The following is a 72,089-nucleotide window of genomic DNA, read 5'->3' as shown; positions in this document are numbered from 1 at the left end:
TTTTAATCTGGTTTTAAAAACTACATCTGGTGAAGCCCACCACCAGTCAGACTGTAAACTATGTGAGAGACACAGTTACTGTGTGGAATATAAAATGCCGCCTGGTCATGAAACACACACAGTCGAATGGGGAAATGTGTCCCTTGTCAACTGAACGGGCTCAATCTGCTGAAGAAGACTCTGAGATGCAGCTACAAGCTCTCAAAAGCCAGAAAGTGAACCTTTGAGCTTTGATTTTCATGCACATTTTGTTGTTTGCATCTTACACTGCACACTTCTTTAAAATGTGTTCCAACTGTATCTTCTTGGCTCTAAACGGGACCAGCAGCGATGGAAAACGGTTAAAGGCGTCACAGTGCCAGTGGTAAGAAAATTAAGTGCATAACTTAGAGATTACACAACAAACCGCAGCAGGGCATTCAGGCCTAAAACCGACTCTCCGGTAGGAGAAGGTTCTGTGTTTATAGCGTAATGGCATCCTGTTTGAGTCTTTCATCGACACAATTATTTATGGAAACTCAAACTCTGAGTTTGAAGAGGTTGCGAAAGGAACAGTGAGATGAAAAAAGCAATGTAAGCAGTAGAAGAAAGAAGAACTATAACGTTACGAGGGAGACGTGTATTTAGAGGCAGCAGCAGCAGCAGCAGCAGCAGCAGCAGCAGCAGCACATCGCTCGGCTCAGCTCAGCTCAGCTCAGGCATTTTTGTTTTGACCCTGAACCTCTGCAGGCGGCTCTGCTGAAACCTGTAATTAACTTGAGCTCGAAAAGTAGAGAAGGGTTGATTACAAAGTTGCAGCACTACAGACGAAAAATGAAGCGCTGCAACTTTCAAGAACCTCTCCAGTGTTACTGGATGGTTTCAGTCTCAACTTAAAATAGATGTCGAAGCACGTTTGTAGGTGAATACATCTTTGTTTTAAACTCTTAGATTTGACAACACACAGAGAACTGAAAATAGAAATCTTTTATAAAAGCTCTGCACATTCCCATACACCCCCCAAAAATTCCGATGTACATTTCAGTCTCCTCTCCTCTCTGCTTTTCCAGGCAAAGTGTGGGATTTGTGGTTAGGATACAATGGAAGGATTCAGAGGAGGGGTTGGGTTGGGAGAGTTGCTGCTGGCGGGACAAGTCCAAAAAACTTACCAGGTTTCTTTTCCATCCCTTTTTTTGGTTTTCTCATCTGAAAACACCCCTGCCCAGTCTCTTGTCTTTTGTTTTTTGTTTTCCTTTGTCAGGACTCAGAGTCATGGAGACCATGAAATGGATCCCAGGCAGCGAGCGGTGGAGGAGGGTTCTTGGCCCTCGGCTCCAGGGCTGCGGTGTTCACTGACCTCACTGTGAACTGAAGGAAAACGGGCTAATTCTGCCGCTGGCTCACCAGCTCCACCCCTTCACTATATAATTATCCCTGTCCATATTATGATGTTATAATTATGTTAATGAATACATCAGGGATGGGTAATTAATGGAAGACGTTTTCTGTTGCTGCTCCAAACAAGATGAGCGATCGCTTAAAGGACCACGGCAGCGTGTTTACAACTTTCTGCTCCTTCACTGCAGATCATGAAGGCCTCCACCTTTTTTTTCCAGATGCATGTTCTGGAGCCGTGGTTCTCAAACTGTGGGTTAGGGCCCGATTTCAGAGTTGAAAGTTACTTCTATGAAGATTAATAAGAGCTGCTCATCTTTACTTTATTTTGCTGTGAATTACTGGATTATCACAGGTTTTAAGGCCAAAAAGGACTCAAACTAAATTCTTCTTAACCACACCAGCATGTATCAGAAAATAACAAGGAGACTTGGCTTCATTTTTCAAGGGTTTCTTCAATCAGATGTCATTTTTGTGCTGGTCAGTCCATCATTGGTTTCGTCCATCTCTGTATAGTTTGAAAGTCCGATTGTTAAAAATAAGAATTGTTTAATCCCTCGAAATGAAAGTTTGCGTTGTATTCAGTCTGTTACTTCATCGAAAGTCAAAACTACATTTCCTCATAATGAAAATTAACCCTGACAAACACTGAAGTTGTATGAGTTGAATGTTATTATAAAAAAAATACAATAGATAGATACAAATATTTTATTAAAATCTTCCATAGCATAAAGTGGAAATACTTCACGTCAAGTACAGTAATGTACTTAGTTACTTCCCATCAATCTAGTTATGCAAAATATGGCAAATTTCGTGACAGTTCAACTCTTAAACCCACGTAAATTTGAAGCAGTGCACGTGATCACCGGAGAAAAACACTCCAGCCTCAGATCCACCGTGTTCTCTCCATCACATCACACCACCATCATCATCTTGTCAGTGTTTTGTCACTCTGCTGCTCAGAGTGCACATGGATCGATAGCTCCACTGTTAGCGAGCCCTCTTGTGTGAAACCGCAGACAGCTCAGAGATCTCCTCACTGTCTTGTTGCTGATTGCACATCAGAGTTGATTAATGTCTCCTCACTTCCACAGAATGACGGACACGGCCTGAGTGGCCTCCTCTTAACTCCCAACCAGTAAACAATTACAAATGTATTACGCTGAGGCTGCGTCTCCATTCAGGGGCTGCTTCCTGCGGAGGCTGCATTTGAAGACCAACTCACGTCACAGCGGCGCCACTAGCCTGTCCCATTTCTAAGGTTCCCTCAAATTCGGCAAATATGTCTTTCCATCCCTGACGAATGAGGACTCCAACGGGTGGATCCTTCCAAGCCCAATGTCTCCCAGGATTCATTGAGCTTCAGTGACACACAGTTTTTCAAAGAGGTAATGGCGGCGGCAAGCAACAAGACGTCCGATGCTTGAGTATCACGCTTCAACTCAACTCAACTGAACAGCTGACAGTATACATGTTGCCTAGGAAACACATTGACAGTTACAGGAGAAAACAGTTCAGGAACACAACTCAACCACCAACACAGGGGGACAAGGAGGCCGTAACCCATTTGATGTGAGTGACTGTGAATGTAGCATGTGTTTTTATTCACGGGTGACGGTCCGACCGGGTCTAGATTTGACTCGACTTAATTGCGGGAAACGGTTCAGGTCTGGTGCAGAGCTGTGCTGGTGCAGGTTTGCAAAAATGGAGCTGTGCAAGACTCTGGGGCAAATACAGGTCAGGAGCTTTGGTTCAATTTCACATGGGCCAGTTGGAATATTCATTGAACTGCTCATCTCCAACAGTCTGAAGAGTTACCTCAGAATGGTGACGTAAACAAAAAGCATCTATTGAGCGGTCGATCTGTGGCCGTAAAAGTCTCGTTGATGACAGAGGTCAGAGGAAAAGGGTCAGACCGGTTGGAGCTGACAGAAAAGTGATGGTGACTCAGAAAACCGCTCTTTACATCTGTGGTGAGAGAGGAGAGCAGCTCTGGATGAACAATAGGTTTAACCACGAGGTGGGTGGACGGCAACAGCAGAAGAATGTGTCGGGTTTCATTTACAGCCGAGAACAAAGATCTGAGGCCACAGATCTGCTTTAGATAATAACATTATTATTAATAATAATAATAATAATAATAAAGAAGCTTATTTTGTGGCAGTCTTTCACCTCTTTGATTTTATGAATCTTCCGGACGATTTAATTTCAAGCTGAAATTGGATTCCAAATATAGCCGAGTCAAAAGTTAGGATTTTAAATTCATGAGCCTTTTTCACGAGAGACATTTTGACTTGTCCCAGTAGGAAAAGCACAGGTGTTACCAATAACAGCAATGGTGGCTGAGTGGTCGTTAATTTACTGTCCTGTTTCGCGCTCGCCGCTCTCACAGCGTTGCTTTTGGCCGCAGCAGGTATTTCCCTCAGGAGCTGCAGAGCTCACTCTAACACGTTTGCCACATGACCAGAAACATGACTTCAAATGTTGCTCCGTCGCTGCTGGACGTGCAAACAAGCAACTGTGTGAAAACAAATCTGTGGTGATACATCACTGTTGTGGTTCAAACACCTTCAAGTGGCCACAGAATTGAGATCTCAGTGGTTTAAGTTTTATCTTTCAACTCTGAATTTATCTGATCTGAAGCCAAAATAGTAAACATTAAACTTGAGGGGTTTTTTGACACCTCATTTCTTGGATTTGAAGTATTCCTCCATCACGTCCTTGGCTTGAGAGTCAAAGTCTGTGACAGTGAAGCAAGTTAATCTGATGCTCGGTGCTGAGGACCTCTACCAGTTTATGTACATGGATTTATCACACACACACACACACACAAAGATGGACGAAATGACAGCTCATTAAAAGTGTCGCCATCTGCTGGCTGGCTGCAACAAAGGTCCTAAACCCTGCATCCTCTATATTAGTGAATGGGGACATGGGTCAAAATGCACCTTAAATAAAGTTTTAAAGATGATCTCTATCGTTTTAGATTCTAAATACATCACACTGATGTTCTTAGTTCCAAACGACGCCAAAAGCACAAAATGGCTGCACCAGTACTCAGGATATTTTGGCTTCATTTTTGTGCAATGGGAGGAAGTGGAGATGTGTTGTCCTCCATCTTTACATACGGTCTATGCATCACTCTCACGAACACACACATCTATTCACAGAGTTTTGTGTTATTTATAAAGCATGAAATCATTTTAAATGACCCGCATGTGTCACTGGAAATAAAATAATAACGTGTGTGAGCTTCTTGTTGCCTCATTAAATCGTGGACATTAACAGTAGGGGGATTGGCTGTCACCTTTACTGCGACTTTTCCTTGAGCGTACTATTTATATTAACTATTTCCCATCTCCACTAAACTATTAGTACTAAAACTCGGAGCCCATCTCGGGCTCGGCGTCTCAGTGAATGAGCGAGGTGCTGTTTATTTTCCAGTCTGTCTTTGTTTTGTTACTTTAAGCACCATGTCTGTCAGCCATAGTGTAATTATATGGAGACAGACACAGGAGGGGGGGGTGGAGGGTGTTGGAGACAGCCTTCTCTTTCAGCTGCTGTGAGCCACGACCAGTACCGCCTGAAGCTGCTCGCGGCTTGAATCGCAGCCAGGAGACTCTGCGACTCCCGTTTAACCCCTTAGATCACCCGGAGAGCTCTGTCTTCAAAACCCACCCGACGGTTTCCTCCTAAATAGTTCTCATCTGAGTTAGTGACACAAAATTTGACTTCAAAGTCTGGAAAGTTTTACATGTTGTGAAAACGTTTTTGCTGCTTTGTATTTTCTACTACACTTCATATTTCACAGTCACTCCCACAACCACTTACACACTGGAGCAAATCCAAGTATGTTACTGAACTTATTAAATGTCATTAGACGTGCTGCCGTCTGTCCTATTAAGCCTCAAAGATGATTCAACCTTTTGCTACAAACTTCCTTGCATTTGACATAAGAATAATATATAAGTAATCACATTGCGTATCATACTTCCCACTCTCAGGAATGGACAGGAAATGATGAACATTTATTAGTGTAGAGAGGAAAGACTTTGTGAAGTAAACAGAAAATATCAGCTGTAATGATTTAAAACTAAAGCCAACATGTACCCATGCAGGTACACACTCTTCGAGCCCCCTTCTAGATGCAAATAACGTTTTTACTTCACAACATAACATTGTCAGAACTGATAGCAGTGTAAAGTAAGCAGAATAATTAGATTGAATAAAGAATATAAACAATGACAACTTCAGTAGAATGAGTTAAGTTGGCACATGTCACTTAAATTGAGGACATACACAGATGAAACTCATCATTTCCTAGAAGAATTTGAAAAGACAAACCCATGTTTTAAGGGTCTCAGCACAAAAATAACCATCGACTGTGAGTGATTAGCAACGTTACCCTCAAGGAACAAGAGGAGTGTCTCATCCTACCTTCAAACAAGAGGATGGTGGAGAGTCTGGAGCAAATTTTGGATTGTTTTACTTTTTAGAAAAATGCTGCCATGGATAGAAACGTTTCAACACCTAACTTTTCCAGTGCTTTCTATAATTGTGTGGACTTTGTAGAGGTTTAAAAGATCATAAATGCTGAATAAGTTGTTCAATACCCGACACACATGTCCAGTAAGAAAGATCAGGAGTGATTCTGAAGTTAAAGAACCAACAGGACATATATCTATCTCCTCTGTTGCAGGAGTGCCATGTCACGCCTGTAGCCCCGACATACTTCTGAAATGGATGTAGTTACAATGTAAATGTATACAACACATGGTGGTTAATAGTGGTTCAATAGTGGTTAGTGTACATGTATCATGCCTGGTTATCCTGGCACGGAGCCACACCACCCAGACAAAGGCTGCAGCATATTTTAAAAGAGACACACACAGAGCATGTTTGACAACTTTCATAGAAGCCTTAATGTAATGCATGTTAAAAATGCCAAACAAAGAATAATCCAGCCCCGAGACCACACAGTCAAGTTTCAAACCAGCTCCTCTTCTGTTTTCAATTTGTTATTGTTTGCAGATAAAAGGCTTCCTTTACAAAACTTGCATTTATCCAAAATACCACCAGAAAAAAAAAAGAAAATCACAAAGCAGCTAATGTACGACTTTTCTTCTTTAAGAGGTCTAAATGTTTTCCATATTGTGGGACTCTAAATGGATGCAGGAAATGCTGTCACTCCACTCTGCTTTCCAAACTTCCAGAATGAGGTTTTGGCTCCGGCTGATGCCAGTGTGGTAGATTCCAGCGCGGTACCGACCCTGCTCAGGTTTCCTTCAGGAGTCTCCGCCCTCTCTCCATGAACACAGAGTGTTTTTCCTCTGTCGTCCATTCAGCTCATTTCAGATCTTGTTAAAATGTATTTGCGTGACATGAGGGCAGCCCTGTTATTTCCCTCTGGTCACCGGATGCAAACACACTGACCTAAAGGCATTTTTATATTGTCGTCGACTTTGCAAAACGAAACCTTCTGTCGCCAGCATGTAAAAAGATCTAAACATCTGAACAGCTGTAAGTGTTTGAGTTGATAGTAGAAGATTTGAGGTGGAGCTGCAAGGACAACACAAAAACAAACACATGCACTGACTTAATGAGATATGATTAAAAGAGATTTGAGCACAATGACAAGAAATCTTGCAGATACAGTAAATTTCAGCCAACATGACTCTGCCTGTGCAGCACTGTGCCTGTCAGAGGTCTATGTGTTGAAAATCATATATATACGAAGTTTAAAGCTGACAGGAATCAGTGTAAAGAATGAGCCTTTGGCTACAGCGTAACGAACCTGACAACATTATAACTTGTCAGAGTTTCACACTAATTTATGGACTGCCATCTTTAATGCTTATTCTGTAAGGGTCGCAGGGCTTGAGCCAATTCCTATAGAGCTCAACAACGTGAAGTAAAAAATCCCATTCATTTTCTGCAAAGAGATTATGATCTTCAACCATAATATCTTAACCATCCAAGGTAGACTTACCACGAGCTACAAGATTGTGAAACAATGTTATATGCTCCTGTAGAAGCTACAAGAACATATGATATCAACTGTGGTTTAATAAGATTATGTTTTATTTGTGATGTCAGGGAGAAGTACTGCACTACCCACAATCCTCAGGTGTAATAGCAACGTGTCTGATTGGTAGAGTTCACCACAACCACAAAAATCATGTCTGCTATGATCGGATCATTCAGCATTACAATAGATTTACCACAGAGTAACCATGAGCTTTTTTGGAGATGATGAAAAGAGTCCAAAGGGCTGATAATCACTACATCAAGTTAAAATTCAAGAAGCACGCTGGAAGTCATTGGAAAGGGATCATTAACAATGGTTTATGGGAAAACAAATTCCTTCACTCTTAAAATCATTATGTACACATTATTTTACCTTTGCCTTTTTGCATTCTCCAATTTAAAAAAAATATCAAAAATCAAATGTTTTATCGTTTAAATTCAGTTTGTAGCAGCTCGGCCTGGTTCAACACTTAAAACTCCTTTTACAAAGATTTTCTGAAACCTCAATGGAGAAGATGAAAGTTTCTGTTTCTGTGTTTGACCCTTGTAATTGCAGGAAATACCAAAACAGATCTCAGTTAGTTTTAAGTTGATCCTGAGCAAACCTGTTTTTCACATTTGATTCTTTTCACATTTGCTGCAGTTGACCAGCACACAGCTGTATTACTCAGTTCTGCAGAAGAGTTATGATTTCCGTAGGCCTATTTTAATCGTCTGAAACAAAATTGAAGTGTTCCCTTAAATCATAGTATCTTTAATAGGCCTGACTATTCATAAAAATCATTAGAAATCATGAATTATACATCGGAAAAGTAATGGACCCACTCTGAAGCCTTTCAGCTTTATAGGTATAATCACTGCTGCTCTAAGCGGCTGTACACACATCATCTACAAACTGTGGTGACAGATTGATTTTATTAAGAGTCTGTAAAACTGGTATTAAAATAATCACTGGGACAAAAAGCAATTCATTATAAATAGGTGATAAATTTTAATAACTGTAAGAGTAAAATGTGTCGTTAATGAAGTTATATTAAAGAGGTTACAATGCCTAAGTTCTGTAACGGGGTTAAAATGTTAAAAACTGATTAACATGATTAAAAAACTTTAAAAACACCAATACCTGTTCCCTAGAACCTGTTCTAATCTGTGATCTACCTGCTCAGCCTCGTGATTGATTAGTGATGCCTGCAGAGTCCTGAAGGGGGAGCTCTCGGCCACGATGCCTCATTATCGGTGAAGTGACCACAGAAGAAGAAGCACCGCGTCAGTTACATTTCACCTGTTTCAGGTACGTGAGGAGCACGTGAGCTGATGAACTTCTGAATGTGTTCGCTAAGTTGTTTTATTCGTGTTTTGTTAACACACTGACTGAATGTTTTAAAGCAGTAGTTTGTAATTAGTTAAATGTCAAACAGTTAGCTAGCTAGCTAGCTAGCTAGCTAGCTAGCTAGCTTAAACTCCTCCCTAAGTATCTTACACAGAACAACATGAGGTTAGCATGGCTGCTACACATGTGTGTGTTTTGAGTTTCTTACGTAACAGTCGATGATAAGAAACAATTAATATGAAGAGACACATATTTTATTTGAGAATTTATTTACAATAAATGTTAGTGCCATTTCGAGTTTGTTTATAAATTGATGACGTTTTCATGGATCGAAAGTGCATTTTATTGCGTGAAGTATTTGTACTGAAAGAACCTTTGTAACTATACTTTTGAAAATACATTCTCGGTGAAGCCCCCCGCAGAGGAAGCATCGTGTCTGAAGCCGCTTTCGGACATGATCTGTTGAATCTTTCGCAGGAATTGTGTACAGATTTTCTCTGGAGTTTGCCGGAGGAGGTAACATGTTCATTCCGCGGTGGACATCACATGTTTTTGTTCACAGTGCATCAACACCGGCCACGGCCCTTATCACCGAAAACTATTTTCTTCTTTGTTCAGGTCTTCTATGTGTCTTGCACCACTTTTTCATCCTGAGATTTCTTTTTCCCACTTTTCCACATTTCCAGAGGATATCCTGATGTTTTCTCACATCGGCTCCAGACATTCTGCTGACTTTCTTTCTTTGCCTCTGGCGGGAGAAAGTCGGCAGAAAGTCCGGAGGCTGTCACTCGGACATTTGCATTCACACACCTACATCCCTTTGACAGCAGCTTGAAAGTCCTTTTATACATTTCCCCTCTGTCGGGGTGTAACAGTATCAGCATCACTTGGGTCTGAAACTAAACTGTACTTTAGCATTACAAAACGTGCTGGCCTTCATCAGACAACCCCAGACTGTAGGAGACTTTAAAACTGACTCTTTCATCTCTTTTTTCTTTCTTCTTCCTCTCTTTGACACACACGGACATTATTCTCATTATCAAAGCGACTTATTGAACCCCGGTGGTGAGCCGAGTCCACAAAGCCTTATTGTCTGACCTCCTCTTCAACCAGTCAGAGGTATACGGCCATTTTTCATCTCCCACCCTTTGTCTCAAGCAAGGTGTTAAAAACTGAAAGAAAAGGCTGGAACTGAGATCTCCGGTCTCTGTTGTACAAGAGTTACAAAACATGTTTGAAGTTGAAAGCGTCTCTTTCGTCTCATCACGTTGACAAGAAAAGATAAAACTGCCGTGTTTGCCTGCAACAGTTATCAGATAATGTTTCAAAAGGTTTGTTGAACAAAAGATGCAGCGAGTGAATCATGTAGGTAGTGTGTACATGTATGGTGCCCTGATGCATTTTTACATTTTTTATGTTATTGCTTTTACTTTTACTTAATAAGATCAGTAGATAATGATTCTTCTGTCACTGATCAAATCAAAGTGCATGAGGCATATTACCGGGGATTCTTGGGGGCTTTTGTATGAAGCTGTCAATCAAACTGTGGCGGAGGTGAGAAAGCTATGTCGGCCTGTCAGTGTCCTGGCGTTGCAGGTACTAGCCTGAGCCCTGAAGGCAACATTACCACGACTACTGATGTTCTTAAGATTGTTGGAGTTGTCAATACATGCCCTGCAGTGCTGCAGTTGGCTGTCGCTGCTGCGTTCAAATCAGATTCAAATCTCTCTCTCTGTCTCTCTCTCTCTCTCTGTCAGGGCTCAATGTTTTATTCTTACATTTTCATTTTGGTATGCTGGGAAGTCCTGAATGTCAAGACATCTTCAAAAAATATGAACAAACAATGAACCTGAAATGTGAAATTACATTGTGGCAGAGATAAAGCACAAACACAATCGAATTTTCTACTATATCTTCACTTTCTATTCAGAGACAGTTATCTACTAAAAGGGCAAACAGAGGCATACATACTCTTGTCTAAAATACACCAATGAATTTTACGAGCACTTCTAAATATGCTTGATTTCACATTCTGCAGCAGATCAATATCAATGATATTTAATACTTGATCTGGTGCTTTATTGTACATATTTCTATTTATATATTTGTCTTACTTTGATATATATAACTCTTAAAGAAAGAATTTCTTGTACATATGACAATAAATGCTTTGAACTTTAAGACTTTAAATTTTACATCATCAGAACTGACTCACTCTCTCGTTGAAGGTTTTAAAGTTTTACTGATGGCACAGCAGGCTTTTTGCTGCCATCTTCTGGCACTAGTGTAATAAGTCATGCAATGTTTTTCTTTCTGCAGACGGAATGATTCGTATCATGAAATGTCTTATTCTGATGATGTATATCACAAGACATAGTATTAAATACAAAACCGATTTAAAAGGTCTCCCTGGTGCAGAGGTTTTCGCTGTTTTCAGACTGTCAAAAACCCTCTGTTAATAATAACAATAATAATTGGCATAGCACTTTTTAAACACGGTTAATATATAGGTCAAAATAAACACATTGCAAATATAGATGCATTGAGCGAGACGTGGGGTACACCCAGGTCAGGCCCCCTGGCCCTATACAGACTCACATAAACACCTACCAGTCCCCTGTCAACATAAGCTGCACGTCCTTTGGACTGTGAGAGGAAGCCAGAGTAAAGGCCCAGGTGGGCAGTTAGATTCCAACCCACATCCATTTTGCTGTGAGGCGTCAGCGCTAACCACTGGACCACCATGCCACGCTACGCCATATGTAAATTTAATGAAATAGTTCTGTTTTGTTTATTCATAAATAAAACTCTTATTTTGCCCATTAACCTGACTTGTGGCTGCCCCTTCCTTGTCGCCAACATTGAGGTTTGTGAAACATGAAACCACCACCACTAACCCGTGTTGCTTTTCCTCAATGTGACCAAATGTCATTGCAGTATAGAAAGAGGTGGACTTAATTGAGATGAGCAGCACACACACGAGTGCCTCATTTCCATGCTCCTCTTAACACAGGACCCTCGTTTCCAAACAGCATTCGGCAGATCACATAGATCTCTTTGTTTGCGCTCCTACATAATGATCAGCTGCAGCCCCCTTTTTTTAAAGGCTCGTGGAATTTGATAACAACTCCAGCAACAATCGTGTTCCTCTCACACATATTGTTCAAGTGTGGCAATACAATGGTAGCCCAGGGACATTATTTGCATATTGTCAAGGGGTGCATGAATAGGGCTTAGAAGAATGAGAAATTATATCAGCCACAAAGAAAATCAATGGTCTGTGACCAAATGCTTGATCTTCTATGCCTGTGTTATATGAGACTGGGGGGTTTTGTTGTCATAAAAATGCAAATGGAAGACTGGTGTGCAGGATATAATGTGCAATTATCACTAAAAGAGGAATTTTACTCGATCAAATCTTCTTTAGTGTTCTGTATAGTAGGATGTGCAGCGGACGGTATCATACAAGGCCAAAATTGTAGGATGATTTTAGACATACTTCATTTCTTATAGCTTGTAATCTGTAATAGTCAGGGCTTGTCACAGCAGTAAATCACCTTCAGAAAACACTAAGGATGGTTTTGATAAATACCAGGTTTTTAGCTCATGATTTAATTTTGTTCTGTAAAGGATCTAAACAGCCTGAAAGATGTCTGTTAAATCAAAGTGCTTCCCTCAAGTGTAGGACATGGAATAATTAACACGTGCAAATGCTTGTAGTAAAGCAGCCATTACCAATGGGTGGCACTATTTACCTTCTTTTCTTTTCCACCTCAATATTACAAATGTTAACGGCAGAATAAGGGGGACCAGATGTCTTTCTTTTGCAATTATGAAGCTTGTTGTGACGAAAGTCCCTCCATGTGAAAATAAATCATTTGAATGTTTTTAAAATGCTTTAATAATTTCATATATATTAAACTCACTTAGATGCTTGATCTGAGAAAAAGCTGGAAAATGTCATGACTAACTTGAGTTTTATAGTAATATAAAGGATTCTATAGGAGTGGAGCTGACCAAAGGCTGCATGGTTGCTGTCGTAAATCTCCTGGATCATCGAGGAATGTCTGGCTGCACAGAGTGAATATGAAAAAAGATGATAGAGAAACACAGAGGACAAGATCTGGAAAACCTCAGAATTACCCTAAAAATGGAAAACAACAATATTTTGGTTGTCTAAACTACTGCAACTCCCTCCTGGCTGATCTGCCTGCTAGTGCCATCCGACCTCTGCAGCTCATCCACAATGCAGCAGCTCGACTGGTCTTCAACCAACCTGCGTTCTCTCACACTACACCGCTCCTCCGCTCCCTTCACTGGTTACCAGTGGCTGCCTGTATCCACTTCAAGACACTAGTACTTGCGTACCGTGCTGTAAACGGATCGGATCACACAAAACTTTGAATCTCCAAAAAGTCTTCATAGGGTGTGAGTGTGTCAATTACGTTTCTAACATGCTACAGACGACAAAATGAAAAAACAACAATGACACATGTCTGCAGTAGAAAATATATAGGAAAACTGGAGCACCCGGAGAAAACCTAGTAACCCTCGACGCTGTCGCCCCCCGGGAAAAATGTACTGTGTACATTCAAGTTTAGCAGTCTATCAAAAAAACAATCTTGAAGTAGCCTGGTAGTTGTATGAATGTCTGTAAGAAGTCAATGTTTATTAATAATTTTGACACTGAACTGTACTCTAATAATAAATAAATATTGTTTCCTCGTTTCAAGTAAAATACGGTTTGCATACAAAATAAAGAGCTTTTTAAAAAGTCAGCTTAAAATAAAATGCTTAATTTTTGAAAAATATAAATAAATAGATGAAGTTTGAGTTTCCCCTTTTCCTCTTTTTTTCTTAATATATAACTACATTTCACATATAAACAATCTCAACAAACATTATCAACTTAACAGCTTTAACTTTCCTCTGTGTTCCCACTTCCTCTGGTTCAGGGAGAGAAGTAAACTCTTCCATGTGCTGCCAGGAGTCACTAACGTAAAGACGAAAAATGCTGAGCTACCGTAAGGTAGTCTGATTTTAACTTGCTCAGTTAAATGCGAGGAAAAAGTGCGCAGGTTAAAATCGAAGCGGTCCGTCACAATCTAATACCAGCGTCTGGGTCCGTACCGAGCGGCTTCTGACCGATCCGACTATTGGGGCCTATGCTAGATGTTCGTGGGTGTTTTTTTCTTCGGTTCAGCTTGCTCTTCAGGTGAGTCCATGATTTGACTGTACGCAGCCACCTTCCTTACGACGTGTCGACGCACGTTCCGCAAGTCGACGTATTTACGTAATCGAGGACGTCGATTAGGTCGACGCCCCAGCCCTAATACTATGAAGACTTTCAGTCAGGGTTTAGAGCTCATCATAGCACAGAGACAGCCTTGGCAAAAGTCGCTAATGACCTTCTAATAGGTTCAGACCAAGGGTTTGTGTCTGTTCTCGTCCTTTAGACCTTAGTGCAGCATCCGATGCTATTGATCATCAAATTTTATGACAGAGACTAAAACAGTTAATTGGCATTAAAGGAAGCGCCCTAACCTGGTTTAAATCATATTTTTCAGATCGATTCCAATTTGTACGAGATACATCGAGTAAATTCGATATATCGCCCACCTCCCCTACTCACTAATACATGTTACTGACTTGACTTCTTCCCCGGATTCCCTATGCTTTATCGTTGGCAGATCCAGGGCCGCAGCTGCGGCCACATCGTGGAATATGATGGTAGATCGCGAATCAGAGATCGTGATCTTAATGGCAGATCCTGTATCGTTGTGACGACGGGCTCGCCGTTACTAAATACTTGTTTAATTATTTACCTTCATTAAAATACATCTCTTGATATGCATACTTGGGATACACACAATATCATAGATAAATTGGTGAACAGTAAATTAACACACACAGTAATTTAGTAAAAGAATATTTATTTATTGTTTTTTGATAATTTGGTTGTATACTTCAGGTCGCAGAGTCTGAGGACACAGGTGGAGACAATGGTTGTGGCATCGTGTCGCTCACCTGTAAAATACACAGAGCGCACATTGATTATGTTTTCAGTGTGGCAAAATGTTGGTGAATTGGAGACTCTTTATAAAGTGACAGGTATTAGGAAATTGAGATGGATGTGTTGTCAGCTGTTAACTTAACTCTCTGTCTGCTCTCCTTTCTCTCAGAGTGTTCGGGCAAAAGACTTCCCCGGGGGCACAAACGCTTTCCTGAATTATTCCTGAGATGTTTTCGAGAGCAATCCACAATTAAGGCCTTCACAGCTGGTATTTCAAAATGTATCATGTGTTTCAAGTGGTTGTGCATCTTTCCGTACAGTTCATCATACACTTTAGCAGCCACTTTCTTGCTGCTCACATTTGGGAAAACCCACTCCGTGACAGGGTAGTCTGTCATGATTGCATTCATCAGCTGATGTGCTTGGCAGATGGTAATCTTCTCTCCATAGTGCCTTTTTGATTTACACTTTCTTAAGACATCCACGACCACCAAGGCGACATATGTCCGGAGTTCCATCTCTAGCTCTGTCATCTCACAGTCAGACTGTGTACTTGTATTGTCTGATACGATCTGACTATCTGTTGGAATCTCATCAGGTAAGAAGACCATTTGACCTGGTATCATCTCAGTGTTCTCTGAAAATCGGACTGTGTTCTCCATCATCTCGTGTTCTTCTGTCCTCTGTAAGCTGGGTGTCTTTCGGTCCTGTTATCTGGTCGACAGATTCCACAAAGTGGGACAATTCTCTCCGGAGGTGTTTAGTCTAAAATCAAAAACTGAAAACACGTGACGTGTCACTGTGCTGCGCCTCCTGACGAAGGTTCAACCCTCTTGGGTCTTCTCTATAAAAAATAAAATTGTGACTTGTGACTTTAAACGAATTTCGTATAGATAAACTGTGGTTGTTTTAACTCACATATCAAATTACATGTTATTTATTTGAGTTGTCTACATCCATGTATTGTCTTTGTAATAAATCATGTTATTACTACTTCGTGACGTCTACGAATTGTCTTTTTTTAAATAATTGAACTGTGACTTGTGATTTTAAGCGAATTTCGTATAGATAAACTGATTGTTTTAACTTACATATCAAATTACATATTATTTATTTTCTTAGTGTTTATATGAGTTGTCTACATCCATGTATTCTTTTTGTGATCCATCATGTTGTTATTACTACTTCGTAACATCCACGAATTGTCTTTTTTTCCAATAGTCTTTGTGATTTGTGAGTTTCTTTCTTGTTGTGAGTAAATCAATATATATGTGTGTATTTATTCTTTTTGATTAATGTAATTTGGAGAATATGTTGTACAGAATATCTGGACCTAGATAAACACTGTTGTTCTCAAGTTAGAAGGGTTTAGGTTCAGACCCCTCCCATGACAATCGAGAATGACAATCCATTGGTCTCAATTACCCCAGGAGAATTGGATAATGACAATCCTTGGGTCACCCTAACCCTGACCGGCCAGGGCTTGCGTATGATCGCACGCACATGCACACACAGACACACTCTGGGTCAATTCGACCCAGGAACAACACAAGGGTTAAGGTCCGTCCGTCTGTCCCATTCTCGTAAACCCTCAGCTCCCACATAGTTTTATATTTCACTTTACATGTTTTCAAAGCAATGTTTTTCAGTTTATTGTGGAGTGAATTCAAGACCAAACTACATGTATATATACTTTTAAAAAATGTATTGGAAAATATATTGGAAAACCGGAGCACCCGGAGAAAACCTAGTGACAGTGGACGGCTCTAAGTACTATTTTTTTTCTATTTGGCCTTTTTATTCCTTTCGGAACATAGGCCATTGATGAATTGTTTCCACCCTCGTCTGTCTTGAGCCGTCCTCTCCAGCTGTTTCCACGTCAGCCCCTTCTTCTTGAATTCCTGCTCTGTGCTCCTTCTCCAGGTGTTTTTGGGTCATCCTCTACCACGATTGCCTTGTGGGTTCCATGTCAGTGCCTGTTTTGTTATTGCTGTTGTGTTTCTTCGTAGTGGGTGTCCAATCCAGCTCCATTTTCTCCTTAACAGCTGTATATCTACTGTTTCTTGTTTTGTGCATTCCCACAGGTTGATGTTGCTAATTGTGTTTGGCCAGAAGACTCCAAGGATGCGTCTTAGGCAGTGGTTTATGAAGGTTTGCAGTTTGTTCGTGATGTTAGTGGTGGTTCTCCAGGTTTCGGAGCCATAGAGCAGCACGGTTTTAACGTTGGAGTTGAAGATTTGAAGATTCGTCTTGAGGGAGATTTTTTTACTTTTCCAACTTTTGTTTAAGATGTTGAATGTTGTTCTTGCTTTCCCAATTCTTGTCTTCACGTCCTCCTCTGTCCCACCATCAACAGCTATCACACTTCCCAGGTAGGTGAATTTGTCAACATCTTCCAGCGTCTGGTCCCCGATGGTTATTGGGTCCATGTTCTTGGTGTTTATCCGCATTACTTTGGTTTTTGGTCCATTTATTTTTAGTCCAAGTCCAGCTGCAGTTTTTCCTAGCAGTTTGGATTTGTCCTGCATCTGTTGGTGGCTATGGGAGAGTAGTGCGATGTCATCCGCAAAGTCGAGCTCCTCCAGATGTTCTGTCAGACTCCACTGGATGCCAGTCCTTTTATTGTGGGTTGATTGTACCATGATCCAGTCAATGCACAGAAGGAAGGGGAAAGCAGGCAGCCCTGTTTCACGCCGGTGAGCACTTTGAATTTTTCTTGTGCGCTTCCCTGGAAGAGGATGTTGCATTGCATGTCCCAGTACATGTTCTTAATGATGTTGATATACTTTGGGGGGGTTCCATAGTGTGCCATGAGTTTCCATAGCATTTCACGGTCTACACTGTCAAATGGCTTTTCAAAGTCTATGAAATTGACATAAACAGGTGTTTGCCATTCTATGGACTGCTCAATAATGATCCTGAGGCTAGCAATTTGGTCGCTGCATGATCTTTCATTCCTGAAACCAGCTTGGTTTTCTCTCAGTTCATCATCAACCCCCTTACGCAGTCTCTCCAAGATGATGCGGCTGAACACTTTGCCTGGTGTTGATAGCAACATGATCCCTCGGTAGCTGTTGCAATCCCTGAGGTTTCCTTTCTTTGGTATGACAGAAATGAGCCCGTCCTTCCAGTCTGTGTGGTATGTTTCCTTCTTCAATCCATATGGTCTTTATTAGCTGGTGGAGCATGGTGGTTGAGGTGTCGAGATCCGCTTGTAGAGCCTCTGATGGGACGTCATCTGGCCCTGCTGCTTTGCCACGTCGCAATGCCTTGATGGCCTTCCTCACCTCAGATCTTGGGATCTTGTTGATGTCAAGCATGTGCGTGGCTGGTGGGATCTCTACCTTTTGGGCAGGGGGCTGTCTGTGAGCAGCTCCCTAAAGTGTTCTGTCCACCTTTGATGTTGTTCTTCCTTGGTGGTGAGGAGTCGTCCCTGTTTGTCCCTGATCTGAGTGTTTGTCTGCCTAAAGTGGACGGCTCTAAGTACAGGTTTTCAAAAAGAATACCAACATCTCAGGATGAAAAGGCAGAGCCGTACACGTAGAAGACACCAATGAAGCTGTCCAGAGAGCTTTTCATCATAAGGGCCAACGCTGGTGTCGATGTGGTGAAAACACTTGATCACCGCAGCAGAATGAATATAGTAGAATTAATGTCATGTTTTTCTCAAAGAGCTAATAGCTAAAATGACCATTCCAAATATAGCTCCTATTCCTAACAGTCCAGAAGTCCCACCCATAAGGAAATTGGACTTGAAACTGCTAGGTTAGTCATGCTTACGCTTTCCTGAATTATTCCTGAGATGTTTTCGAAAGCAATCCACAATTAAGGCCTTCACAGCTGGTATTTCAAAATGTATCATGTGTTTCAAGTGGTTGTGCATCTTTCCGTACAGTTCATCATACACTTTAGCAGCCACTTTCTTGCTGCTCACATTTGGGAAAACCCACTCCGTGACAGGATAGTCTTTCATGATTGCATTCATCAGCTGATGTGCTTGGCAGATGGTAATCTTCTCTCCATAGTGCCTTTTTGATTTACACTTTCTTAAGGCATCCACGACCACCAAGGCGACATATGTCCGGAGTTCCATCTCTAGCTCTGTCATCTCACAGTCAGACTGTGTACTTGTATTGTCTGATACGATCTGACTATCTGTTGGAATCTCATCAGGTAAGAAGACCATTTGACCTGGTATCATCTCAGTGTTCTCTGAAAATCGGACTGTGTTCTCCATCATCTCGGTGTTCTTCTGTGCTCTCTAAGCTGGGTGTCTTTCGGTCCTGTTATCTGGTCAACAGATTCCACTACAAGCAGATTTGTTCTACGCTTATATCTTTAGAGATTAAACAGACTAACCCTAACCCTTAAACAAAATGTCCCTAAATGTCCCCTTTGATCTGCTCTGATCAAATTACAGTCTCTTTATTTGGTTTATTGGAAGGTGACATTAAGGTGCATTACCTGAAATTTCTAAAGAGATCAAAGACATTTGTCATTTAGCTGAAAGACATTTCTGTTTTTAGTGACATTTTATGACAAATCAGCTTGTAGAATAATCTGTTGAGAAATTGTTAAACAGATACAAAGGCTGAATAGATCTGGGATCTGCGGCAACTGAGTGAGCCTGTGCCTTGCTGGTTGTACCAAGTAGGCATGGCACTTAAGTCCGCTGGGCATGAAGCGGAGGCTGCATATGTTACGGGTCCCAGGATTGGTACCACAGCAACAAAGTATGTCCACTACTAACCTGTAAAATACAGCATGAATGCAGCAGCAATAAAGACACGGAGCATTCAGTTCATCATCCAGACTGCATCTTATTCAAATTCAACACAATTTGAAATACAAACATTTCTCTGAGTGTCAGTGTTTCAGTTGATAACTGCATTTTAAAGTGCATAAAACATACATTCAATTATCCTCTCCTTTGTAATGGAATGTGTTCTCAGTGTTACTCACACTTCTGGTGTACATCTTATGTCTCTTTACTTCAAACATCTTAATACACATTATCACTCATATATAAGTGAACAGGGCTACTATAATCACATAGTGCAGGTTACAGTGATACTTAACTGTAGTGACATCAGAAATGAATTCTGGACATGCACACTTAATCACAACACAGTTTTCACTCAGGAAGAAATACAAACATTTTCAATATAAACCTATTGAACATTAGCTTATAACTGGTATTTATAAGGCACAATAACAATACATGACTTTATTACAGCGTGTGTGTGTCGGCGCTGAAATACACACTGTGTAAAGTAAACACTATACTATAGCGACCTGCCTGCAAGACTACCTCGCAGGTAAAATAAACACCTATACAGGCGATTGTTGTCACCACCCACCTAGTGGCGCGAGTGTCTCCCGCCTCACTGTCCAGCGGAGTTTCAAAGTTTTTAACAGTCCAACAAAATAATCAAACCAACATCAATATGTCTCAATGACACTCGTGGTGATCAAGCTAAACTTTAGGAGTTAATGTAAGTGACTCTCACCCACTACTAACCTGTAAAATACAGCATGAATGCAGCAGCAATAAAGACACGGAGCATTAAGTTCTTCATCCAGACTGCATCTGACATGTGGGCGGAAGTTACCCCCAAAGAGACAGTATGGGGTGCAACTGCTCCCGTGCCAAACGTTCCACCTGAGTGCTGCTGTCATTTACTGATCTCTCCATAATGCATATGAAACATAAACCCACGTGACTATGTAATAATCGCAAAAATTACTGTTAACCCTCGTGTTGTTCCTGGGTCGGATTGACCCAGAGTGTGTGTGTGTGTGTCTGTGCGTACGATCATACGCAAGCCCTGGCCGGTTAGGGTTAGGGTGACCCAAGGATTGTCATTATCCAATTCTTCTGGGGTAATTGAGACCAATGGTTTGGTTTGTCATTCTCGATTCTCCTGGGGGGTCATTTAGATCCCCCAGAGAGGGCGCTGTGGTGCTCTGTGGGGTCATTTAGACCCACACCTGATTCCAATTACAATCTAGGGGGGTTCATTAGACCCACATAGAATTCTCCGTGTGCCACTCTCTCACGGACCATGGCACGATGTCGCGTCAGTAGCGTTTCACCAGAGAACAGGTTCTCCAACAGCTATTCTCCCAGCAACCATCCTCTGAACCCGAAGAGGACGCGAAAGAGCCAGACTGAGAAGCAGACCGAGAAGAAGACAGAGAGGACGGCGACGGTGACTACGAAGACGGCGACGAAGACTACGACCCAGTGGGTGATGCTTCTGCAGATTCGTCATCCTTGGAAGAGGAAGAAGAAGAAGAAGAAGAAGACCACGGCGACACCACCACCATCACCACCGGACTCGTGGAAAGAGAGACTGTTAGGATTTTAATAATATAATTAGACACTATAGCCCCGAAAAGGATCGATTTTACGCGCACCATGTTTGTACCTTAACAGAAAGAATTAATGTTTTGTTATGTGTTAGGACTGTAATCCGTGGCATACAATAACACTGTACTTAAACTTGTTCTCATACATAAACCTTTATATATATTACAGTTGTCATGCCCTCTGCCTCATCTGCCCCCTAGTCGCTCTCGCTCTCTGTGTGTGCGCGCGCGCGCGCGCGTGTGTGGAGACTAATTGCAGATGAGGACCTGGTGTGCTGGAGTTGGGGTCTTGGCTACACAGCTGCTGTTGATCGGTCAGCTACCTTTATAAGCTCCAGCCCTGCTCTCAGTCTTCGCCGGACTATAGACTAAGTTACCGTCGGTACTGCCAGCCATCACCTTTAGTAAACGATACTAGAAGATTCTGAAACTTCCTGTTTTGCTGTGTCCTGACTTTCCCTGTCACCCTGCCCAGGATCAACAGCTGGACATTAGCCCTGACTCCAGCCTCAGATTTCTGCCTGCCTGCTCCACACGGACATTCATCACCCCTGACTCCAGCCTCGGATTCCTGCCTGCCTACCTGTTCCACACGATCATACTATTAAACCCTGTTTGACTTGACTTCTGTCTCAAGCCTGTCTCTGCCTCCAAAGCCTGGTCCTAACAACAGTATTCCTTTAGCTTTATTCAACATCACACATACATGAATGCACTGTGCTCATTAAGACACTGTGACCTATGACTTAGAAAGAAATCAAGCAGCCACCTCAGCTTCTGAAGGGCAGATAGGAAAGGCGTTGTCTTGTCTGAAAAACACACATGCTTATGCACACAGAACATACAGCCGATAAAGCAGGAACACAAGATTTCTCACTCCAATGAACAACAACACCATATCTGCAAAACTACTGAAGACCCACAAGGCTTCAGCCGGGTCAAAGCTTGTTTTTAATACACAAAACCAAACACTGTCAGAATGTGAAGATTTGCCCAGCTACTATAAAAGGAGGGGCGAACTTGGGAGCAGCTCCTCATCATTGGCGGATTCTAGGGCCAAGAGGATGGGACCACGCCTGCGCACCAGCAAGAGAGAGGCAGGGCTAAACCACCGTGATTCCCCCTCGTTATTGACCAATGAAGTTCTACCTACTATTATAAATATTGCACCTGTCGTCCGTTCGGGGCGACTCTTGACTACCCCGTGCTACTGACTTAGCCGAAGCTGTGTATTGAGTGCCCATAGCTATGTGCACATAGCTATGCTGTACCTTTTCATTGCTTCTGAATAAATACTTGTTGAACCAAACCGAGACCGGCTCTTCTCATATCTCGGGATAAAAGAACACGACAAGACCTTCCCGTCAAGAAACGGGGAAATAGCATGGTCCTCGAGGGCGTACGGCCAAGCGGAGGGCCACTGCTGCTCCTCCTCCTCTGCTGCGGCTCAAAGCGGGGTCCCCCGGGGCCCCACGATCCACGCGACGTCCCGCACCGGTGACCTAGCCTCGACGTTCCGCTTGTTCATCACGCCGACGGTAGAGAACATCATCCTGGAGATGACGAATCGGGAGGGTCGTCGAAAATACGGCGACGAATGGAAAGGGATGGATGAGACCGACCTGCGCGCCTACGTAGGGCTGCTGATCTTAGCGGGCGTGTACAGGTCCCGGGGCGAGGCCGCCGCCAGCCTGTGGGACGCCGAGAGCGGCCGGGCGATATATCGTGCCACGATGCCCCTAAAACTCTTCCACACGTACTCCAGACTGCTGTGCTTCGACGGCCGCGAGACGAGACGAGCCACGGACAAATTGGCAGCCGTGCGAGAGGTCTGGGACGCGTGGGTGTCGCGGCTACCGCGCCTCTACAACCCGGGGCCCGAAGTGACCGTGGACGAGCAACTGGTTCCGTTCAGAGGTTAGTCTTTTTTTTTTTTTATATTATTATTATGTTATGTTATGTTATGTAGATAGCAGCTGCTAGTCCTCGTCCTCATCTCATCTCATCTCTTCTCCTCCTGTTTTTCTCCCTAGGCCGGTGTCCGTTCCGTCAGTACATGCCCAGCAAGCCGGCGAAATACGGGATCAAGTCGTGGGTGGCCTGCGATGCGAAATCAAGCTACGCTTGGAAGATGCAAGTGTACACCGGAAAGCCGAGCGGCGGACGCCCAGAACGGAACCAGGGGTTGCGGGTAGTGCTCGATGTAACGGAGGGACTGCACGGTCGTAACGTCACGTGCGACAATTACTTCACCTCCTACGAACTCGCACGACAGCTCCTGGTGAGGAAGTTCACTGTGGTCGGCACCGTTCGGAAGAACAAGCCCGAGCTCCCGACCGGGCTGCTTGCGGTCAAGGGAAGAGAGGTGTTCTCATCCAAGTTCGCATTCACGCCCACGGCCACTCTGGTGTCCTACATCCCAAAGAAAAACAGGAACGTGGTGCTCCTGAGCACACTGCACGCCGAGGCCGACATCAGCGACCGTGAGGACGGGAAACCGGTCATCGTCCTGGACGACAACCTAGACAAGGTGATCGGAACGTACAGCTGCAGGAGGATGACCGCGCGCTGGCCCCTGGTCGTCTTTCACAACATTCTGGACGTCTCTTCCTATGACGCCTTTGTGATATGGAGAGAGATCAACCCAGACTGGATGCCGGGCAAGCGGAACAAGCGGAGGGTGTTCCTAGAGCAGCTGGGAAAGGCTCTCGTGACTCCGTTCATCGCACGAAGGGAGCGCATCCCCCGCACGGAAGCGTCCGCCGCGGTTGTGAAGGCTGTAAAAGTCGCCGCCGCCGCACAGAGAGCTCTTGACTACGACGCTCGACCCGAGCGTCCGGCCTCCTCCATAGCCCTAGCAGCAGCCCCGCTCGGGGCGAGTAAGAAGAAGAGGTGTCAGATATGCCCCAGGAAAAAGGACTGTAAAACTCACACCGTGTGCCGCGGGTGTAACAAATACATCTGCAAGGGCTGCTCACTTGTCTATTGCCCTACGTGTGCGTCCTAATATGGGGTGGGCTATGTGAGGGGGCCAACAGCCGGGGGAAGCAGGGACAACACAAGGGTTAAAGTAATTAAATCAAATATTTTGGGGCATACCACACATACGCTTTTTTGTAGAGCCGGGTGGGGTCGCTGGATCGTCGATCAGGTAGAATCGATGAAAAGCTTGCTTGAACCGCTAGCTCGCGAAGCTGAGAAGGAGGCAGGCAAAAGAGTGAAAGATTTGCCTTACGTGCGTCACCGAATGACGGCTGACTGAAGGCAACATTACCACGACTACTGATGTTCTTAAGATTGTTGGAGTTGTCAATACATGCCCTGCAGTGCTGCAGTTGGCCGTCGCTGCTGCGTTCAAATTAGATTCAAATCTCTCTGTCAGGGCTCAAAGTTTTATTCTTACATTTTCATTTTGGTATGCTGGGAAGTCCTGAATGTCAAGACATCTTCAAAAAATATGAACAAACAATGAACCTGAAATGTGAAATTACCTTGTGGCAGAGATAAAGCAATTTTCTACTATATCTTCACTTTCTATTCAGAGACAGTTATCTACTAAAAGGGCAAACAGAGGGATAAATACTCTTCTCTAAAAATACACCAATGAATTATACGAGCACTTCTAAATATGCTTGATTTCACATTCTGCAGCAGATCAATATCAATGATATTTAATATTTGATCTGGTGCTTTATTGTACATATTTATATATTTGTCTTACTTTGATATATATAACTCTTAAAAAACACTGTATTCATATTGGAAGGCAAAGAAAGAATTTCTTGTATATATGACAATAAACGCTTTGAACTTTAAGACTTTAAATTTTACATCATCAGAACTGACTCACTCACTGTGTTTTGTGTGGTGGTCACACTAATAAATGGACTTTGTTGATGTTGAGCGTTAGATTCCTAAAGCTCAGGAGGTTCGGTAGGAACAGAATCTGTCATGCTGTCAATATGTCTTTCTCCCGACCTAAATCTAGCCCGAACTCTAACTATGTATATCTGTGCCTCCTCCCTGAGCCCTAGTCAGATGTGAAGCCTTTGTTCGTTGAAGGTTTTAAAGTTTTACTGATGGCACAGCAGGCTTTTGCTGCCATCCTCTGGCACAAGTGTAATAAGTCATGCAATGTTTTTCTTTCTGCAGAAGGAATGATTTGTATCATGAAATGTCTTATTCTGATGATGTATTTTCATTAAGAAATAGTATTAAATACAAAACCGATTTACAAGGTCTCCCTGGTGCACAGGTAGCAGAGGTTTTCACTGTTTTCAGACTGTCAAAAAATAATAATTGGTATAACACTTTTTAAAAGACAGTTAAAAAGTGCTTCAATATATAGGTCAAAATAAACACATTGCAAATATAGATGCATTGAGCGAGACGTGGGGTACACCCAGGTCAGGCCCCCTGGCCCTATACAGACTCACATAAACACCTACCAGTCCCCTGTCAACATAAGCTGCACGTCCTTTGGACTGTGAGAGGAAGCCAGAGTAAAGGCCCAGGTGGGCAGTTAGGTTCCAACCCACATCCATTTAGCTGTGAGGCGTCAGCGCTAACCACTGGACCACCATGCCACCCTACGCCATATGTAAATTTAATGAAATAGTTCTGTTTTGTTTATTCATAAATAAAACTCTTATTTTGCCCAGTAACCTGACTTGTGGCTGCCCCTTCCTTGTCGCCAACATTGAGGTTTGTGAAACACGAAACCACCACCACTAACCCGTGTTGCTCGATCAAATCTTCTTTAGTGTTCTGTATAGTAGGATGTGCAGCGGACGGTATCATACAAGGCCAAAATTGTAGGATGATTTTAGACATACTTCATTTCTTATAGCTTGTAATCTGTAATAGTCAGGGCTTGTCACAGCAGTAAATCACCTTCAGAAAACACTAAGGATGGTTTTGATAAATACCAGGTTTTTAGCTCATGATTTAATTTTGTTCTGTAAAGGATCTAAACAGCCTGAAAGATGTCTGTTAAATCAAAGTGCTTCCCTCAAGTGTAGGACATGGAATAATTAACACGTGCAAATGCTTGTAGTTAAGCAGCCATTACCAATGGGTGGCACTATTTACCTTCTTTTCTTTTTAACCTCAATATTACAAATGTTAACGGCAGAATAAGGGGGACCAGATGTCTTTCTTTTGCAATTATGAAGCTTGTTGTGACGAAAGTCCCTCCATTTGAAAATAAATCATTTGAATGTATTTAAATTGCTTTAATAATTTCATATATATTAAACTCACTTAGATGCTTGATCTGAGAAAAAGCTGGAAAATGTCATGACTAACTTGAGTTTTATAGTAATATAAAGGATTCTATAGGAGTGGAGCTGACCAAAGGCTGCATGGTTGCTGTCGTAAATCTCCTGGATCATCGAGGAATGTCTGGCTGCACAGAGTGAATATGAAAAAAGATGATAGAGAAACACAGAGGACAAGATCTGGAAAACCTCAGAATTACCCTAAAAATGGAAAACAACAATATTTTGGTTGTCTAAACTACTGCAACTCCCTCCTGGCTGATCTGCCTGCTAGTGCCATCCGACCTCTGCAGCTCATCCACAATGCAGCAGCTCGACTGGTCTTCAACCAACCTGCGTTCTCTCACACTACACCGCTCCTCCGCTCCCTTCACTGGTTACCAGTGGCTGCCTGTATCCACTTCAAGACACTAGTACTTGCGTACCGTGCTGTAAACGGATCGGATCACACAAAACTTTGAATCTCCAAAAAGTCTTCATAGGGTGTGAGTGTGTCAATTACGTTTCTAACATGCTACAGACGACAAAATGAAAAAACAACAACGACACATGATGTCTGCAGTAGAATTTATACATTATGTCCAGCCAAGTGTGCCTGAATGCTATATCTCAGTATATGTCCAAAGAATTTATCTGGTACACATTGTGTGTAGGTGCAGGGCCGCTGCTCCCACCACGTGCATCATGGGCCAGAGGGGGGCACCACAATTCTGATCATTATAACCCATCATAACCCTGCCCCATGTCCTCCCTCCTCACTCATCACCTTACACTTTAACAATTAACACTTAAGGGAGGGGCTGTTGCTAGTTGTTCCGTGTTTTCGCTCTGCTCTCTCTCCCCAGTGCCCATTCAGGTGGCACCCTTTTCTCCCTGCCTATAGCAGCTGCAGTGTGTGAGTGGACTCGGCTGGGCTCAATTACCAATTAAGGCCATGGTGGTTAAGAGGCCAAGAGAAGCAGGCAGCCAGACCCAGTGGGCCAAGATGCAGCGTTCAAGCTGTGCGTGTGGTGGATTTGGTGAACTCATCTGCTTGAGTCATGTTTGCTGGCGTAAGTAACACAAAGCAATTAAGTCCAGGGCACCCGAATGGCTAGCAGCGGCCCTGTGTATGTGTTTTATCTGTGTTAGTGAAAAAAGTGCTGGCTATGTCAGACATGTTTATGAGTGAAACGTGTCGAGCTCCTGCTGAGAACCATATTCAAGTGTTTTTAGCAAACTCGTTGGCAATAACATGTCTGTGTTTTCACTCGGAGAAAGTCATCAATCGTTCTGTAGTTGTGAAGACATATAGTTTTCCTGTTTCAGCCTTTCCTGCAATTTGGGATTCAGTCGTTTGAATCCCATTCATTTGATATCTCAAAAATGCCTTGATGGAATTTCTTCAAATTGTTACAAATGAGCTCCAGATTTTGGCTAATGATCTTCAGCTCCCACGTCTAGATTTATATTCTACTTTACACATTTTCAAATCAATGTATTTCAGTTAATTGTGGAGTGAATTCAAGAAAGAACATGTATATATACTTTTTGAAATTTTATTTACACCCAGCGAAAACCTAGTGACAGAGCTTCTATGAAAGTGGACGGCTCCAAGTACAGGTTTTCAAAAAGAATACCAACATCTCAGGATGAAAAGGCAGAGCCGTACACGTAGAAGACACAGATGAAGCTGTCCAGAGAGCTTTTCATCATAAGGGCCAACGCTGGTGTCGATGTGGTGAAAACAAAAACACTTGATCACTGCAGCAGAATGAATATAGTAGAATTAATGTAATGTTTCTTTCAAGTTACTGCATTTACAAACACGATCAATCCGAATATAGCTGTTATTACTGCTGCTCCTGCAGCCACACCTACATGGAAGTTGGGTAGGAACCCACCATGCCTACACCTTCCTGAATGTTTCCTGAGGTGTTTTTGAAATAAATCCACAATTAAGGCCTTCACAGCTGGCACTTCAAGATGTATCATGTGTTTCAAGTGGTTGTGCATCTTTCCGTACAGTTCATCATACACTTTAGCAGCCACTTTCTTGCTGCTCACATTTGGGAAAACCCACTCCGTGACAGGGTAGTCTGTCATGATTGCATTCATCAGCTGATGTGCTTGGCAGATGGTAATCTTCTCTCCATAGTGCCTTTTTGATTTACACTTTCTTAAGACATCCACGACCACCAAGGCGACATATGTCCGGAGTTCCATCTCTAGCTCTGTCATCTCACAGTCAGACTGTGTACTTGTATTGTCTGATACGATCTGACTATCTGTTGGAATCTCATCAGGTAAGAAGACCATTTGACCTGGTATCATCTCAGTGTTCTCTGAAAATCGGACTGTGTTCTCCATCATCTCGTGTTCTTCTGTCCTCTGTAAGCTGGGTGTCTTTCGGTCCTGTTATCTGGTCGACAGATTCCACAAAAGGGACAATTCTCTCCGGAGGTGTTTAGTCTAAAATCAAAAACTGAAAACACGTGACGTGTCACTGTGCTGCGCCTCCTGACGAAGGTTCAACCCTCTTGGGTCTTCTCTATAAAAAATAAAATTGTGACTTGTGACTTTAAACGAATTTCGTATAGATAAACTGTGGTTGTTTTAACTCACATATCAAATTACATGTTATTTATTTGAGTTGTCTACATCCATGTATTGTCTTTGTAATAAATCATGTTATTACTACTTCGTGACGTCTACGAATTGTCTTTTTTTAAATAATTGAACTGTGACTTGTGATTTTAAGCGAATTTCGTATAGATAAACTGATTGTTTTAACTTACATATCAAATTACATATTATTTATTTTCTTAGTGTTTATATGAGTTGTCTACATCCATGTATTCTTTTTGTGATCCATCATGTTGTTATTACTACTTCGTAACATCCACGAATTGTCTTTTTTTCCAATAGTCTTTGTGATTTGTGAGTTTCTTTCTTGTTGTGAGTAAATCAATATATATGTGTGTATTTATTCTTTTTGATTAATGTAATTTGGAGAATATGTTGTACAGAATATCTGGACCTAGATAAACACTGTTGTTCTCAAGTTAGAAGGGTTTAGGTTCAGACCCCTCCCATGACAATCGAGAATGACAATCCATTGGTCTCAATTACCCCAGGAGAATTGGATAATGACAATCCTTGGGTCACCCTAACCCTGACCGGCCAGGGCTTGCGTATGATCGCACGCACATGCACACGCACACACAGACACACTCTGGGTCAATTCGACCCAGGAACAACACAAGGGTTAAGGTCCGTCCGTCTGTCCCATTCTCGTAAACCCTCAGCTCCCACATAGTTTTATATTTCACTTTACATGTTTTCAAAGCAATGTTTTTCAGTTTATTGTGGAGTGAATTCAAGACCAAACTACATGTATATATACTTTTAAAAAATGTATTGGAAAATATATTGGAAAACCGGAGCACCCGGAGAAAACCTAGTGACAGTGGACGGCTCTAAGTACTATTTTTTTTCTATTTGGCCTTTTTATTCCTTTCGGAACATAGGCCATTGATGAATTGTTTCCACCCTCGTCTGTCTTGAGCCGTCCTCTCCAGCTGTTTCCACGTCAGCCCCTTCTTCTTGAATTCCTGCTCTGTGCTCCTTCTCCAGGTGTTTTTGGGTCATCCTCTACCACGATTGCCTTGTGGGTTCCATGTCAGTGCCTGTTTTGTTATTGCTGTTGTGTTTCTTCGTAGTGCGTGTCCAATCCAGCTCCATTTTCTCCTTAACAGCTGTATATCTACTGTTTCTTGTTTTGTGCATTCCCACAGGTTGATGTTGCTAATTGTGTTTGGCCAGAAGACTCCAAGGATGCGTCTTAGGCAGTGGTTTATGAAGGTTTGCAGTTTGTTCGTGATGTTAGTGGTGGTTCTCCAGGTTTCGGAGCCATAGAGCAGCACGGTTTTAACGTTGGAGTTGAAGATTTGAAGCTTCGTCTTGAGGGAGATTTTTTTACTTTTCCAACTTTTGTTTAAGATGTTGAATGTTGTTCTTGCTTTCCCAATTCTTGTCTTCACGTCCTCCTCTGTCCCACCATTATCAGCTATCACACTTCCCAGGTAGGTGAATTTGTCAACATCTTCCAGCGTCTGGTCCCCGATGGTTATTGAGTCCATGTTCTTGGTGTTTATCCACATTACTTTGGTTTTTGGTCCATTTATTTTTAGTCCAAGTCCAGCTGCAGTTTTTCCTAGCAGTTTGGATTTGTCCTGCATCTGTTGGTGGCTATGGGAGAGTAGTGCGATGTCATCCGCAAAGTCGAGCTTCTCCAGATGTTCTGTCAGACTCCACTGGATGCCAGTCCTTTTATTGTGGGTTGATTGTACCATGATCCAGTCAATGCACAGAAGGAAGAGGAAAGCAGGCAGCCCTGTTTCACGCCGGTGAGCACTTTGAATTTTTCTTGTGCGCTTCCCTGGAAGAGGATGTTGCATTGCATGTCCCAGTACATGTTCTTAATGATGTTGATATACTTTGGGGGGGTTCCATAGTGTGCCATGAGTTTCCATAGCATTTCACGGTCTACACTGTCAAATGGCTTTTCAAAGTCTATGAAATTGACATAAACAGGTGTTTGCCATTCTATGGACTGCTCAATAATGATCCTGAGGCTAGCAATTTGGTCGCTGCATGATCTTTCATTCCTGAAACCAGCTTGGTTTTCTCTCAGTTCATCATCAACCCCCTTACGCAGTCTCTCCAAGATGATGCGGCTGAACACTTTGCCTGGTGTTGATAGCAACATGATCCCTCGGTAGCTGTTGCAATCCCTGAGGTTTCCTTTCTTTGGTATGACAGAAATGAGCCCGTCCTTCCAGTCTGTGTGGTATGTTTCCTTCTTCAATCCATATGGTCTTTATTAGCTGGTGGAGCATGGTGGTTGAGGTGTCGAGATCTGCTTGTAGAGCCTCTGATGGGACGTCATCTGGCCCTGCTGCTTTGCCACGTCGCAATGCCTTGATGGCCTTCCTCACCTCAGATCTTGTTGGGGGGGGGGCACAGTTGATGTCAAGCGTGTGCGTGGCTGGTGGGATCTCTACCTTTTGGGCAGGGGGCTGTTTGTTGAGCAAGTGTTCTGTCCACCTTTGATGTTGTTCTTCCTTGGTGGTGAGGAGTCGTCCCTGTTTGTCCCTGATCTGAGTGTTTGTCTGCCTAAAGTGGACGGCTCTAAGTACAGGTTTTCAAAAAGAATACCAACATCTCAGGATGAAAAGGCAGAGCCGTACACGTAGAAGACACCAATGAAGCTGTCCAGAGAGCTTTTCATCATAAGGGCCAACGCTGGTGTTGATGTGGTGAAAACACTTGATCACCGCAGCAGAATGAATATAGTAGAATTAATGTCATGTTTTTCTCAAAGAGCTAATAGCTAAAATGACCATTCCAAATATAGCTCCTATTCCTAACAGTCCAGAAGTCCCACCCATAAGGAAATTGGACTTGAAACTGCTAGGTTAGTCATGCTTACGCTTTCCTGAATTATTCCTGAGATGTTTTCGAAAGCAATCCACAATTAAGGCCTTCACAGCTGGTATTTCAAAATGTATCATGTGTTTCAAGTGGTTGTGCATCTTTCCGTACAGTTCATCATACACTTTAGCAGCCACTTTCTTGCTGCTCACATTTGGGAAAACCCACTCCGTGACAGGATAGTCTTTCATGATTGCATTCATCAGCTGATGTGCTTGGCAGATGGTAATCTTCTCTCCATAGTGCCTTTTTGATTTACACTTTCTTAAGACATCCACGACCACCAAGGCGACATATGTCCGGAGTTCCATCTCTAGCTCTGTCATCTCACAGTCAGACTGTGTACTTGTATTGTCTGATACGATCTGACTATCTGTTGGAATCTCATCAGGTAAGAAGACCATTTGACCTGGTATCATCTCAGTGTTCTCTGAAAATCGGACTGTGTTCTCCATCATCTCGGTGTTCTTCTGTCCTCTGTAAGCTGGGTGTCTTTCGGTCCTGGTATCTGGTCAACAGATTCCACTACAAGCAGATTTGTTCTACACTTATATCTTTAGAGATTAAACAGACTAACCCTACCCTTAAACAAAATGTCCCTAAAGACAAAGACTGGACAAATTAGTCTCTTTGTTTGGTTTATTGGAAGGTGACAATAAGGTGCATTACCTGAAATTTCTAAAGACATTTGTGTCATTTAGTTGAAAGACATTTCTGTCTTTAGTGACATTTTATGACAAATCAGCTTGTAGAAGAAGCTGTTGAGAAATTGTTAAACAGATACAAAGGCAGAATAGATGTTGTGCAATAGTAGGTAGACTTGATGTTGGCTAATTATTAATAATCATAAAATATGATTATTAAAATAATAAAATTATTAATTAAAAACAATAAAATTATCAATTAAGAATAATAAAATTTGTAATTATAATTTATAATATAATAATTTATAAAAGACCCACCACTCTGGTATCAGGGACCAACAATCAATCTGTAAAGATCAGTCTCAAAAAATCTCAATATTTACTATTAAGGATTATAAAATGAACAGTGAAGGTTTAAGTTCAAGCACTGGCTATCATGTTCCAGCTGTATTCACATACATATGCACAAATAATCACACAATACCGGTACTTTAAATACAATTGAATTTATTAAAGATAATAACATCAATGTTAATTAATGACTATTATCCTAACAAGAATCCACTATATCAAAGATCACAACACTAGCACTTAACACGATTTATAACACACATGCAATGTGTGTGTGTGTGGGGGGGAGTCAAGATGGCGTACGAAGTCACGGGGGATGACGTCGTATTACTGAATTCAAGATGGCGGTCTAACCGCGTGGTGTTGTGTTACTGAATTCAAGATGGCGGTCTAACCACGTGATTTGACGTAGGATCGAATTCAAGATGGCGGTATAAACTCGTGGTTTGACCAACAGGAAATGGTGAACAAAGGGATGCTTTGGTCTATCTCGTGGTTCAAAGCGCCGAATGGTATCGAGATGCGATCGCACTATCTAAGTCCCCGAACGGGTATAACACGTGAATTATGTGGATGCAGGTCGGAACGTGTGTGCAGGCGGGTTTAGGAGAAAAGAGAGAGAGAGAGAGAGAGAGAGAAAAGGAAACATGCAAAGAGTGATCAGAGGAGATCTCAAACACCGCCAGGGACAACTCTGCGGGGACTTTACCACTCGGTACCCAAGCGGACGAACTAAGATCCGTCCAGCTGTGTACCGATCTTTTAATGGGTTAAAATTGCCGCAAAATTGGTCTAACGGTAAACAGTGCCGCGATGTGGCCTGAAACGCAGATTCGTCACGACACGCTGGCACAAAACAAAGGGACTCGGCGGTCCTACAGAAATATACACTCAAATAATAACACGCTAATGTTTAAACTAGTCTCTGCCCAGACATAAGCCTCTTACTTGTTGCTGGTCCACGGTTCGTTGATGCGCGAGCGGCGCGTTCCGGGAAGACAAGTGAATTGTGTTCGTGGCCTCTAGAACAGCTGATTCGCGCGGTGGCAGCGGGGATTGAGCTGGGCCGGATAGGAGAGAATTCGTCTCGTTCTCCTTGGCAAATGTGTCTTGCCCTTCGTGGCGAATGTTTCTTGCCCTTCTGCAGGTATGAACAGCTGAGGAGCAGCTGTGGTTATGGATCCGGAAAAAGTCTGGGGAACTCGGCCGGCGAGTGAAAGACTTTGCCACGGTCGTTTAAAAATAAAGCTCAGGTAAAAAAAGGGAAGTTCACAAAAATAAAAGGGAATGAACTTAAAGTAAAAATGTAAATACAAACGTTTGGATTGGTTGCTCCCTTTAAGTGTCTGGATCATCTGGAGGAACCGGGAAAGGTTCTGGTCCTATCTTCAGCGCACGGGAAAAAGCAATGAATTGAAGGGATTCTCTGTATTTATTACCTGAGAAGTGTCCGGCCTCCCTCCAGGGGGGGCCGGACACTTCTCAGGTAATAAATACTCAGCCAATGGAAGGCCCGAGTTTAAACTCGGGCGGCGGTTAAAAAACATGGGGGTCCCCTGAAGCATTCTGGGTGCTCTTCGGCCTCACGGCAGGAAACAACTCAAGGCAGGCTCTCAAAGGCCCATGTAGGCCTCATCATTCCTTTGTCTGGACCCGATCCCCAACATAGATCTGGGATCTGCGGCAACTGAGTGAACCTGTGCCCTGCTGGTTGTACCAAGTAGGCATGGCACTTAAGTCCGCTGGGCATGAAGCGGAGGCTACATACGCTTTTTTTAGAGCCGGGTGGGGTTGCTGGATCATCGATCAGGTAGAATCGATGAAAAGCTTGCTTGAACCGCAAGCTCGCGAAGTTGAAAAGGAGGCCAGCCTGGAGCTGGCACAATGCCGCTATGTTGAAGCTTAGCGATGAGGAAATCAGCCTCTGTACGAGATTTGATGTGTTCGCTAGACGAAGGGTCATGCACCCTCCACCCTAAGGATTGGATGCGATCTCTTGGAGCAGATTGATGCTAGGGTCTGAAACTTCCTGTTGATAATCATTGTCAGAGTTCGACATCGAGATGAAAAACGATGTGAAAATAAGGTAGGTGAGCGAAAGATCTGCCTTACGTGCGTCACCGAATGACGGCTGACTGCAGAAAAGAGGAGAATGGATTTAAAGTTCGGTAGCAGCCGCGTGATTGGCTGGAAGAGACTGTGGCAGAATCTGATTGGACGTTTAGAAACGCCCAGAATCAGCTGATTAATAAGCGTAGAGAGAGTGAGAGAATTGAGATTGATTGAATTGAGGGGAAAGTCTTCCTGATTGAACTTAGGTTAGGTCTGGTTACTTTATTTGTACCCGTAGGTAGATTTTTTTTTGCAGCAAAAAAGAAGAGGCATCCAAAAGATTGGATAAGGTCAAATGTGCAAATATAAACAGTTGCAGCTGTAACAAAACTATTTCTACAGTGTTTTGTTTTACCCCTTGGGACTATGCCTTCGACCAGAGGGTAGAAGCTGATTTTCCCCATGCAGAGGATGCGAGTCATCATTGGTAATGGAGCTGGCTATCCTCTGTAACTGTCTGGTGTACAGAGACTCTAGGCTTATCTGAGAGTCACCAATCAGCCGACTGGACCATTTCACAACCTGACTCTGTTTCTGTCCTTCAAAGACAGGTTACCAAACCATGACACCAAAGAAAATTATTAAACCGACTCACTAAAATAGTGTCAGCATGGTTTTGTCAATATGAAAATAAGACATTTTCCTAAAGCACTACGAATGCTGGTGCCCCTTTTTGCACAAAGCTTCACTGTTTGCTTCAAAGTTCAATTTGGAGTCAACAATAGTCCCAAGGTATTTATAAGGTTGCACATATTTCACAGTTTGACCTTTGATAAATGTGTCTTCGTGTGTGTGGGCAAGTTTTCTAAAATCAATGACCATATCCTTGGTTTTTGATATGTAAAGTTGGAGGAATGACTCCTTGCATCACTTAAAGTGCTCAACAGGTCCATGGCTGCCCTCATTTGCCTGAAGCAGATTCACAATCACAGTCATCTGCGTTCTTTAAAATTATCCATCTTTAAAATATCTTTGACACATATTTGTATAAAGGATAAAAAAACAAAGGAGAGAGCACACACCCTTGTGGTGAGCCAGTGGAAGAGAAAACTTCAATTCTCTCTGACACTTTGCTGAGCGGCATTAAACTTCAAGTACTGTTCAACTCCTAATAACTTGTGATTAGTGATGGTGTTAATTGTAAAAGTGTAAAGTAATGAGTGGGAGGACATAAGGCAGGGTTATGATGATGATCATAATTATGGTGCCCCCTAGGACTTGGTGCCCTACGCATAGCTGCGAGGCACGTGGTTGGAGTGGCGGCCCTGCACATATACAGTGTGTACCGGATAAATAATTTAAGGTTTGACATATACTCAGACATACAGAGAACATAAAAAAATTCAATGTAGGCCAGTTTTATCTCTCTCCTTACCCCTTGTTTTTCGAAAGGTTATCTTGCCACTTAAAACAGAGTTGATAGTAGTGGTTGAAATCTTCCCCTACGAATTGAGGCAGCACTTCAAGAAGCCGTTACATCTTTCGAAGTCGTCGCGGAAACCTCATGCGTCGTCAGTAGTCGATGTTAATAGACACGACACAAAGTTTTGCAGAGGATATCATCGTAATAACATTGTTGAGATCTTAAATAAACCAATGTTATTGCTTGCAGTTACTAAAGTGACAAACCCATAATATCCAAATAACATCTATGCTAATGCAGGTTATTCAAATCAGCAGGTAAATGCTCAGGAAATGATTTCCTGCTTTGCCTCCATACTATGACAATAATAGAGCACAGATTTTTTTAAAGGTTGTTTTGAAATGTAGAATGTAACTTGTTTTGTTTTCATTATCATAGACTGTGATTTTTTTATACCAACATTAGGAGGCAGGTTCCTCATCCACCGACTGCCATGTTGCACTGCCATGTTTCTACAGTAGCCCAGAATGGACCAACCAACCAACCGAGGGCCTGTCTGAAGGATGTTCTCCTACACAGTTTGAGGGGAGGGTGAAGTGAAGGGTGTTCAGTTAACCATTTTCAGACATGACTTCTGTCTGCAGAATTGGGTCTGGACTTTCTCCACAGTTTGCGTTTCACGCATCAACAATGCAGCTGGAGATTCTCCCCTCAGGCGTTCACAATAACAAAAAAATCTCCATTAGTACATTAATTCTGCTGGGGAGATCACATGTTTTACTTTGTAAAGCACGTTTTTTTAAATGTGCTATATAAATATAGTTGACATTGACATGTTTTTGTTTTCAACACATCAACACCAGCGTTGGCCCTTATCATGAAAAGCTCTCTTGACAGCTTCATCTGTGTCATTTACATCCTGAGATGTTTGTACTATTTTTACATTTTTAATTTTTGTGTCTGTGGTGGGTCAGAAACGTCATCAACACCTCCACTCGCTCACAGTGAACTCCTGCATAGGATCTCCTGCTGTTTTCTCTCATCAGCTCCTTCTGCGGACTAGAGCATGGCTGAAGAAACTCTGCAGATGGTCTGAAGGCTCTCACTTGGACATTTGCGTTCACACATACAGCCCCTCTGCAGCAATAAATTTCTGTAAATTTTGCAAATAATAGTAATATTGTTTGGCATCAAATTGTATTTTAAAGCATTATTTTGATTTCAGGTCTTTTAATTTTAATGTTTTTTGTACTCTGGAATTTCTACTTTTACCTGAGTAAAGGATCTTAATATTTCTACAACTGCTGTGATTTACAGAACCCCAAGGCTTATATACATTTTCAATGACAATGAATAGTGTACATTGTAGTTAATTACCTGGAATTTTACATTAAAACATCTTTTATTTATATTATGAAACTAACTTTCAAAATGGTATGTAAGGCTAGATCAATTAAACTTGTAATTGTCTCTTAAAGTTGGTCAAACATGGGTCATCTTGTTCTTATCTCATCTTTCCAGCCACTCACAGTTTGTGTTCTCTTTGCTTCTACGCCACTGGGACACCAGCTGACTTTGCACACACACAGACACACAGACAGACTGGACCATGTCCTCTGAGGTTGAAGCCAGCACAATGTCATTATCATCCATCGGATTGCCCATTCAGTCTTGCTGACATGCCTTTTGTGCTCAGTAATTCTTCTCATCGAAGCCCCCATAGACCCCCACCCTACCCCCTGTCCTGCCTCCCGTCTACTGTGGCCCATCTGTAATCCCATCCCCCACCCTGCACCCCATATCCACCCCGTCTTGCCCTACACTTCTCCAAAACAAACCAGCTGTCTTAGCTGGTCGTGTCCCCGGGGTCTGAAACAGGTGCCGAGAGGGCCGCAGGGCCTCAGCATGTGACACATGGCTGCACGCTCCTTCAGCCCTCTCCTCCAACCTGCCAACACACCAGAGAGGGAGTTAGTTTTGCCTCCATCAGCTGTAGACTTGATTGTTACGACTGACATGGAGCTGTTGATAGCTGTTGGTACAAAAAACACCTCATATAAAACATTCTCACTGGCTCAAACCATCAAGTCACATTAAATAATAGTGATAGAGCTGGTTTAAAAAGCATATTTTATCATTGCCTGATTTAACTAACAAAGATGTACTTTTATATAAGTTTTTAAAAATATATTTTAATACAGACTATGAAGAAAGAACCTTGGCATTACATTAGCAGATAGAAAAATATACACTGCTCTGTCCCCGAAATAGATAAAAGTAAAGGTGTCTGTCCCGCTGAGCCTAAAGCTGTACCAGCGCAGCTGTATTTTTAGCACAAACTACACACTGTGCACTGAAAGGGGGGGGGCGGCTGGACACATGTCAGTGGGCCTGTGCACACATACCAAACTAGTAACCGCAGGTCAGTGCTACTATTCTTGTATAACTGTGAACTGTCAATGGAGGCACTGATTAAAGGTTTTGGACTTAAAAACAAAATTGAAAATTACTTTAACTTGACACTACGATCATTCCTTTAATGCAGATTTTCCAATGTCATTTACAACCTTTTTGGGGCCCTATATGCAGGGTTATCTGCTTTGCCTTGTCTGGCCTGTTAGATGAAACCTTTAATGTATGACACCACATAAAAAGCTGGATTTTGTAAATCGACACCACAAAAAGTGCACCAGTCCCCTTGTGCAGAAGAACATTCACAACTTTTACAACTCTTTCAAGCATGTGCAAATAAGGCAACCAAGTTTGGAAACTGCTCTTGGACGCAATAAAGTCTTTTCTTTTGAAGCATGAAGAACAAAGGCAGCTTCACACCCGGGAACTGTCCGACGATCACCATCTCTGTGGTGAGCTCAGCTGTGCTATACACTCTATTGTACATCTGGCACTTTGACTCCTTGACTGTGTGTGTGTGTGTGTGTGTGGACTAGTGAGTCTGTGAGGGAGGGGCTGTATGTCTGCATGTGGGTGTGTGCGTAAGACTATAGTTGTGGTTTCAGGGGCTGAGCTGAGCTGCAAACCAACCTGCCATCTTGTTGAGAGGGCGTTGGATGTTCGCACCTCTTACAAGCTGAGGCAAGTCAGTTTCTCAGATTCTGCGTATGTGCATGACTTCTATCGCCTCTCATCTTATAGCAGCTCCTAAGCAATTTACCCATGTGGAGAAAAACAACCCAGCTGCAATTACTGGAAAGTTTTGTTTTGGAGATGCTGAATATCAGACCCCATAATTCCCTGTGGAACACACACACAGGAATGTATCCTTATGCAATAGCAGTTAAATGACTTGTAAGTCAGATAATAAGATTGTGTGGATTAAAAAAAATAAAGAATTTGGAACTGAAAAAAATGTGTATTCTCCTTGTTAAGAAGAAAACCTAAACTTTACTACCCCGCGGAGGGAAATGAGGAAGTAAGAAAATCACGGCCCTCTCTATAATTATGTTGTGCAGATAAACTGAAACAGGTGGGTGATTTCATTTGAGCAGTTTCAAGACAAAGAATAAAAAAAAAAAGCTTGTGGAAATGTAGTTTTTCACCAAGCATATCAATAGTCGTATCTCATATATTGCCGCATTGTACATGATGTTGGTTCACAATTGAGCAGAATATAAACTTGAAGAATCAAGGTCTTCAAACTAGATTTTGAATCTATATATTGTAGACGAGCAATGAAAAATCAGGTGATGAAAGGGGTGTTTATTACATACAGCCATTTTGTATGACGTAAACCTTGGGGATCTAAAGGATCCTGGGGGTCGGGGGGCCCTGGTTTAGTGGCCCCCTTTGCCCCCATGGTGGTTCAGCCGTGTCTGTTCATGAATTGATAAAGAAACAAAAGCAAAAGAGAAAGTGGGACTTGGTGTCATTGAACCTCCCGAGTCCACTCGCATGCTGTTTCGCTCACAGTTGCAAAACAAACATCAAACGACCGGTGGAAGTGTGATTGTGACAGCGTATGGAGGCCGCATGCACTTTCATCTGCAGCAGCGGGGATTGTGCAACATCAGCGCAGCACACCGGGCCAGCTGCTGCTCGGGGCTGCTGCTCAGACCGGCCTGGCACGGCTCTGCTGTGCAGTCTGCACACACTCGGCTGCAGCTCCTGCATTAGCATTTGATGCAGACTTCAGTCGGAGGACTCAGCACCGCGGATGAACATCACCAAAAACTTTGCCGATCAGGGGGGCGGTCCGTGCACAAGTCGCAAAACGCAAAAAAGTGCTTCCACTTCCTTATTTGAACCGCGTGCGAGGTAAAGACGTGTCGCGGCCGGGACTCGACTTGGGTGGATGCGGAAAAAAGCACCGAACCGAAGACGTGCACACGGGGACTAGGTTTCCTCGCGGAGTGGCACAGAAGTACACCGCGCAGCAGACGACCGGGGCGCGCACAGTCCGCGGCTGGTTTACTCGACTCAGACCGTCGGAGAGCGCTCGAGCTGGGGGTGAAAACTCCGGGATGCGCCCTCTCGGTGTTCATTAAACAACTGTTAACCGGCTGAATACCGCTTCAACCTCCGCTGCGTGGACCGTGGGAAGAGGAGCAGTACCCCCCCTCCCCACTCCCCACAGTGTTTCCCGCAAACCGACCGGACTTTTTCCCCTCGACACCGGCGGCGGGACGCAAGCCGAACTCAACCATGTCTATTCTGCCCTTCACGCCCCCGATTGTCAAGCGGCTGCTGGGCTGGAAGAAAGGGGAGCAGAACGGCCAGGAGGAGAAGTGGTGCGAGAAAGCCGTGAAAAGTCTGGTGAAGAAGCTGAAGAAGACGGGGCAGCTGGACGAGCTGGAGAAAGCCATCACCACCCAGAACATCAACACCAAGTGCATCACCATACCGAGGTAAGTGCACTCTGAGCGGGAGGAAGCCGCCCGGAGCTGCGGGCTGGACCCGTCCGCCTCCATTTACTCATCAATAACACACTTGTTACGGAGAAATACACGCGTCCCGTGCTGTTTGCGAACTGTGGCATCCTCCCTACCCGGTAACATGGTGGCGGAGGTGACGCTGAACGAGCTAACGCTGGGTCCTGGGAGAAGCTAGCCCTCACGAGCTGTCACATCCATGGTCAAGTGTGTCTGGGGAAACACAATCCACGTCCCGGGATCGAACCTGAAGTCGTTTTTTTATTGTGTTGTTGTTGTTGTTGAGCAGCAGCAGCAGCGCACATGCGATGCAAACGCACGAATGGGAGAGCGAGTTATATAACTTGGCCTTAATCTGGGACACTCTCTACCTCGGCTGTGGGTGCGTAGGCGAGTCTGTGGCTCTGGGCTCGGTTATCTCCTGTCGGTGCCTCCACGAGGTTTCCTGCAGGCACTGCACAGTTTTAAAGAAGATATTAAAGGGATAGTTCACCCCAAAAATGGAAATTCACTCATTATCTATTAACCGCTATGCCAAAGGAGGTGAAGTGTTTTGAGTCCACAAAACACTTTTTGGAGTTTCAGGGGTAAAAGGTATTGTAGCCAGATCCAATGCAATTGAAGTAATTGGTGATCAGTTCTTCAAACCAAACCAAATCCAAGTTGTACAACTGTCGTAAGCCCCGACATACAAATTCATCATTTAAACCGTGTTTTTTTTAGCCTAAATGTCAACTGATATCTTGTGAAGCCGCGGATATTAAGGTTAACACGGTGTAAATGATGCCATTTCGAGTCGAATTTGAATGTCAGGGCTTACAGACACTTGGAGCAGTATGGAGGCATTTGGAGTTGGATTTGGCTGCAACACTGTTTACTCCTGAGACTCCAAAAGTTTTTTGTGTACTCAAACACTTCACCCCTCGATCAGCATAGTAGTGAGTAGATAATGAGTGAATTTTCATTTTTGGGTGGGTTATGGTGGACTGAAATATGAGGTATAAAATGTGTTATCATAGAGAGATGTAATTGCTAATAGTTAATAGGAAGAATCGCTTTGACAGTGAGTTGTGCTGCAGGAGGCTGTTCAATCCATTTATTTAGTTTCAGTCAGAAACAGACCTGCAGCAAAAAGGGTCACAGCTCCAGTAGCTCATCAGCTCCTCAGCTCTCGGTGAGCAAGTGCTGATTTTAGCAAACAATGGATTTAGTCCACATCATCAGAAGTCTTTTAGAATTGAAAGTCCTACGTTTTACTTGATGGACTCTACAGAAGCCCTGCGATTAAATGCTTCTTAGTTTTGGGAATCAGTTTGCAGGCACTTTCTTTCCCTAACAGGCTGTGACAGGTATGAGCTTGAGACGGGTTGTGTCTGTCAGACGTTGGGAGTTTTATTTATCTCAGTTTCTAAAATATGTGCATATCATAATATTATGATATATTACTATATAGAATAGTAGTAGAATTTTAAGTTTTTGCTTATCTCCACACCCGCCATGCTTTAACAACATAACTCAATATATTGAGTACTTTTTAAAGTACAACTTGGTACATTTCATCCACCCCTTGAAGGCACAGCTGAATAAGTTAGACATAAATTAGTTTGACTTTTTAATTAAACTTGTGATTCATTTTTCGAGATAAACTGACAAACACTCGCTGATTCCACCTTTTCAAATTTGAAGTTTTAATACTTTTGTGTCCTATGTGATATTTAAATGAATATTTAGTTGTCTTTTTGGTCAAATTAAACCCCAAAACATATTAGGGAAAAACAGCCAAAGTAATCAATGATCTTAATCAACAATAAAAAACAAGCATTTGCTGCAGCCTTAAATTAGGGTAGTGGACCTCTTACTGTATTGCAAAAGAATTCAACAACCCCACAATTTACAGCCTCTAAAATGACAGTGAACTAAAACTGAACAGTTATGAAGTCGGGTTTCTTTCAGGTCATCAAAAGTATAACTTACAGGCTGGCTACAGAGTGCATGTTCACAGCTATTTTTAAGTCTCTTCTATTTTTCACTTGTTGTAGTAACAAATATAGGCCTGAAATGTTTGCGTGTGCCCACAAAATCTCACTTGCATGTGTGGGTAATGTGGATTTAATAGCACACAGTGTGTCAGATGAAAACTGAACCCCACGCAGGGCACTCCCACATTCTTGATTGCCACAACTGTGCATATCACAGCTTGCACAGACCTGGGCCTGTATTCAGAGCTAAGCCTACCCGGAAAGTTAAATAATGTTTGTCATGATCCGGGTTTCATATTTCCCACCACTAATGCAGAGGGGAAGAGGCAGAGTGTATTAAGATGACCCCAGATCAGAGCTGGCTGTCAGTGCGGGCTAACAGTGTCCCTGGAGAGCTGCTGTTTCTATTAATTCCCCTGTGTTCTGGCTCGCTGACAGCAGCTGCCTGCGTGTTCAGGCCTGTCCATGGGGAGGTCAGCTCCTATCTCTCTGACACATGAACTCCCTGATGAGGCTCATTGCCACCCCTGTGGATGACGGTCTGCTGTGATGCGGAGTGCTGTAGGAAGCAGACACTGTGCGCTGCTTGAGTCAGTAGCTGCATCCAGTGGTGGAAAAGCAGATCATGTATCTCGTGGTGTCAATTTATGGGAGGAAACAGGTGGTTTAGTCATCGCAGCTGATTCAGATATCATATCTTAGACAGCCAAATACCAGAAGCTCATTTTGAAATCTCAAGGCCAATGTTTTCTAGTTTTGTCAAACAGAGTTAATGAAGTTTATAGTTTCGAGACCAAAGCCACTCCTCCCAGTGACTTTGACGTCTTTATTACATCTAGAGGGAAAAGTGACGTGGGTTTTGGGTTAGCCAGCTGATTTTAAAAGGGGTTTGTTGGGCTTGATTTGAAACATTAACATTTAAAACAACACGTCAATCTTGGGTTAGAAGCCATGTTATCACAACATGGTGAATTTGGTCGAGACATTTATATTTGGGTGTGGGTTGTGTGAGTGGATGGATGATGTGGGCGCTGGTGCAGCTTGTGCAATGTGTATGTTCCAATGTGATTACACTGAAGATAAAGCCCGCAAGCCGGGAAAACACATGAGTCACAGTCACTCAGATTTATATTCCCATTTTAAGCTGAAAACAAACAATGTTTACCCTATAAATCAGGTCTTGCCTATCACTAGCAGGGCTACTGCTTTACTTGCCTCGAGGCCACTGTGGCTCCGACAATGAGCTGTTTTTACTTTTCTAAAGAGCAGTAAAAAGAGTGAATGCTGAGGTTCAACTTCAAGCCTTAGTCACTCAACAACGAGCAGTTGTGGCATTGTGGTATTGACCTACCTTCCGTCGGTCTCTCTTTCTCCATGTTCCTCTTTTTAAAATCCTCTCACTCCTTTGACTGTAAACGTGGGTTAGTCACCAACATTGGTGTGTAAAGTGCGTCAAACCATAAAAGTTTACCATTTACCATTGTGTATGCTTGGGTGTGTGTGAAGTGTAGTAGCCTGCATGGCTTGAATGTGACAGGATGACTAACAAATGTCTTTATTTGTGTTGCTTAAGAAGACTCTGCACTTTAAACAGAAGCCCAGCCTGTTTCTGTTATACCCATGGGTTGCCAACTCGAGTATATAGGTGTGTGTGTGTGTGTGTGTGTGTACATTGCGTGTGCAGCCTCTGCTGTTTGCTTACAGTCATTGAGTTATACCTGACCACTGAAATCTCACAATGTGTGTTGAAGTAAATGTTTTGTTTTTTTGCCATGGTATCGAATTGAGTATCGTGGAAATTTCATGCTGTCAATATCGACTACAAAATGTTTGGTATTGTGACATGACTGACATCCCTACGACTGACAGTCAATGTTACTTTCTTTCACCAATAGCCTCAACTGTTTCCTCACTGAAACCAACATGATGAAGGTTCCCCAACCATGAGGAAGTGGTTCTTTTAACCTTGAACCACAATGATAGCTCAATATTAACCATTGAACCATGACCTTTACTGAACAAAGTCATGTTTGTGCCTAAACCTGCTCACAGCTAAACCATAGCAGTGTCAGCTCAGGAAATGGGGATTTTTAAGGCCCTAACATTTCACATGCCAACCAGCTGATGAGGGTGTCAGCAGAAAAACTTGGAGGATGATAACAACAAGGTGTTTACTATTGAATCAAGCATTTAACCAACTTCCTAATGCAATATATAAACCTATGGTACATGGTGCAACTTTGGCATATTACAAGTTTCTAAATTCGTCACTTGCTCAACATACAATATTAGGTATTTTTCTTGATTTGACTGCACTGGTAATTACTCAAGTGCATCTCAGCACTACGCTGCTATTACTTGGATTTATGTGGGCAAGGCTACTAAATGTTAGTTCTTATTAAAGTAAACGCTGACACTGTAGCTTTGTGTTATTGCAAACATGCAAAAATAACATTTTTATGACATAAAGACCCTCACCAAGCATTATGCGTACTGTAATTTTGGCAGGCAAATGACTGAAAACCCTTTCAAACATGCATTAATTTTAGAAATGTCGGAAAATAGTGGGAATTTCTGCTAATCCAGGACTTTCCAGAGCCCAAAGTGAAGCCTTTACATTTTATGTCATGTTCAACTAACAGTCCAACCTTGAAATATTTCCATTTACACAGATGCAGGACATCTTCATCTTCCATGTTGACATTCACATGGAAGCATTGCAGTTTTGCACAATAAATTACTTAAATAATTGATTGTCACAGTCGTCTTCGATTAATTTACTGTAATCGGCTAATCAGCAGTCGCAGGACTTGTAGTGTGCAAACTACTCACTAATGACCAGGTGGGAGTTGCTGTGGTGTTTAGTAAATTCTATTACTTGATCGTGGACGTCACATTAAAGTAAGTGGCAGATGAGACAACAGCTTCACTACTTTGATGACAATATTAATGTGATAACCTGCCTGATAAATTCAGTCTCTCAGTAACTTCTAGCAATGTCTAGTCTTTTATTGCAGGGATTCTGTGTTCCTGTTTGTAAGGACTACAGACTTTTTAGAGGACTACATAAATGGAAGCCAAACAGAAGTATAAACTCATTCATGTGACATGTTTCTGTAGAAGTTGAAGAGCAGTAAATTTATGTAGGAATCCAGTTTAGTGTGGGAACACTTGTGATTTATTAAGAGGAATTATCCAAGGTGTGTGTTTGCGTGTATGTGTGTGTTGTGTCTTTTCACAGAGCCTGGGGGAGTGGATTCCTCACTTCAACCTATCCTTACTTACTATGGGTTTGGACCAGTGCTGAGTAGTGGTTTTGTCTTGTCTACACACATCCCTCCTGGCAGCAAGACGGCTGTCTGATTCACACTGCTGCATGTCCGGGCAGGAGGCAGGGAGAGAAAGCATCCCAAGCTCAGGGGGAAAAAAAGAGATGAAACAAGACATATAATTATATTCATAAGGATGAAAAGCTCCATATCTGTGACAAATAGGCAAAAGGGAGATAGGGAGGAAGAATTCAGAGGAAGACAGAGATACCATCACAGCCGTTTTCACATAGGTGTTTTCATGCATGACAGTTCTTAACATCTTATAACATTCATGGGGGACTTATATAATGACCTAAGAGGATTTCTTTGTGTTTTTCATGGTCTTCGATTGATTTAGTCAGCCATGAAAATCAAGTCAAGACCACAGCTTCAGAGTTATGTAGAGTTGATGGTGATCGAAAACGGCACAAAATATGACTGACAGAGCTTAAAGTCAAAACCAATAGATTTACTTTGTGGTAATCCTCTGATTATTGAAATTTGTGCTAACTTTTTCACACCAAAGCATGAGCTCTGTCAGACCTGGTTTGATAAGAGTTGCATCAAAAGCTCAAAACCTTAACCTCAAGGCTGGAAAACAAACCTCAATAGGGTTTTGGTACTGGCAGTTAATTTTCTGTCGCACTGTAGAGAATCAGAATCTTGGCAAACATGTTTGTCAAAGCCTTATTTACTAAGTCATCGATCAAATTGCTTGGATTTAAATCAAAATCAACACATTTTAGGCCTACATTTCGGCGGAATTATTGTGTGCATGCTTGGGTTAATGCCAAGTTCAGAAGATGCAACACCAACGATTGCTGTGCAGTTCACACGTCACAACTTGCTGTCTTGTGATCAGGGGTCTAGCAGTTGCTTCGAGTTCATACGACAAAATCTTTCACCAGTAGGAACCTCAAACTATTCCTCTTCTGAGTTTCCTCCTCTTTATAATGCCTTCCCCCAGTCCTGCACTATAATCCACTGTAGTTGTTGCCAATTTGTCGAAATACTTCGAAATCTATTCAGAGGAGGCAACGTGTCTGTGAGCCTCTCGAATTGCATCTTTGAAAAGGCGACTGCCAATCGAATGCCGATTTGATTCCCATCTGGGTCTTTGTTTTGTTTGAGTTTCCACATTTTTTGGTGAGTGGAATATTGGGCTAAAAAATGTAATGTAGGAACTTGACATAACGCTTGCAAACATTGGCCTCTTCTGCTCAATGACACAGTAAAATAAAAAAAGTAGTTTTGGATTACTTTGGTTCATGCTGTTGTGTTAAGAGCTCTGAAAGAGGGACAGAGGTAGAATGAGAGAAACAGCGGCAGAGATCAAGGAAGAATACAGAGCTGGAAATTAGCTGGGGATTCCCAGTGTTGTGTATGGTGCTGGAGGGGAGACCTGTCATCACAGCAGAAGAATGTGTTTCCGTGAGGGAGACCGAATGAAATAAGAGTGAAAGCAACAGTGATGAAAAAAGTGATTGAAGTTTGAGGGGATCAGACTGTAAAAGAGCAAGGCAAACCAGAAAGCCAAGGGTTTAGATGAAGGAAGCAAAGGAGACAGAATATTTGGCAAGAGGCAGCGTGGTGGATTCTCTGGCTTATCAAAGGAAGACCGTGGCTAGTGTGTTTTTTTCATGAAAATAAAGACGCTAATAGAACTGGTTTGTTTTCCAGCTACACGACAGTTCAACATCAAAAGAAGTGTGACTGCATGAGTCTGGATGACAGACGCACACAGACATGTACACTCACAATGCTGTTGCTGTGTCAATATATTGTCTACATTGTATAGACAATACGACATATTGACACTGAAGATATGGGACGCTTAGATCTGTCATTCTTGACATAAGTATTTCATTCATTATAATCTTAAAAGGCCCTTTGGTTAACTTTGTTGAAACCTACAGAAACCCTGTATACCTTCCCTGTACAGCTCTCCTACACATTCGGTCATTTATCAGTAGAGGTCTATCCACCCTCTTGTTTATCAGTGCACACACATTTGCTACTGAATTAGCGTGGGCATTAATGTTCAGCATGAGTATAGTCCTAGGGCAAAGATGGAGATATAACTTAAAACAACTGCCCATGTTAAATCCAGATGTTGGCTCAGTTTCAAGTGAATTTCCACTTGAACAAAAGCCTGACATTTAAAGTCGATGGTAAACACTCCCATGGAAAATAATTTATTGTTGTGATGCACAAGACGTGCAGTTCCTTCTTTTGACCCCAGATAACTTGTAGAAAACATTCCTTTAACATCTGTTTTGATTATTTTAGGGCTACAACTGTTTCATGATCTATTCATTTGTTGAATCTAATCTCAAGATTGTTTGGTCGATAAAAGTTCGGTGAAAAATGTGGATAAAAGTCTTGTGTTGTCTGAACAATAGTCCATAACTCAAAGATAGACCATTTAAAAATGTTGCTAGAAGAAATAACAAAACGTGATTTACTGAATTCTCTATCGATGGACAAATAGATTGAAAGTACAGCTCTTTATTATTTAGAAACCACCTAACACTGCCTCTCTTAATAAGTGAATATCTTTAATAATATCAATTAGATGCACTTCAAAACCTTATGAACTTATAAAGTCTGTAAAATGATCAAATAATCATAATATAACCTTCATCTTAATTATGCTTTAGTGTGGTTACAGGTCTTTTTACACAGTGACACCCCGTCACTCACTTAGGCAGCTTTCACACCAGGTATCACACATGAGTCATCTGAGACAGCATTGTCCGCCAGAGACGAAATACAAGACAGGTCACAGAGAGTTTATGTGTGTTGTCTGTCTGTGTGTGGTTGTCTGTTCTAGTTACAATAAGGAGGTTCTCTCTTTAGTTGGGTTCAGGATTTCCATCATTGTTCCATTTGCTTTATAGAAACAAGACACTGCCTTGAGTCCAGACAGATATATAAACTGAGTGTGTGTGTGTGTGTGTTGTGTTGTTTACCTTGTTGTAACCAAAGAGTTGTGACCTAAAAAAACTGAATGAGTTGGACCTTGGTGGCTTCAACTGGCTCCTGCTGCTGCTGGGTCACAGTAACACCGTGATATTTAGGGCCAGGACCTCATTGTGCCTCATATTTTCTATCTTTCAACTCATTCTTATGGGTGTTAACATGCTCACAAACCGACAAAACCTTGTGTGACGTGTGAAATTCAGAAGACATGTCAATAAGGGCAATACTCTTGGAGCCATACCCTAACCCAACTGGAAATTCTTTATAATTTAAAGAAATTAATTATAATTTATTGTGCAAGTTTTGGGTATTTTTTGCCCTTTACATGCCTCGTACTTTGATGTACTTTGATGAGTTTTTTTAAACTTTACAAAATGATGAAGTTTATGAAGGATTCATTGAATTGAAATCATCAATGAAAATGTCATGTGGTTCAATGTGATAAACTTTAAATTAAAATGTTCTGGTTGTAAGTCACAGCAACATAATATACCAGTAAAAGATGTGATTATCGCATTGGGGCCACTGAAACTATCATATGATTTCATGCTATCCTTCGTGTGTATGTGTGTGTATGTATGTGCATGCGTGCATGTGTGGTTAGTCAGCTCAGAGGAATGCTCTTTCTGCCTGCCGGGGCCTTGAGGAGGGCGTGGGCTGCTGTTTGGTTTGCGGCTTGCACCAGGGGTGGAGGGGGTTAGAGAGACAGCGCTGCCTCGACTTGGCCCCGGCCGTCTCCCTATCTGCGGGGGAGTGCGTGTGCACGACACAGAAACACACGCACGCGCACACAGACATGTTCACCAGACAACAAACCTGCCTTTGTGCTCCACTGGCCACTAGTGCGACTGCTGCTGCTACGGGTGCTGGACTACAGCTGGATACATGTGGGAAAACTCAACATGAAGGAGCAGGGGTTTAAAGGGAAAGAGGGAGATTACTTTTAAGCCACGAGCACAAGTGAAAGTCTTACAATACAGAAATTGGGCAAAGAAATTGCTGAGATTGAGTAAAAGTTGTTAAAGATAAGTAGCGTTGATCACTTCAAAAAGTCCAGGACTACCTAAAAGGCCTCAGCAGATGAAACAATGAGGGCCTAAATATATAAATCCTGGTTCGAAAAAATGTATTGAATATTATGTTATTAAGTTGTCTCAAACATTGATGCTTAAATTTGCTCTCTAGATGATGTCACCGCTTTGATCAGAGTAGAAGAAACTGAAACTGAAGTCAAGTGAGAATCTCCACGTACAGTACACTTAAATGTCAAGGACGCCCCAAAATAGCAACACAGGAAACAAGGGATGAGTTCTGATGACTGGTTCCATTCGGCATCTGGTTCCACTGAGGTCAAATAAACAGATTTATCAAGCTTCCTTTTGAATCTTTAGTTCACATCCTCAGTTTTGTCTCTTCGCCTCTTTCTCTGACATTACAAGCATTGGCAAAGAAGAAAAGATGGTGACATACCTGGCAAGTCCTTTGTTCAAATCTTCATCTACTGTCCCAATATGTTAAAGTTAGAGCTTGTGATAGTTGAGAAGGAAGAGCGCTCAGCTTCCACCTGCGACCTCTGCAGATTTTGTGACCTGTGCAACAAGAGGAAAAGTGCAGAACATCAGCAATGTATTCAGGTTGAGAACGTAGTTGTTTTTTTAATCAATCCTCACTGGCTTTTGCAGCTGCAGCACGATTGATATCTATTAATGAAAAACCACATAAAGTAGCGTGCTGACATTTGTACTAATCCTTATCTGTGTATCCTAATCATCAAATCTAAGTGCTTAATGAAGCTCAGTTGATTTTAGCTCAGTTAATCAAATCGTGCTCAACACAAAATCTTCTATCCTATCATCACATCCAGGAGGAGAATGGACTATCACAGGGTTTGTAGTTCTGCCTAAACTCCTGCAGTCTCTTACTGCAGGAAAAATTACTGAGCTGTTGGGAATGATTTATTGATGACTTGCATCTGGAATATTTTCAGTCATTCATCATTTTGATTTTGAAAAAAAAGAGACGGGCTGCTCAGCTCATTGACTATTAGCAGTAAAACTAATGGTTGCCAGTCCTCTATTGTCCAGACTGTTTTTTGCCGTCTAGCCTCGGCCAGTCGTCTGTCTCCTGGTGTCTTATTCCACATTAGTCCCTCCTTCACTGGTCCCAGAACACTCCAGCCTTATGATATCACCTGTGGGACTCGCTTTTCTCTCACACTCTATTCTTGGTTTACTTCCCTCATCTCCGCAAAGCCCCACCCCCCCAACTCTTTTCTTCGTAAGAAAGTCTGATGGCTTTTCCAGAGAGAGTGGGAGGGTGGTGTGTATGTGGAATATGTTCCTCTGTGTGACCACTGTCAGAATGCATTAAACAATTTTGTACACTTAGAGCATTTGTTTCTTCGATAAAGTTGGTCGCTTATCGTTTTGCCCAAATGAAAATAAAAACCGTCAAAGTCCAAACTTTTACTATCTGTCCCTCATTGTCAAAGAACAAGGACTTATTTCTTGGACTGCAACAAATGCTTATTTTCATTATTGATTAGTCTTTAGATTTTTTTTCTTGATTCTCAATTGTTTGATCTATAAAAAGCCTTGTTTTTGTCCAAAACATCACAAAGGATAAAGAAAAGAAGCGACAAACAATTGCTCTGTTTGAGAGTCTGCCCTTTTTGGATTAGCCAAAAAACCTACATTCCCATCTGGTTCTAGTAAATAAAATGATTGTTGTCATAATAACTTTCCGGGGTTCTTAAATCCTGTCTCATACTATTATAAACCACTGTGCAGTGTTTTGGCATCTGATAAAACTCGTGGATCTGTTGCTGCAGACTGACCTTCCTGGATTATTTAATTGTATCACCGGTATCTGAAATAACATCCCCTCCCCCCACCGATGCAGCCCCTTACTTTTGTTATTGATATTTTTGGGTCTGAACACAAGGTAAATTCAGATGAATAACTAGAATAGCACTCAGCAGAGCACATGCCTCCGTCCAAGGCCTCAACAGTCTCCTAAATTCAATCAAACTTCACCAAATTGCACACACATCAACTCCCTAAATATTTCTGTCATCAACATTTAGAAGCGTCTCTCCAACAAACTCCAGTGGGAGAGAAAGAGAACGAAAGCTTGAGTAGAACTTAGCAGCAGAGAGGATTCAAACTGTAGCTGTCTACATTCTGTAATTGTGTAATAGAAACAAACTCTCTTGACATCTTCGTTTTGTTGTCTTCTGTGTATGTCAACGCTTTTTCATCCGGGGGTATTTTTTGTTGTTGTTTTTTTGGTCACATGTTGGCTTCATCAACTCCTTCACTTGCTCGCGGTGAATCCTGCAGATGATCTCCTGCTGTATTCACTCATGAGCTCCTCCGGGGTTTCTGTGGACTTTATACTAGGGGGCCGGGCGGAGAAAGTCAGCAGAAACTCGGGAGGCTCTCAATCGAACATTTGCGATCCCCCAGGAGATGTCCAGAGGATCTCCGGATTTCAGTGCATATCTGAAAGCAGATTTAGTAAATGATTTGTCTCTTGAAATGTAGTTATTGGAAGACACCCGCACCCTGCTGAATGTCACTGGACTGCAGCCCTGGTGTTCATGGCTCGACAGACTGGCCACAGACTTTATAAAAAGGCACAAAGGCCATTTCATCTCTCCACTCCCACCCCCACCAGCCTCACCCCTCCGGCAGCATAGGGACGTAGGGATAGTGGGACAGACGGAGGAGAGGAAAGAGGGGGCTTTAAGGGAGAGGGGGCCCAGTCACAGACACTCTGAGCTGCCCTGAGCTGCTAAGACAGTCTGCCGACCCTATTGTCCAGCAGCACCCTCCTTTCTTTATCCACCACCCACTTTGTCCTCCCTGCTTTGTGCTCTCTGGACAGAAGGCCCTGCGTAGTAGTATTTGCAGGCACTTACTTATTATCATTTTTAATTACATGAGGGAGAGCTTCTAAAATGATGTTCATATATTACAGCCTGATGACCAACACCTGGAGGACAAAAAAAATAGACTCTCAAAGGGCATTTAGTCTGACAGTGTTTTCTGTCATTTTTAGTGAGCTTAGACTTTCATTAGAGTCCAAAGCTTGGCAGAGAGATGTAAAAGGTCCATGTCAAAAGGTCTCAGTCCGCCAGGGTGTTTGTGTGTGTGTGTGTGTGTGTGTGTGTGTGTGTGTGTGTGTGTGTTCTTAGACCATAGCCAGCCTGAACACACACAGTGTGTATAGTTTGTGTCTCTGAGCGTAACTGGGCATGCCTCGCTGTTTGTTTTGCCCCCCCTCTCCCCAGCTCAGTAAAGCTCAATCTGCTCCGTCTCAGTCTGTTTTCTGAGTCAGCCACACACATATCTAAAAACTACTCCTCTTCACAATCACTCACTTCTGCACTTACTCCTCCATATCCTAATACAGTTGATAAAGAAATGTGTGAATCCCTTTGAGGGATGGTTATTTTATCTCACTATCGCACATACCTGTGTATGTGTGCGTGCGAATGCACAGATTGCACTCGCTGCCTTTCACACAAGCAGACAAGCTGGTTTGGGCTCAAAGGTCAGGTTCAGCCTCAGCTTCAGGTCACAGCACACAATGATGTCGACACAATTTCCCCTGTGGCAAAAGAAAATCTATACCAATTTGTCCCTTTCATTCTTGCAGATCAATTTCACTCCGACCGTTTGTTGACAGAGTAATGTCAGCACTTTGTCTCTCGTACTAAATCAGAAAGGGAATTGAGATGAGCTGAAGATAAACAGTCTCACGCAAGTCTTAATTATTGTCTTTACACATGCCAGTAAAATCTGTAACGGACAGGAAAAGGGAAGTTTGGATATTCTAGAGGGGGCAGTTTATCTTGATTGGTCAAAAAACTAAAAAGTACCTATTTCGATATTTGATTAATCATTAAGTCCCTGTACAATAACAAAAAGGTTATTCATCTCAACCATTTGGTTAAGGTGCAAAGTCCCAGTGTTACTCATAACCTTAACAATGGCCCTGTTCAGTTTCCCTGTCCTAGGAAGTGGATTCATTATTTCAATCTGTGCTTTTGAAGTCAAAATGTGAAATTTAACATATCCATGACATCATTGTATTTATATTCTGCTTCGTGTCAGCTGGTTTCAACCCCTTATCTGTTTCCACAGTTGGCTCGATTGGACATTACACTGACTTTGCACTATAGGCAGGCAGCAGCGCAAGGTCTTTAAAGATCTGGTTCCACTGATTCAGACATCAATACTCCAGCTATTGACCCTTTTTCACAATAAGACATTACTTTGATTGTGATGTTTTCATGAGTTGCTAGTAGAATAATCCATTCATATTTGTGTTACTGACTCAATTCATTACCTCCGCTACACCGTTACGTCCAAAGTTATTCCGTCAGTTTTAAAACCTCAACCTGAAACAGTTTAATGTACGATTCCACTGTAAACCACTTTGGGTGTTTTCAGTCTAATTTTGCAATAGCTACAGCTCCTCCTCCACAACCCTTGTTGGCACTGAGGGCATGTGCCTGTAAGCATTTGGTAACTGCCATATGTCGATGTTGCAAAATGCTATGAATACTCCAGTAGGACATGATAATGTGACTAAGATGTCGACATAATTCAGCTAAGGTCAGAATACTCCACTTGTCTTGATATTAATATTGATATTCCGAGTATGACCTTATACTACCTTGTGGTAGTAGTTAGCAGTTTTCTGACATTTCATAGACAAAACAACTAGATGGGTTAACTAATGGATTGCTCTGTTATTAAAATAGTTCTTATTTGCAGCTGTCACGCCATAACATCGCTGGATATAGTCTTATATGAACAAAAAACTAAATGATCATTGGTCCCCATCTAATTTCTCAGTGTGTTGTGACTGTGTGTAAATAAAATCCCAGTGTGTTGACCAGTTTCTGGTGCTGTAGGGAGAGGCTGAAGTTTGAAAAGTGCTGGCCTGAGTTAATGGATTTTTGGAAGCTGTTGGATCCCACCCATGTCCATCAAATCTTCAGTCTAGAGCCCACTCAGAGACACACACACACACGCACATACAGAGGAGCCCAGCAGGGAATTTGGGGTCATAGTTTCCCCCCCTCTGCTACATAGCTGAAGGACTCTGAGCTCCGTGTCACGTTAAAGTGTTTTGCAGAATGTGAGCTTGGCTGTTTAGACAGTGCTACTGGCTCTTCCTCTAAACAACAGGCTGAGGCTTGGTGGTGGCACAGGAGTGGTTTTCACTGTCAGTAAACTGTTTCTCATCAAAGTCTCATTCAAGCATGCCGTCATAAATCTCTTCAATAAAGTGAGTCACACTCAGATTGTGTGTTTGTGCCTAGACCTGTCCATGTGTTTCATGTGCAAGTTGTAACTGTTGCTGTGGGGTTTTCTTTACTTTATATATTTGGGTTCTTTGACACTATTCATCTTTTTTTTTTTTACCTTTAAATAGCAGCTTCAAAATTAGTTTAATGGTTTGCTGACTTGGAAAAACACTTCTTCTTTCTCTATGTAACTTAAGTAAGTGGGTACGACCTCCTGTGTGTGTGGAGGTAACTGATTGTCATAGATTAAATTGCCATAATCAGGCCCAGCAAGTTAAAGAGCAATGCTGAACTATGGATCAGTTTAAAAGACTTAAAAACCAGCGTTTATCTCCAATATTCACCCAGTAAACTTTTAAAATATGAAGAATGTGTTTTTGTTACAGCAGCAGCTCTCCTGGTTCGGGAAGCTGGGGATCATGGGTCATATCCACCAGGGCGCTGTTGCTCAGTAAAAGTTATGTAGTGTCACTTTAAGTTAAAGAGTCATATCTCCTGGATTCAAAGCAGAGTATCCAAAGCAAAAATGCTCATTATGCAACGCAGCTTCTTTCAGTGTGTCATATTATTATAGTATAATTTATTATTTTTGTTTTTATATGAAACGAGCAGTTTAATATTGTCATATCAATATGATGGAGATATTTGTGTACTCAATATACTAGTTGGCAGATTAGCACTGCCTGTAATGTGTTGAAATCAAACATGTTGAAATGTGACAGCTGGGGCTCAGAGGGAAGGTTGGAGATTTCAGTTGTGCGTCTGTTGACTTGGCCTGTGTTTCACTGAATACATTAGAGTGCATGACGATATACAGCCACAAGTTTTGTGTGTAAACTGTTGTGTGTGTGTGTGTTCACCTTAATTTCCTCCTGAGACATTACACTGCAAGCACACAAATAAACAGGATTTTAGACACTACTACCTTGACACAACAAATAACTAAAAGTGTGGGGCATAGCTAGGCTTACTGTAGGTCCACTGTTGTGTTGTATTCCACATGTGCAGTTCAGCTTCTCATGGCTTTATTAGTGTGATTCATTCCAAACTATAACTGTAACCCTTTAAAAACACTGACTGGAAGGGGCTTCACAAAGACAAGGACATTAAGTAGGACACCAACCAGCCAGTAATGCCACCGCAGTTTGTGCACGTCTGTCTCAGCCCACACAGAGTCTGGCCCCACCAAACACCCACTCAGCAGCAGCAGGGACCAAACACACATACCACTGACATCAGATCAGCCCAGTCTGACCAGTTAACACATCTACAGCAAAAAAAAGAAAAAGTTGTTCTGACTTTTTCTGCTTTAAAGTAGTAAGTGCAACCATAAACACACTGAATCAAATTCTACTTCTTTGAACCTTTTATTGCCCATTTTTTGTGGATGAAGTCAGTGAAGTTTTATTCCAGTTTGCTCATTTCAATCTGTAATTAAGTAAATATCTTGTTTCCTTTGGCCAGTGTCGTCTACATGTGATCACTGTTCCTCTTTGCAAATGCATTTTTCATGTGTTTCCCTCGTGACGTTTGGATATTTCCCTATGATTTGCTGTTACAGCTGCGTATTTGATGGTGATTTAGGTCTTTTAAAGCTTTTATATGTATTTTTTTTATGTTTGTTTTATTTTGCCCAGTCCTTGAAACTTAAAGTTACTATGGTATGAAAAGGCCAGAATTGCTCCTGCACCAGTGAAATATTGCAAAATGATGCAACGTGGTAAAGGGAAATAAATCATGACTTGATTCACGTCAAACACAGGAAAAGTGCAATAGAAAAGAGGAACAGTTCTCACAAGTAGCTCCTCACTTACCAGAAGACATGTATTCGAATGTAAAGCCTATCAGCACCTCAAGCTGCATTGCAAGGGTTTTGACAATGTTGTTGGACTTGAGTTGAGTTCCAGTGTGTTTGTCTGTGTGAGGATCCAGGTTTTACTCATCGAAGTGGATGATGTAGACAAAAGCCAGAGGTTAGCGGCTGTTAGTGGGTTTTTTGACCAGTGGAAAAGGGGCTTAGGTTAATGGACGGGACATGGGCCAAACTATAAAGTCAAGATACATTTTTCTCAAATATAGTGTCCATCATTTAAGATAGTTCTTATCATGCTGATGTTTGTTCAAGTGTTTATTTTGGCTTGTTTTAATTTGTCCTTTGAGATCATAAAAGTGGGATGAAACACCCTGATTGACATCTGAGACTAACTCACGATTGGTCCAGTGTGTTTATCGACAGTGGGAGGAAGAGGAGACTGTGTCGTCCATCTTTCTATACAGGCTTTGCCCCCTACCTATAATTCAGAACAATCTTTAACAGAGACATTTCAGTGCACCCTGTCACTTAACAACACAGGTGTCACAATGAGGGAGATGCCATTTGTGTTTTTATTGTGACATTTATGAAGATAACCGGCTCTTTTATGTGTTATTGATTGACAAACTTGTTTCATGGTTGTGGGCAGTGCTGCTACTACATCACAAACTGTGATTTTTAGCTGTATAAAACTGTATAGTTTATTCAGTTTATAGATTATTAAGTGCAGGGCAGTTCTCCTGGGTTATACTGACTCGACCTTAGGGTCCAGGTTCAGTTCAACTTTATCAACTAACTCAGTTGCACTCTTTAGGGATGTTTTTTTTGGGATTCTGAGCTTCAGCAGCTTGCTTCTTCAGCCGTGTGCCCCTGTATGCTCGTCTCCACATAAAGCGCACACTAACATACACACTCCCCAGCTTCTATTAAAGCAAAGTGGCGTTGAATGAAAGCTTTTGCCATAAAACATTAAAACACCATAATGGTTGACCCAGATGTGCCACTACTGAGCTTTGAGTGGTTGGACAGGACACAGCCTTGTTTTTATTCGGGGGCTGATATTTGTCCTTGCGAAGGGCTTTAGCTTAAGCCTGTGACCCTTACTCTGTATTTGTGTGAGAGTGAGTGGGTGAGAGAGAGAGATAGAAGGGACATATGTGGCCCCAGCCTCTTACGTAAGATGATGATGAGGTTAGTTTTTTCTTTCATGGGTCATTGTGCTCAGAGATTAGAGGCTACAACCCCATTATGTCAATCTGAGCATCAAACTCCTGCTCATTAATATCTGCCGGCCTAAATCATCACCCTGCCAATAGCATTGTGTACCAGATGAGTGCAGATGTTACACAACACAATGAAGTTCACCTCACACACGCTGTAATCTCATTGTTTATTATTAGACATTAGCTCATAACCAGTGCACCCACAGCTGGATCCCTCGTCAGGAGCAGGAAGTGAAGTGCAAGAGCCCAGACTCAGTGTTTGATGTGTGTTTTGAGGACAGAGTTATGTTTGGTTGATTCCAATATGAAGAATGAATTAAAACTAATTCATCAGGTTTCCCAATATGAAACAACACGTAAAAGGGGAATCAACTCTCAAAGGCCTGAGACAATCATCACATCAATAACAGCTAACATCCTTAAAATGAGGCAAATAAAATGGAAAAAATAAAGTTTTTTAAATATTTTAATGACAAAGGAGAAAAGGAACACAGATCAGACATTAACAAAATTTCAACAGGTTATATTGTCATAATCATTTCATAATGTCGTCAGAAAATGTTTGAGGACAAACGAGCAATATCTCAAAACAAAAAGTTGCACATTATTAACAGCCGTCTCTGCTTCTCCCTCTCCTCCTGTCGGCAGGTCTCTGGATGGCCGTCTGCAGGTTTCCCACAGAAAAGGTCTGCCCCACGTCATCTACTGCCGTCTGTGGCGCTGGCCCGACCTGCAGTCCCACCATGAGCTGCGGGCGGTGGAGTTGTGCGAGTACGCCTTCCACACAAAGAAGGATGAAGTGTGCGTCAACCCGTACCACTACCAGAGAGTAGAGACACCAGGTATGACAGCTCGCGGCTCGTTTGTCTCCTCTGCAGAAGCTATCATGGTTCTTTTATTGTCTCGTTTTATAATATTATTTTGTTATCCAGACATGTTACCAATCACTATTGGTATGCTCTGTGTGTGTCTGTCTGTCTGTTTCTATGTCTATTGGACAGTACTACCACCTGTGCTGGTGCCCAGACACACAGAAATCCCCAGTGAGTTCCCGCCGCTGGATGACTACAGCCATTCAATCCCCGAAAACACCAACTTCCCTGCTGGAATTGAGCCCCAGAGCAACTACATACCAGGTACCAGAAAGCCTCCTAACACCATTCACACTCAGGGCTCTATTTGAGAAGCACATGGTCTAAAGCGCATGGTGCAAGTGCATTTAGGGCCAACCCAAATCCACTTTAGCTAGTTGGCAGAAAAAGTGTTTGCTGTGCCAAGTGTTACAGGCGTTAAACCAATCAGAGTCTCATGTGCCTTTTCCTTTAAAAGTCAGGTGCTTTTTACCAAATTCGCTATTATAACGGTGGATATTAGGTAGTGAGAGAGAGCGCTTCTCTTCAGAGGAAACAATTTCTCTTTGTCGTTGTTCAGATTGTTCGATAATTTGATTTTGGATTATCCACTTCCAGGTTCCTATTAGTTGACCTGGACTTTAGTGCACAAGTTGAGAACTGACAAACATCTGTTCCTACGTCAAATATGTTAAACTGAGATTCTGAGGGACTCCTGACAACAACACTGTGGCTGTGCATTGTTAAAAACGATTGATACATGTAAATGTCAATGTCTTTATGCAACACAAATGTAATGACTTGTCTGTGTGATTGTGCGTCTCAGAAACGCCACCACCAGGCTACCTCAGTGAGGATGGCGAGACCAGCGATCACCAGATGACCCACAGCATGGACACAAGCTCCCCGAACCTGTCACCTAACCCTGTTTCACCCACACACAACAGCTTAGGTAAGGGGTGTGTGTGTGTCTGTGTGCGTCAGTCTGTGTTTGTGTACTTTTCTGTCTGCCTGCGTCCACATACAGACAAATGATTCAATGGTGTATCTGCCCGGTGGGAATTCTGTTTGATTTAACTCCATTTTTGAGAGAGGAATCCAGGTGATGAAAGAAGCCTTTGTCTTCCTCGCACCATGTGAGCAGCTGAACAGGCCAAGGCACCATCCAGCCAACACTAACATCAATGACAATATCCTACACTTTTTTTTTTTCTTCTATCACGATGGAAAAAAAAAAACGCCAGGGGGCTTGGCTGGAAGGCTACTAGTGAAATAACAAAATCACACCAGTTTCATTTGGCAGTGCTGTCCAGCTTCCCTCCGAACTTCAAAGGCCAAGGACGAAATGTTAAAGCTGTTAGAGAGTGGCCACGTTGAGGGGGGAAAAAAAGAGCAAATTACCAGAACCGGTGGAAGTTACTGAAAACTATCAAGGATAAGCCTGTAATTTGACCATCTTGGCTCCATTGTCCCTTCATTGAGGGCTGAGTTTCCACATTTTATCGGGTCGAAGCTTCTGGGAAACGGCGTATGGGTTTGACATTTTGTGATGCAAGCCCGGGCCTAATGTTTTCTTTGGTGGCGCTTCTTTCCCCCTCTACCTCAGCCCCTTTTCTCCCCACAGTTCACCCATTTTGCCTCCTCCTTTTTGCCCTTCACTTCCATTTTGTCTCCAAGCTCCTTGGTTTTATGGCCATAATTTGTCTGATTTGCACCCACTTCTTATTTTGCTCCCGTTACCAATACTTTTCTTTCTGCCTGTATTATTTCAACCACTTAATTTTCTAATTGATCTGCACATTTCAGCCATCCCTCTGTTTCTACTCTGTCCCTCTACATTTGGTTTTGATGAAAGCTTCTTTCTCTGTGTCTCTGTGCCAGACCTTCAGCCAGTGACATACTGTGAGCCGGCCTTCTGGTGCTCCATTTCATACTACGAGCTGAACCAGCGAGTAGGAGAGACCTTCCACGCCTCCCAGCCGTCGCTGACAGTGGACGGCTTCACGGACCCTTCCAACTCGGAGCGCTTCTGCCTGGGCCTGTTGTCCAACGTCAACCGCAACGCATCCGTGGAGTTAACACGCAGACACATCGGTACAGCTCCACTCAAATAATCCTTATTCATCACCACACAGTGTTTCTTTACCCATGTTTAGCTGAGGGGTTTGTTTTTTCTGTTTTCTTCAAGGCCGGGGGGTGCGGCTGTATTACATCGGAGGAGAAGTGTTTGCAGAGTGTCTCAGCGACAGCGCCATCTTTGTCCAGAGCCCCAACTGTAACCAACGCTACGGCTGGCACCCCGCCACGGTCTGCAAGATCCCTCCAGGTGTGTGTCGAGCTGACAGAGATGGACAGTGTAAAGTTAGGGACACAGAGATGTACAAATGGAGACAGCTGAGACATTAGAGGACTGTGTTAGTTTGCCAAATCTAAATTAAATGGATGATAGAGAACTAGTTAACGCTCCTAAATTATTTGGGAAGGTCAAAAGAACGTTTAAAGTGAAGTGTTGTTTTTTTCCTCCAGGATGCAACCTGAAGATCTTCAACAACCAGGAGTTTGCTGCCCTTCTGGCCCAGTCAGTCAACCAGGGCTTCGAGGCCGTGTACCAACTCACCAGGATGTGCACCATCCGCATGAGCTTTGTTAAGGGCTGGGGAGCCGAGTACAGGTAAGCTGTAGCTTTGGGTTAATGACAACCACTCGTTTTCCTAAACGTAAACCTCGACCGCTTCAGAGCCGAACTGCTTAACAGAAGATAAAACTCCAAACCAAGTTGTCAGCAACACTGTGCAAATATCAAGCCCGTATGTAAACACAGACAATAGAAACAAACAGACAGAGTGAATCACATCCCGCAATCCAGCCGCCCCCGCTCTGAGGCATCTGCTCACACTCTGGTGAATCCGGTGTGTGACGTTGCCCGAGCCCTCATCAGTAGAAACAGGCCCCAGCTGGCACGCCAGACTATTTTTAAACAAACACACATGGGCTGTGTCAAAAAAGAGATGTCAGACTTTCCCTCATCCATCCCCACCCTAATTTCCACACGGTCTGACTCACTGATAGTAAGAAAGGAGGAGACGGAATAAAGGAGAGCAGATGATTGGATGAAAGTTGGCTCCGCTCACAAGGTTTCCACAGGGGAGAAACCTTTGTGCTGCGAGCGCCTGCACAGCAGCCCTGTCCAGACCCAACGCTGACATGTGGATACACTTAAAAACAGGATTCAGGTTACTGGACCAGCCAAGCCCTCCTTCTTCTCTCCCTCCACCCCCACCACCTCTCTCTCTCTGCCTTTTCTCCCTGCTGCCTGACGCTTGTTTTTCATACTGTTCCTTTTACCTCTTTGATTCATAAAAAAAACTGATTCATCAAATTCATTCAGACAAACAATTCATGATGAATCACACGATATAAACCAGAGGGAAATCCTGCAGCTCAGATTTTTACATGGTTCTATATACAACTAAATTATTGTAGACATGAAACATGGATTAGATCCCCAGTCAAAAGAAATGATGACACAAATACACAAGAGAGGGTCGGATGGTTTTTCAGTTCACTTCACTCTCGGCTCATTTTGAAGTGTAACTAACTGATCAGCATTCATCCTGTTTATCGTGCACTTTCTTTTCTTTTGTTGCCTGAAGCCGGCCTCTCGTGTCTGTGCGTTTGTTTCACTTTGCTGAAACGTCTTTTTTTAAGTTAACTCACCCGTCCTCTGTCCTCTAAACAACTTTCTCTGTCTCTCTAACATCTGCCTCTGCTCTCCCGGTGTCTCTCCCAGGCGACAGACAGTGACCAGCACCCCCTGCTGGATCGAGCTCCACCTGAACGGCCCCCTGCAGTGGCTTGACAAGGTGCTCACACAAATGGGCTCCCCAAGCATCCGCTGCTCCAGCGTCTCCTAGGGAAGCCCTTCATCCACCCCCGCTTCCTGAACACCACGTGACTAAAAACACACAGACTCCATGCAGAAAAGAACGGCTACACAAGTACGGAAAGACAACGAGCCCCTCCTCGATCTGTAACGCGGTCCTTCCTCCCCCACCAGCTGTCGGTAGCACTTTTTATAAACATGATGTTTGTGGCGAATGGGGACAAGTGCATTAAAGCAGAACCATGTTAGTATGATCTCTACATTTTGTCCAGAATTAATATTTGTCTTTGGCATCTTTGTGCCAGAAAGGCTGTAGCAATGTGAGGAGGGTTTGATTTTTTCAGTGATTCTTATTTTCTTTGCTCTTTTCATTCTCTTGATTTTTATGTTCTACATGTGTACAGATGTTAAAAGTGAACCGTGGATTTAAAAAAAAAGAATTAAATTTTTGTTAAGTATTAATAACAACTTTGTAAAGCATGTGTAAGATCATGTTAAATACATCTCACTTGACTGTGTTCCTGTATTTGGGCATTGGATCCTGTATTGAGATGATGGAATAATGGAGCCATCATTTTTGAAACACTGTGTGAAGGACTGTACTGTAAAGCCTAGTTCACATGTTTGTCTGGCACGCTGAGGTCGCAAGTAACAGTTTCAGACAGAAACAAATGAGAAAGCAAAAAAATCTGTCAAAGTTTGAATCAAACTTTTACCCTCTCATCGCTGCAAGAGTATTAGGGTCACGTAAAGGGGAGAAATATATCTGAGATTACAAGAATAAACAGGTAAACTTACACTGCGTGTCATTTTAGAGAGGGAATGATACTGTTGTTTAGATTTCACAAACACAGTAATACTTCATCTTAAGGCACATTAGCATCAAGACATTGAGAATATTGAGCAAGGAACTGTATTCTGAAGAAAGAACCATACGAACATAGAGGAAGTTGCCTCTTTTGTGGCAAAGGAAATGTTTGGTTGACTCTGAGGTTATTGTTGTTACATCTGCTTGAAATTCAAAGGGTCGGGGGTTGTAACGAATTCAAGCGTGGAACTCTTTCTGATCGACTCTGTCTTTATTCTCGAAATTAGGATCTCGAAAGGTTTATTTTTTCTCCAGTTTCCCAAATACTCTGTCGTCATTCACTAATTTGAACCATGGGCCAAATTCTTCTGACGGAGCAGTGTGAGGCTTCAGGAAACAGTAGAGCAGGAGTTAACCCTTTTAAATATGAGTATTTAAAGACAATGCTATACATAAAATGTCACCAGGAGGATGATGCACTTTTGTAAAACGTGAATATTACGTTCATTCATTCACAGTTGTATTTTGTTGTTACATGAAATATTGCCTGCGTTTATTTCAGGAAGTTTTGCCAATTTACAAAAATTAATTTGCAGCATTGTATTATGTAGTAGTTTCGTACATAATAGGCTTTTACACAACCCTGGAAAACATCTCAGAAACTGTACAACTTCGCAAACTTGTAGTTAAATGACAAATTGAACACACAAAAAAGTAGTTAGATTACTTGCGTGTGGCAGGAGTACTCTGCAGCACGTGTAAAGATGGCAGGAAGATCACCTCACGTTTTGAGTTCTCAGCAGTCCATGACATGGGTTTTTATTTTTGTATTATCAGTAATATTGACTCTTTGTTCACTCAGGATCGTAATAACAAGAGTTCCGTACAGAAAACAGATGCATGTCGCTCCCAGCTCTTCTTCATGAGGTGATCACATGCTGAAGATTTACTCTGTTCAAGTGTTTTTGCATGACGTGACAGAACATGTGTGACATGTAGCAGAAAACCTGTGAAGACAAAAAGCAAGATTCAGCACAAAGCACAAAGGGAAACGTTTAGATAGACGGCGGCGTGTTAATAACATGACCCTGTCTTTTTAGGTCTGTGTACATGTAGGACTTACATGTGTTATTATGTGACCTTCATAATGTTGATGGTTTTGGAAGCCGGGGAACAAAAAACAAAATAAGCAAAAAATGTTGGAGAAAAAGCATGTTCGTAGCTTTTGTCCCGTTTCCTCTCAGCCACCCACTGTGGTGGAAGTGGATCAATTTCCTTCTGGTTCCATAACACGAGACAAAGGCTCAGTGGGTGAACACGGACAATATATTGAATCTTTTTATAGTACTTATTTACATGAACCCAGCGTTTGATGTTAATGCCAGCCCAGTGGTGCTAATCTTTAACATTGTAGGGACTCAAGAGAACAGCAAAGCCATGAGATTTGACTGAAAGCTGGCGTGGACGCTGATGAGGACTCGTGAACCTTCTAACTGTAACGTCAGGTTGTTTCAGAAACAGTAGCATCTACCGATCTGAGACAAGCCGGCTCTGTGTAGAGCTTTTAGTGTCCTTGAACACAGCGGCCCTGATCCTAATGGGCTCTTAAACCCCATAGTCGATGTAATTACCCGGTAGGGAATATTTTTGCAAGCAAATTTGTCATTTTTATACACTCTTCAACTTATAGTGCTTGTGTTTTATCCCCTTGTCTAAATTTTTTCACTGTAATCGTTAATATTAGTCGTGATTTATGCTTTTTTTTTTCTTTTCTTTTTTTTGCTTGTTAGATGTCTTGTATAAAATTATACCCTCTATTTTTCTCTGCCTATGAAAAGTTGATGTGATGCTTTATATTTTTGTTTATTATTTTTTGGTCTATGAATAAAATATATATCTTGTGGTGACACCGGAGTCGACTTGCTAAGTGAGAAGAGTTGTTCAAATCGTAAAAAAAAATGTCACAAAGACAGTTTTGTTTTCATTCTGCTTCACGGTTTAGCATCGCTGATCTAATAACGAATAATTAAACATCAGACTTCAACTTGATTTTACAGCTTAACAACTTAAGTTCGCGTGAATCGGTTGTTACAGGCGTCTCTGGAGATATTCCAGGTTATAAAATCCTCTCTCTGTAGTTTGGGGATTTCCTAGTCTGCGGTAAATAATTTGGCGCTGTCCTCAGAAGCAGACAGAAACCATAATTACAGGCCCAAAGCAGACACTCTCTTGTTTCTTCAATTACGTCTATGTTACAAGCTAATGCAAACCAATGCCGTCCGTGCTGTGAGGGAGGCACAGCATGTCTTTGAATGTGAATGCACACTTTGTTCTGGCGTTCTGAATGTAAAGAGGACTGAACAGCCTCTCGGGCACTTCACAAACCACTTCACCATGGTGACAAATAGTTTGGGTGCATGAGAAAATCTATTGTTGGAAGTGAGAGGGTGGCAGGACTGAAGCTGAAGGTTGTTTCATTCTGACGGATCACTCCCTGAAATAATCTGCAGGAAGACGTGTAGGAGTGAGGGCCTCCATTGTGTGATGGCATCAAAAGATACATCAGCTTATATTACCAGTGTGTGTGGTCCAGATATTACTCATGTAGGCATAGTCTGTCTTGTCTTCCTTATGGGGACAAAAAGCAAGTCCTCATAATGTAAATCATTAGATATTAAGGTTAAGAGTAGGATTAGGGTTAGGTAAGTAGAAACTCTGGCTAAAGTTAAAGGAAGTTAGTTAACTTAATTGAAATCAACTTAATGGAGACATGACTGTGTGTGTATATCTCAACCATAGTCTCCTGTGAGTCAAGAATATATATATAGCCTTTGTATGTATCTATATATCTATGTATGTATATATATATATATATATATATATGTATGTATATATGATATATATATATATATATCAAAATGTTTGAAATTTCCCCAAATTTTTGCTTGACAAACAATCAATCATCAAAACTTAAGTTGATTATTTTTGTCGATCAGCTCAGTGATTAATCGCTTAATAACTTTAAACAAAACAACAATCTTATCAGTTAATTGACTGTTTGGGATCATAGAATTACTAAAACTATTAAAAATCTCATTCTAAAACAGAAATATATTTTTTAATGTACTTTCCAAGTGGAAGAGATGAGTTCTTTTAAACATTGGCTCAAGACACGATGCTAAAAACTACATCACGGCACTGATCCATTCTGTTCTTCAGTTGTTGTGTTGTGTTAACAGAACAAGTCACAGCAGGCCTACTGATTAACTGCTTCAGCTCAACACTGCCATCTGCTGATTACAAGGATCACACAAAGTATTTATTGTCAAACTGGTTACACAAGTATACACTCATGTGAAAGATATTTGCTGGGAAGATCCATTCAATAAATACACTGAGTAATGGTTGAGTAATAAAATGTTACACAATCACAGTGTGTGTGTGGAATGAGAGTTATTAGTTGTTATGGCTCCAAACTCGAATTCATTAATTACCTCAACCAAGGAGAGTTATGTTTACACCTGTTTGTTTGTTTGTTTGTTTCTTTGTTTCTTTGTTTGTTTGTAAGCAAGATTACACAAAACACATTTCCTTGAAACCTACTGGAAGGATGTGGTGTGAGTCAGAGAGGAACCCATTAAATTCTGTTGTGGATCTGGATCAGGGGTCAGATCCAGGAATCTTTTTGTCACTTTCGTAAACATTGTGAGATGAGGCACTTTTTAAACGTTTTCTCAGGGAATCATTCATGGATCTTGATGCAAAACACCTGACAAATTAAGTGACATCAGCGAGTGTATGAATTTTGGGGCAGCTTGATTGATTTTAAGGGAACTATCGGGCCTTGGCAGAGGTATGTGGTCTACTAAGTGTTGTTTAAAGTGCTTTTCTTTGTGTTTACTTGACAGTGAGGTGTCAGAATGTCTGAGGCCTGACTGGACCACATGGTGAGCGTCTTAGACTCTGAGGGCAACTTGATGATACACTCTTATCAGGTCTAGTCTGTGAGATTCAGTGAGACTGAGCAGTTCAGCAAAGATGCATGTTCCTATTCGTACGTACAGTCTACGCAGCTCATGTCTAGAGTTGATCAAAGTTGGACAAATGACCTGTTTCCTGTTAGATACTGAAATGGTTTGTGATGCAGATCAAAGCAAAGGAAGTTTGTTTCAAACCCAGTACAACACATGTTTTGTATTAGAAACAACAGACACCACATTACGGGGACAACAGTCATGATAATATATGTAACACGACATAATAGAATATACAATTAGGACAAAGACTCAGTGGCTGCACAAATATTGAACTCATTGTTGCTGTACAGAGATTATTAAACAGAATAGGTTCACACATCCTGCAACATTAAAGAGCATCTCCTGCATTCATCACAGATGATTGGAGTCATCACAGGCGGCTCGGTGTGAGCCCACGTGATCTCAGCTAATAGTGATTGAATGGAGAGAAAGGGCTCCGTGCATCGACGGACGCAGCAGGAAGACGCCTCGTGTCGCCTGTCGGATTGAAGCGACTTAGTGCTGACAAGTGGCTGCAAAGATGAACAGATGAGCGCCGTCAGCTCTGTCGCCGTCTGAAGGTCACCCTGCGGCAGGTGTTGACAGCCAGGACATTTGTTGGTAAACAAATCCATCTTTGCAAAGGTCACCATTTGTATCCTCTCTCGCTCGGCCTCTCCTCGTCCTCCCTTCATCTCCTCATCCTCCCTTCATCTCCTCATCTCTGTCACGTGGTCTCTCTCCTCCAGCTCTACCTGCTCTCTGTTTACTTCTCTGGCTCCAAGTCTGAGTTGTTTTCATGAGGACTGCCTGTCGCTGGGTGGTCGCAGAGAGGGAGCACACACTGCAGCGTTATCAGCTCTCAGTGGCTACGGGTGGCTACGTTACAGCTGCCACTGGACAGCAGCAGGTACCCGAGATGGGCACCCACTTCTCCAACTGGCTGCTGTTGGCCCTGTGCCTGCATCACACACAAACAGACACACACACACTCTCACACACTCTCACACACACATTCCAGCAGCCACTGTGCAAGCCAACACTCATCCTCCCCTGTCAGCTGCACCACCCGCCCAGGAGAGGAAGCTGTCAGAGTGAGAGACATTTTGTTCAGACAACATTCTTCAGCACCTGGCAAACACTTATGTTCAATGCAATAAAAACAAAAGAGAAAAACAAACATGCAATATCCCTAAAAGAAAACTTGTGGATTATGCCTGATTTGTTTTCCATCAAGATCTTTGAATTATTCTCTGAGAAATCCAAGAAAATGTTGCAAATGTTAAAGGAAGTGACAAAAAATAAATCCTAGATCTGCCTCCTGATCCAGATCCAAACCAAACTTCAGTGGGTTCTTCCCTGAACCCACTGAAGTTGTATCTGTTGTGTAGTTTTTGTATAATTCTGCCACCTAACAAACAGACAGACAATCACAGAGGTAACTCTTTAACTTCTACATGTACAGCAGAGCTCCCATTGTATAAAATCAAAGCAACGTCAAGCCCCAAAGAACAGAAGAAAAAAGAAAAATCGTAGGAGCAGCGGAGAGAGAGAGGAAAGTGGTGGGAAAAAGAGTCAGTGAGGGAAACATATTTACTGACATCCATGGGCTGTCACCGTTCTGATTAATGGTGGTTGGAATCCCTGCCTGGTGAAAAGGTGTTGTTGGGGTGTAGAGAAAAACCAGACGCTGACCCGGAACTAATAGCATTCGACTTGAACAAGCTGTCCAACCTGAGAGAGAGTGAGAGAGAGAGAGAGAGAGAGAGAGAGAGAGAGAGAGAGAGAGAGAGAGAGAGAGAGAGAGAGAGAGAGAGAGAGAGAGAGAGAGAGAGGTACAGCATCCAGCTGGAAGAAAGTAGGAAATAAGAAAAGTTAGGATGAGGAGACGAGGAAGGTTCACATCAAAACCTTTCAGCACCTGGACTGACTACTGTTCATTTAATAACTTCATAATACTCTCTGTAATGTTTAAAGTGTATTATACATCATATAATATAAATCTGATAATTACTCATATATTTAGCAATAAGTTTTAGATGCTAATTATCATTGAGGAAAGTGGTGTGTCTTTGTGCAGATTCAGTGAAGAGATAGACGACATGTTCATATTATTTCTTCAAATTTGAGTTGATGTTCAGCATCATAAAGATTTATAGACTTTCCTTCGCTGCCTGGGGATCAGTAAGAAAAGGAGTTTGGTTTCTCTGGACGAGGCCCTCAGGTGGATTTTTGGCAAAAAGCAGTCAGTAGTGTTTTCAACCAGCCGTGACTGTGTGAGTGGTTTTGTTTTCTCCTGGTGAATTGACACCAAAGAGCTCCAACTCACACTGGTTCCACATTTTAATGATTGAGTCGACATGTCAGTCGTCCACATTCAGCTCAGTCTGCTGTGTTTACTGAGGCTGTGTGAAGTCCCTCCATATCTGAGGGAAACAGCCAGTGTGTGTGTGTGTGTGTGTGTGTGTGTGTGTGTGTGTGTGTTAACATTTTTATTCTTTATATTTGGAATAGTGCTCCTATATTTGTACATCACATACCAGGCATTTCACAGTTTGGGATTGATCCATCCATACATCCCATATTTACATACATGCACCCACACACACACACACACACACACACACACACACACACACACACACACACACACACACACACACACACACACACACACACACACACACACACACATAACCTAGTTAAAACAGGTGTTGGGACAAATCTGATCCAGTATCAGTATCAAACTGATGTCACTGTTCAACAAACATATCCAGATTTTTTTTATGAATTATAAATATGTAGTAATTTAAAATCTAAATATTTTATTTGTGAGTCAAATATGGAATTCATCAGATATATTCGCAATAATTGACTGGACGAACGGCAGACTACGGTGGCCGAGATGAAATGAGATGCCTGTCTATTCAAAGTATTACGGTTCAGGTGTTCTCTTCCTTTTGTCCTCCTTACACCTGTACCGTAACACTTGTAATAGACACGGCACATTTTAAGCCGCTACACAAACACAGCTCAGACCTCAGTTAATAACTCTGCTCATTTCATTCTCACTCACTAACGTTGTGTTTGTGTTTGTGCTGTGCAGCTTGTGCTGTTTAGTTTTTTCTTTCGCATTCGTGTTTTCTGTTACTGCGCTTGTTTGAGTCGTCTTGGCCACCGTACGTATCACTTTAATTGAGCGGGACCATCAACGGTTCTGACCTATGGTTCTGACATGTGACGAATTTCATGATAAACTCATTGGACCACAGTAAGTAACTCTGATCAATTCATTATCAATCACTATTGTTGCTTACTTCTGTTGTGATTAGATTTATTTTGAGTGGCTGTTGTTGTGTTGTGGCTTTTATCGTTGCGTTTTGTGTCTTTTGCAGTTGTCTTGTGTTTTTTATCGTTGTGTCTTGTGTCTTTTGCTGTTGTGTTGTGGCTTTTCTAGCTGTGTTGTTACTCTTGCACTCATGTTGTCTGTCAATGGGCCTGTTTGAGACGTCTATATATAACATATATATCATAAAGCTACTGAACATGTTTCAGTAAGAAGGTTTACATGTTAGGCTCCATGTTGACATCTCGGCCTTTTCATCCACACTGAATCAACTCACACTGGGGAAAAAAACAACACAACACAATCATCACTTGTGAGCGCTCATGTGC

At 42.3% G+C, this 72,089-nt stretch overlaps 1 protein-coding gene and 1 long non-coding RNA gene across 2 annotated transcripts; one reads left to right on the top strand and one right to left on the bottom strand.

The window, feature by feature from the left end:
• Positions 1 to 7,172: 7,172 nt before the first annotated feature.
• On the bottom strand, positions 7,173 to 20,465 carry LOC117756342. The gene is made up of 3 exons (XR_004612788.1): positions 20,266 to 20,465; positions 10,640 to 10,644; positions 7,173 to 7,183 (listed from the first exon to the last, which is right to left on the bottom strand). It is a non-coding gene; the product is annotated as an uncharacterized LOC117756342 (long non-coding RNA).
• Positions 20,466 to 40,523: 20,058 nt separating this feature from the next.
• smad3a (SMAD family member 3a) lies at positions 40,524 to 64,322 on the top strand. Its single transcript, XM_034576766.1, has 8 exons — positions 40,524 to 41,202; positions 59,505 to 59,698; positions 59,858 to 59,992; positions 60,534 to 60,659; positions 61,589 to 61,801; positions 61,896 to 62,033; positions 62,234 to 62,378; positions 63,498 to 64,322. The coding sequence occupies exons 1-8, from the start codon at positions 41,000 to 41,002 to the stop codon at positions 63,619 to 63,621; spliced, it is 1,278 nt and encodes a 425-aa protein (XP_034432657.1). The 5' UTR covers positions 40,524 to 40,999; the 3' UTR covers positions 63,622 to 64,322.
• Positions 64,323 to 72,089: the final 7,767 nt, after the last annotated feature.

The sequence above is a fragment of the Hippoglossus hippoglossus genome, chromosome 3 (assembly GCF_009819705.1).
Source record: "Hippoglossus hippoglossus isolate fHipHip1 chromosome 3, fHipHip1.pri, whole genome shotgun sequence".
Taxonomy (NCBI): domain Eukaryota; kingdom Metazoa; phylum Chordata; class Actinopteri; order Pleuronectiformes; family Pleuronectidae; genus Hippoglossus; species Hippoglossus hippoglossus.
Note: the sequence above shows the minus strand (reverse complement) of the source record. Positions and strands in the feature narration are given on the sequence as shown.

Coding starts and splice junctions, on each gene's coding strand:
- smad3a (XM_034576766.1), top strand. CDS start 41,000: ATGTCTATTCTGCCCTTCACGCCCCCGATTGTCAAGCGGCTGCTGGGC. Junction 60,660..61,588: donor ACCCACACACAACAGCTTAG/GTAAGGGGTGTG, acceptor TCTCTGTGCCAG/ACCTTCAGCCAGTGACATAC. Junction 62,379..63,497: donor GGCTGGGGAGCCGAGTACAG/GTAAGCTGTAGC, acceptor TGTCTCTCCCAG/GCGACAGACAGTGACCAGCA.